A 63,520-nucleotide genomic window follows, 5' to 3' on the forward strand; every position below is an offset into this window, starting at 1 on the left:
GTCCTTTAAGTAATGAAATGCTTGTGCTGAAAATCAGTTTTCTTTACTCCCACATCCATTTTGAACTGAGGCTACTGTGTTTGAAGGGTGAGACCAAATAATGCTTCTAAAGTCACAATCGGTATTTGAAGGCAGCTCTGTGCTCTTCTTTGAGTGCTATTGATGCTTTCAGCTGTGGCATGAAAGACCTAGAACTCTGATCTCTGGTTTTAGCAAGTCAAGTCATTCGATTCAATTTCAGAACCATGCAGCTGTGAAGCTTTACAGTTTTTGATGTTTAAAAAGGTAGGGATTATTTCTGTTCTCTGTGATTTGTGAGCAACTGCTGCTTCTGTTAGCAAACCCAGGAAGAAACCTGTCTGTCTGATGTGCACAGACTGTTACTGATACCCGCGCAAACACCTGAGTAGGCATTACACATCTGGCTGGCACGCCTGAGATCAAAGTGCTCTCTGATGCTCTGCTGCCCTTTGAACAGCATTTAATTGGCCATGAGACCACGTTTTAGGACCCGGGACTGAGTCTTTGCCTCCTCGGGTCACTAGGTGAATCCAGTTTAGGTCTGTAGGAAATTGGTTGTGTTCTCAGCCTCCTTTGTAGTGCAGAGAGGGCTGCGTCGTTATTCCTGTTGCTCTGGTTCTCTTACCTGCAGAGCATCACAGTAAAGATGCTGAGTTTGCAGTCCCTGTTCTTTTGTAGGGGGGTTCTGCAGGTTGATTGATGTGTATTAGCACAGACTGTTAGGTGGGGATGCCCCAGTCGTCTTGTGCTGGGAAAATTTCAGGCAGGTCTGGACAGTCCTCCTGATCTTACAAGGCTTGTGCCAAACTCTTCAAAAACCCAGTTTCCTGGGGAGCAGAGAATAGCTTACGAGTGACAGGTGCTAGCCTGGGAATGGCTAGTTCTGGGATCCAGGGCGAACGGACAAAACTGGTCTTGGCAGCTGCTCCTCAGCCACCTCCTCCTGTGGCAGGACAAGGAAATTATCTAGCAGCCTTTTGCCAACCAACCTTGTTCTGGTCCTGTTGCGGAAGCCACATTTGCAGTGAAAAAGAGGCATGGCCTGATGGTTACTGACACAGCTGGTACTGGTGCCAACTGGGCCAGGGCTGGCTCTAATCCAGAGCCTAATAACGTCCTGAGCTTAGCGCTGAGCAGAGGCAAAGCGATGAGCCCAGAGCTTGGCATTTAGTGCCTCAAAGGGCTCACCTCCTTGGGCAGTGAGCACGCCTGGTGCACGGCTGTCAGTGCACCCCAACAGCTAACTGCAATTCCCTTCCTTTCCAGCTCTGTAAACCAGCCTGTTCCATGAGCTCGGGGCTTCTCCCCAGGGCATTTCAGTACACATTCTTTTATCTTCATTAGAAATAGAAGCCATTTCGTTCAGCTGTCAGCCAAAACAAGAGAGCTGGGATATGAACACAGGCTCCATTCCGCAACCAGAGCAGGCTCTTCCAGGCACTGTTCCTCCTCTGCTAAATAATACAGCATTGCAAGCATGTCCGTGTGGGACTGCTGTGCAGCACACATCTTGCTGCAAAGACAGTGAAGGCAAGCTGCTCTTTGCATACCAAGGGAGAAGTACAGCTCGTGGGGTAAGGCAGAGCATTGCCCCTGGTTGTTTCCACTTTCTACTGGGGGAAAAAGGACCTGGCATTGTAGAGAGGGGCATCCTGGTTATTCTCTGCAGGACAAGCAGCGTGTCTGTGTGCTGACTGCACACGACAGGCTGCCTGCTGCTAACTGAAGTGCTGCGTTGTGCATTGTTGCTGAATTAGCTCCCTGTGATGATGTGCTGAGGGTATTTATTGACTGTGCAGTGCAAAAAACTGTTTAGGTTCTTCATGGATAGATCAGAGATCCAAGTCTCTTCTGTGATACTTCCAAAGCCCGGACAGATGTTGGATGGCTGCGTGGCAGGGAGGTGGGGATGGTCAGAGCAACCTGAATTGTCAGTGGATGTCAGGGCACGTGATGGCTGTAAGGAAGAAGAGGGGGAAGAAGGTGGAAGATGGGTATGTGTGTAGTGTGAAAGGGAGAAGGTGAAGTCATCCCACAGGATGTCACTTCTGCGCAGAGGACTCTGCTATGGCTGAGTTTGGCAGTATGCCACACACTGCTGTTTGCAGCCAAGTCTGAAGGCACTGAGGGTATCAGTGCCTTGCGAGATTAAACTCTTTGATTCCGATCTCTATAGCTAGAAAGCATGTTGTTTTATCTAATGCTTGTCTCTGTCTGTTTTAGGCCGTGGCGCCTGCTGAGAAAAGGTATGCATAATGAAATGATTAAATCATGCGTTTTCAGATAATCAAAGTCATGCTGCTTCAGCTATGCAGAAATCCTGTTCCTCTTATGAGACATCTAGCCAGATTCAGAATTTCTTTTGGATTTTGTATTTCTTAGAAGAACTCTGAATTAAAAAGAAAGAGAATCTGGTTAAGGCCAGTTCTGCTCTCCTGCATGCCCAGGGCCAGATATGATCACATTCATATTCTTGTGTCGCTGCAGACAGAAAATAACTTTGCAGTCTGATTTTTATGCTCTAAAGAAAATCATTCACACTGTGACAGCACTTCAAAATATTTCAATCCTTATTCTGTATATGCTGCTGGCTATGACTGCAGTGCAGAAAAGAACCACTTCACTGAATCAGTATTATGGGAAGGGGTAAGGTTTCCAAATCACGCTTTTCCATCTTGATTTAGTAACTAATCCTGTGTTACTGCTGTACCTGCAGTTTGAGGTGTCTCCCCTGTAACTCTGCACCACTCCGGGCTTTGTCATCCCTGGCACGCTTGTTTGCTCAACACTGGTTAAATATTGTGCATGGTAAGGTCAGATGGTGCTATGCAGGCTGGTACGTATAGAATCACCTCCCAGCTGTGGGAAATCTCCCTAGGGAAATGTGCCCTGGAGCAGGTACTGAAGGAATTGAATCAGGAAGACCCTTATGGTCAGGTCCCACCTACAAGTTAAGGTCTCTTCTTAAACATGTGCTTTCAAAGCCACTTGACATAAAATGAAACCATGTGTGGTTTTTTGAGTGATGGGCATGTGTACGTTCCCATGTTCTGCTGCTTGGGGTCCCTCTTAGGAGCATGTGAGAAACCAGCTGATAACAAACAAGAGTGATGTATCAAAGGGGACTTTGACTTCCCAACATCATGGAAGCAACAGTGAACTGATGGAAGTTAATGGGCTTTTTTAACAAAGTGGCAGTATTTATGGGGAGGCAGCACAGTAAATACAAGGGAGCTGCACCATGGGACCAAGCAGAAGAGTGGAATTTTGGCAAAAGGAGTTATAAGAACTCATCTGCTTTACCATAATGGAAACTGCCACCACCAGCCTCCTTTTAATTATAGAAGTGTTGCTGCAAAAGACTTCAGATCTGCATGTGCTGTCCTCCATCTCAAAACCAAAACATCTCAGACCAAATGGCACTTGCAGGTTCAGAGAGCCACAGTTGTGGGCTGCAGTGAAAGGGCCATACGACTGCACTCCTGGGATGCCACCCTTGTTCTGCAGATCAGAGGTGGAAGACAGCATGGTGATAAGGCAGAAGGCATTATTCCAGCAGAAAGCTTTAATCCGGGACACTGAAAATGGTAAACCCGAGTACCTATAAGCAGATAGAAGATGGAGATGAAAGAAAAGGAAATAAAAAATTCTACATTGAGACAGCTCAGATGACTGCTTTCATTTGCATTCATCTTATAAAATGAATTTGCTAGCTTTACTCCAGATACAGATTTCCTCAGATGACAGAGTTTAGAAAGGCAACAAAAAAACAAACAAACACACAAACAAAAACCCCAAACCCAGCTTAGCAGCAGTGCTGAGCAAACACAGCATGCAAAAAGCAAAGAACAGTTTCTTCTCTCCAGATGAGCAAAGCTGCATGGTTATGCTGTCTGCCTTCAGCTTTAAAATGCTGCTGCACAGCAGAGCTCGATGCTATTCTTTTTTGCTCTGCCCAGTGTAACTCTCTGGGACAGGACATGATGCTGCCATGGAAAAACTCACCTTGACAGAGGATCTTGACAGCTATTTGCAGAACTCTCATGTGGAGCAGAAAGCTTTACCCAAGTAGGAATTAATGCCATTGGTGCCAACTTTCAACCTCTCCCTTGCAGAGTTCAGCCTCATTTGCTTGGCCGCTTTACCTCCTCCTAGAAACTAAAGTTTTAACCAGCAGCCAAGCAGGAGAGAAGACCTGTGTGGGTTTTAGAGTCTTCAGTGCAATCTATTAGAAAAATGTCTCTTACTAAAAGGTGTAAAACCTTTAGCAGTGAAGAGTAGAACGACTTTGTGTAAATAACAAATTATACCAGTCCGTATTGATTTTCCTTGTCTGAGCGATTCACAGATCAAATGTGCTCTTTCTACAAGTCAAAAGGTGACGTTTCTAACTGCAGTCACTCCAAACTCTGACAAGCTAACACCCAAGCTTTTCTTTCTCTGCTCCATCACTGCTGTAAATGAAAGCCTTACGTTGAAGCCACGCCTGTCCATTTTGCTGCTGATCCATCAAGCTTACTTTTTAAATAAAGGAAAGGCTTCCCAGCTCCATAAACTGGGCACGGCTGTGAAGAGCAGTTACACGTTACAGCTGCACAGTTACGTGCAGTGTTTATCCTCCCAAGCACCTCAAGTGCTCTGGTGTTATCGTGCCCCCTGTTCCCACTCTCTGACCTGCAGGCTCAACTTCCAGGGGACAGGAGTCCATGAAGTCTGAACTCTTCTCACTGAGACTGCTGTGCTCGAATCAGGCAGCAACAGACTTGTGCATACAAGGCTGAAGAGAAACACGGAGCAAGAGATGAAAACACCTGAACCCTTGGGATCAGATGAGCCCACTGGCAAATTGGTACCTCTGTTCTTTATGCACTGTCATGCATTTAATACCCTCTCTTCCTCCTCAAGTCCCACCGAGGAGACCCTGCTTTGCATCAAGTAGTCAGTGGCTGACATTGCTTGTTTGAGATCCGCTGGCAAAGCTGACTGCAGTGATGCTTTCAGCTGTGTGTGGAGGTGCAGGTTGAGAGGAGACCTGGAGTGGGCCCCACATCAAATGTGTAGCAGTGTTGCCTCAAGTAACATTGTGCAGCCAAGACGACAGATTTTTAGGAAATGAATGGATGTAACATTTACTCGTGAGTGCACTCCGGGAAGATTCTTAACATCTTTTTCCACTAACAAGAACAACAAAACTGGCATTTCAAAGTACAGAAAAGGTACCGAATACCAAAGGGACATCCTATTGAGGGAAAGGAAATCAAGTCGATTTGACTTGAGACATCAAAATTGAATGCTTTGAATATTTCTCTCTCTACAACTGATGTAATGGGAGTGTTCTATTGTTTTTCCAAACAAAAAACAAACTTTAATTAATTTTCTTTTTTTAAAAGTATTAATTCAGCAACTTGGTCGTGAAGGTGGAGTGAATGTTGTTGACTTTCCTTCTCAGACTTTCCTGAGGGAACAAACTTGTCAACAAAGAGGTGATGGTGACCAGACCTGGACTAGCAAAGCTCTGACAAGGTACAGTATGTTGTCTGAACCTACGTAAGAGCCCAGCCCACTTTTTTTATCTGACCTTAACCTCAAATCCCCCTGCCAAACTGGTGACACAGAGTTCCGTGGTTCCCAGTCTGCTGTCAACACAGGGTTATTGATCAGTCTCACATGTCCAGACCGCAGAGTGGAGTCATCCTGAAACCTTCCACAGGAAGGAAATCCATTTTGAGCAATTCCTCCGTAGGACATGTAACTTAACAGCACCGTGTGCTTTTCTTGTGTGTGGCACAAGCCTTTTTGTTCCCCAGGGCTCCTTCCAGCCTTCTCCTGTTCCACATCTCCCAGACTTTCTGCACCTGCATCTCTCCTTCAAGCTCCTTCCATTCCACCAGGAACCAGGGAAGAGGTGTGGGCTTGCATCCCTTTTTTCCTGATTCTTGTCAGTAAGAGAGATGTCCTAGATACCAGGTTAGATCTGAATACCAGACATCCTACAGCTGCAGGAAGAAGGGCACTGCTGGTTATTCACCCTGTCTCTGCTGCGTGTGTCATGCCCTTCGTATTCAAATGGAGCACTTGGTCTTTCTTAGACAATTTATCTCTCTCATTCTTTCCTCTTACAGTCTCCCGCAGCAAGGTCCCAAGAGTTATCTAATAAACATGGATGTTATGACATTCTCCCACAGTAGCTCTAAATATCATTCAGGAAACATCCCCTAATAAACGATATAATTACTGCAGAGATGAAAACCAGCACTCCTGAAAACACACAGTGAGTTGCTCTTTATCTTGTCCTACAAATTATTTCCATTTTTTCTTGGGTGCTCTGTGTTGTCTTGCTTTGCTCTTCAAGCTCTCCTTTTTTCCTCATTGCTTGTGATCTCGTGCAAGAAATGTATATCTCCAGGCACAGGAACGTAAAGCACAGCTTCTCTGAGCTGCTGCGGGAATGCAGGTCCACCCAGTTAATTTTTCCTATTGTACTGGGTGGAGTGGCTCTGCAGATGCACTCACATACACACCCTTTTTTTTTTTTGGGACTGTTAATTATTTTAAGCTACCCTTCAGGTTGGTAGCATAGCTTATTACTGTGGAAAATGGGTGGTTTCTCTCCTTCTGCAGTGACTAGTAAGTTATGAAAAGCTTTTTAGCCTGATTTATTCTGACTTCTGCCATGTCTTGCTGATTTATCTATTATGCTCTAAAATAAGGCCAATTAAAGCCAGCAGTTAAACCAGACAGACAGAAGGGCATGAATTTCCCTACCCAAAAAAGGTATTTTTGAAACAAAAAGGCTCACTTTAAGCCAGTAAACGGTACCTTTTGCTTTGAACCAAGGACAGCACCATACAATTATCGTTGACTCTGTTGTCAGGGGCCCATCGCATTATCACTCTGCTTTGCTTTGTTATTACACTCCGTCAAAGCCATGAAATTCAAAGGAGAAGGCTGCTCTGTCAAGTGCTGCAAGGATGGGATCGCTGAACGCTGTATTTTAATAATCTGCCTTGTTCACATGAGCTGCGCCGGCCTCAGCCAAAGCGGAGAGCAGTTGTTGGCCAACCAAAACACAGCTGTTGTAGCTCATTTTGAAGTCTACCAGCCTTTCTGCTGTCCCTTCTCAGAGATTAAGCTTAATCTTTCATAGGCAAGGCTTATGTCACCTTATTCAAGAGCAGTTTCACTGACAGCCTTGGAGGTGGATTATTTTTTTTTCCTCTTTGCCTCGTATTTTGTGGGTTTGGCAGGGAAACAGCTTTAACAGAAACGTACCCAGGCAAAAAGCAAAGCTCTGTAAAACCTGTGAGGTTTTGCCACACAGCCAGGCCACGGCCACGCACGTGGCCAAGGGCTTCTGGAGAAAAGGGCAAGGCTGTTTTCTGGGATGCTATCAAACCCGTTGTGATTTCAGCCAATGGGCACATGCCCAAAATGGAAGCTGTGTTTTAATCTGAGCTTTTTTATTTCCATTTTTTCTTTTTTCCAGCTTTCCCTGAAACGCAAGTGAAATTAAAGTGCAGGAGAGGAGGCAGTTGTCTAATCTGTACGGATCAAAATCTCATAAAGTACTGAGTTGCAGCGAGATGAAGCAGCTGAGCCTCCCCAGCCTGCCTGCCTCTTTCCGTGGCATCATCTGCGTCGTGCGAAAGCCAAATCAGAGCTATAAGCAACTCTGCTCCACTGCCAAGAAACTCATCATGTTGGTTTATCCAGAAGGGCTTCTGTACCAAAGATAGCCTCTGGCGTGTGGGTTACGTTTCAGGTCTGCTTTTAGAAGAGCTGTTCCAGGAGAAGCTGAATGTCTGTCTTCAGGTCTGTGATTATTGTAAAAGCCTGGATTTGAGCTTTTTTTACTGCCTGCATGTCACAGCGCTTTTCTAATGACCACTGGTTGCTGCCTCAGTTGAAAAAGTTTCCCAGATTAACCAGGAAAAAGAGAAAACCCTCCACCCTTGGTTCTTTTTCATTTTATAATTATCTGCTGTTTCTCCAGAGTTACTCTTTTATCCTTACATTTTGCTCTTGCCTGGATGTGCCCAGTGCCTTGCAATTAAAACGAAGCGGCTCTATATAGCTCACAATTTAAGATCACATGCTGCAAACCCTTGCTCATTAGGGCAGTCCCACCAGAGCAAGTAAGGCTGTTTCACATCAGGACTGCTTGCTTCATGAAGTTTAGTAGGTTCTGACCTTCAGTTACTTGTTTTAAAACATCAGCAAAATGTTCTCTGACTCACTGTTAATAGTATAATTGCTAATGTGATGAAGCTCTAAAAAAATAGATCCAAATATGTTTATATAACAATCAAAAAACTTTAATTCCTGAAGGGAAGAACAGTTGTACTGTCAACATCACTTGTGTTTTGGCCCGGAGGTGTCCTGTGTGCTGTGCCAAAAAGTAATAATTAAAGGGACATGGCCAGCATGAAACTAAATTTATTGAAATTCCTTACCTGTGCTACTTGGCAATGCACAAGGCTGTTCAAAGTGAAGAGGGTTTTCTTTTAAATAAGTTTGTTTTGCACCACTTAGGCTCTTTGTTCTTTCTGCAGTGCTCAGTCTTAAGTATAAAATCCAGTTTTTATGGTTTCACTTCTAGTTTGTGTTCGATCAGTGGGTTTTTCTGTGTTGTATGTGTTCTGAATTTAAAAGACATCTGCTTCTCTTCAGCTGCATCCCCCACTGTCAGTCTTTGCTTCCTCCTGTTATATGCATGCTAAAATATTGCTGGCATGAATATGCAAGGAAAGTAAATGCAAAGCCAGCACCACAGATAATTGCTGATCCTTTTAAAGTGTCCGAACCTCTCATGAGGTCTTTGATGCAGAGGCTGTTAAGCAAGACAGGCTAAGATGTGACTGCTCTCTTTGCAAGCACCAAGAACAAGCATCTGCAATTACTTTATGAAAACATCCACTGGTGAGAATTACAAATCAATACATGCAATGTGCTCGGTACATTTTATTTTAATGAAACCCTGATTCACACAGCATTTGGATGTCCTTCTTAGATCCCTGGCATCAAGGCGTGGTGACAGAGGAGTGAGCCACCTCCTCTGCTGCTGGCATCCTGTGGCAGATGATGCAAGTGACCCTGTGAATTTTGCTGATTTATTTTTTTCAGTGCTTCCCTTGAATGGATGGCCTTGCAAGTAATTCACTGGAAGTCACAAAATGCTTAGTAGCCAAGTGTTTCTGAGTAAAAGTCTAAAAGGATTTAAACTAAAAGGAAAAAAGTATAAAAATGCAAACTGCTGAGCTCACAGGCAGGCATGGACCTCCTGCCAGTATCATATTGGGTTGAGCTGCGTTAGCGTGCACGTGGTACCCAGCAGACATGTCCTGTCCAGATGTTGGCACCCTCCCATGCCAAAAGAGCCTTGGATGGAGCTGGGGAGTTGAGGATCGACCCCAACCCCTGTGCTTGTGTGCAGAGGGCTCCGACCCACAGCACTGGGCTCAGCGCCACGCTCACACAGCCCACGGCCTCTGGCCTGCAGCCAGCATTCCTCTGGTCAGCAAAAACTCAGCCAGAGGAATTTATGTCCATCTGCACCCACTGCTCAGGGTGCAGGTTGTGGTTAAAGCTAAACCAATTCTTTTTCTAGGAACAATGCCCTGGGCAAGGCCTGTCTGATCCAGAAGATTTGATGTTCTCAAGAAAAAGGAAAAAAAACCAAAACCTTTACTTCAAAGCCATGCCTTCCCCCCACTTATAGGGGTTATAACAAAAGGTCTTGTGATCTTACACGGCCAGTCACAGCCTGAAGGCTGTGCAATAGCCTGCTCTGCCCGTGAACTCCTTGAAGCAAGTCCAGAGGAGGGAGGAAAGCAGCCAGAAAGCAAAATGCTGGCGAAAGCGTAAGGTCAGCTCGAGTGGTGGATATGCCTGAGAAAACCAGGCCCTGCTCATAAGGATGGCTGGAGTCAAATGGAGGTTCTGCACAGCAAATGGGTCATGCCAGGGAGCCGACCTGTTCTCTGCAACGGCAGCAGGGAGGATGTAATCAAAATAAGGCAGTGCGTGCTTCCTACGATTCGGAAGAGCATTATGGAATAAATACTGGCAATATTTAGGTTGTGTAAATGTTCAGGTGGGTCAAAAGCCAAAAGAAAGTGTTCTGCAAGAGCCAGGCTAGCCTGCCCGTTGTGGCTGACAGTCAGCGGGGTTTGTAATCAGCAGGTTAATGACCTCCAGCAAAACATCCCCCCACCTTTCTGATGCTTTACATCTGACTGATTTCAGCCATGCAGCCCCAGGTACGGTTCCTCTGGGTGTGCTGCGATGGACAGGATGGCATGCATTGTGCAGGACATCTAGGGAAATTCATTATAGTGCTGATGAGGAACTGGCACTGGTGGGTGATGAATACTTGTGGCCCAAGGGCTGGGTGCTTTGCTGTAGCTGTGTTGCTCCTCTTTGGCCTTTTTCTTTATTTATTTAAATCTCTTTCAGCTTTGGTTTGTAATTCTTCAGGATCACTAGTTTGCTGGGTTTATTTCTTCTCGAGCTCAGTAATTGCTTGGCTTCTTTCCAGTTGATGCTCCCCATGCACAAAGAGGGAAGTGTGCTCTTCTCTATCAGGGCTTTTATGCATATATTCCTTCCCTTAAATGAAATGAAGAGGGCGGTTGTCTGCACTGCATTTTGGAGGGGGGAGGGGGCAGGGAAGGGAAAGCCTACAATGCCCACAAGGTTCTAGGGTGAATATTGACAAAATTACGGGCATGCACAGGGGGTGTTTTCGGGAGTATGTGATGCCTTTGTGGATCTGAGCAAACTTGGCAGCTTAGTGTGGCATCAGTACAGCTGCTGAGGGCTCAGTCCCTCCGGACGCACACAGGACTCTGCAGGAGAGGGGGCGGCGGGGGAGATCGGAGAGCACACTCTGCTCTTGGCTACTCTTTAAAGAACAGCATAACCTCCCCACAGATAGAGGTTCTCTTTGTACTCGAAATGGCACTATTCCCTATGTCAGTCAGCAGTGTCCTGAACAGGTTTGGATGTAAATACCCTGACATAATAGCCTGGGTTGATCTGCACCAGACCCAGTCTCCTGCTGCAGTATGCATCCTTGGAAAGTGTGGTTTTTCGGGGTCAGAGTGTTCCCAGCGTGGGGAGAAAGCTCAGTGCATCTCTGCAAAATCCTCCCGCTCTCATGGTGAAGGTGTACTCCTCAGGAAGGATGCTTCCTTGTCTGGACATTTACCCAGTTTCTCTGCAACGTTTCATTTCTGATGTCCGAATACATACCCAAGCAGGCTGGTGTGTGCACTTTGAGAACAAAACCGCCACGAGAGCTTGTTTGGGTTGAACTGTACATGCACACAAGGGAGAACCAGCTAAAACGATACAAACCTGGGTTGGGTACCCATGCTCACGTTTTACTGCACTGATAATATAGTATTTCCTGGGGCAAGTTGAAGCAAATGAAAAGGTTTACCCTTTACTCTGGAAGTGAACTTGAAGTGAACTTACACTCTGAGATGTGTAAGTAAAAGAACTCAAATGGAACCAAAAAAAAATTGAATTAGTAGTTCAAGGTATCTTGCAGGAGATAAGTTGGCAGGAGCCTTGCTGATTTAACATTAACACCCAGAAAGCATAAGAGGCTGTAAGTTAACCATGAGAGATGATTAACTTCCACCTCCTTTCACCTATGGAACATTATTTTCCTCTCATTCTTCTGTTTTCCGGCTCCTTTGAATGTAATCAGATATAACTCAGCTTTTCAATTCAGTGAAACCTTTTAATCCTGCCTGTGTATGAAACACTTCATACCATGGTGTGGCACTTGATAGTAAATTAAATTAACTCTTCTCTATACTCCTGAACTGTGAGAGACCCTCAATAAAAAAAATAAATCTGCAAATAAAGAGAATTTAGTAGGAGGCTGAATGTTTTCCATTCACCTCAGAGACATGGAAATCAGCATTACCCTCATGTGCCTGTGTAGGTACCAGCACAGGTTCACCCAGACACCTGACTTCTCTGCATCTCCCTTTCTCTCCTTTTCCTTCAGAGCAGAACCTGCTGTTTTCTGAAAACATCCTGGAGACAGTGACTGCAGCTTGTCTGGCTGCTCCAGGCAGTCCCGCATCCCTTCCCATCCACGCACTGTGCTGCAGGAGGAGTCCTCACGCTTTCCAGACAACTTTGCAGGTCAGTAAAACAACCAGAAAACCCTCCAGGTTCACCCTAACAGGGTGCAGGACAGGCAGGGATCACCTGCAAACAAACACTCTCAAACAAGTGGTACCTGTTCATCTTCAGAGTCTGGCCTTCTGCACTGAGCACATGGCTCTGCTGCACCACTAGCCTTCCAGGAAGCTGGGAGAGGGACACTGATTTGATAACAAACCTGGACATCCCACAGAAGGTTCTCTAGGTGGGATTTGGAGGGAGCACAGATTAACTTTCTGGAGTAAAGTGCTAGGTAGTAAGTTACCTCGATCCTTAGTTTTGCTCTGCCACTGATTCCTCATTCTGCCATCACAGGCGAGTCACTTCACGTTGATGCAAGGATTAGTGAGAACATGTCTCCAGGAGAAAAGTCTGTCTATGCTTTTCTCATAATATGCAATTCTCGATTGTTGTGGAGTCACGGCTTTCAGGTTTGGAAGGGGATAGTGAGGAGCAGAAGCCCATGTTGCAGGAGCCAAATGTGCAAAAGAGGGTTTCAAATGGTAGAGAGAATGTAACTGGTTAAAGAGTGAGTTAAATGGAAAGAAACCGTGGCTACTGGTAGGGCACAGAGCTCCATGTTCTCACCTCATCAGCACACAGAAGCGTTTATGGGGCTCCTACAAAGCTTGCAAGGTTCATTGTATGCTTGGCTGCATACTTTCTGCCATAAAAAGCCATAAATGCATCGTGTTCGCCATGGTGATAACTTGTCTGCCAACATGCCTTTTCTCAATCAAATGTATTTACAGTGGCATCACTGAAACCCTTTTGGAGCATGCCATGAAGCAGTGAGTACTTTCCCAAGCAGAAGTGTGGGGGGGAACTGCAGACACCCCTGGGCCAGTGGGTTTTCCTCCTGCCGGCACTGGCTCTGGGAAGTTCTGCTGGACGTGGGAGCAGAGCTCTGTACTCACAGCTGCTTCCCTTTGGGTTTTATGTGGGCAGTACATTAAGCTGGGGACAGCTTGTCAGGGAGCATGGCTTTGGGGTCTTCGGTGAGATGCATGGGCGGACTCCCTTTTGCACATCTTTTTAATTTACTTGAATACAAGTCTGATCCCAAAGGGTATCGCCCTGCAAGCATCCATCCCAGTGAGTCTTCAGGGTTCTTTGCATTTGAATTTTGACAGTTCACCTGTCTTGCTTAGGTAATAGCTACACTACTCCCCTAGAACTGGATTGAAGAATTTAAATTCAAAGCCCAGGATGCTGTCATTATACTAACCTCTCTCTACGCAGAGAGTCAATCCAACTTCTGGGCGGGTGCACCCACTGTGTGCTCCTTCTGCGCACCAGTGCTTTCCATCATCTCCTCCTCTCACCCCAGTCCCCTACACAGCTCTGCCTACATCTTTACCCAAACGATACCCATGCCTTTGTCCTCAAGTTTCTAATGCAGAGAAGCCATGATACCTGTCTGTCTACCCAGCGGTGTCCCCTGATGTTTCCACTCCTGGCTTCTGTGTTGGAATGGGTAATAAAAATGCTGCTCATTTCATCTTTATTAGGCTTTTCAAAAAGGCTTGGAAAATGAGATGCTGTCTATCTGGGGGGTCTCAATATTCATAGGCTCGGCTAACTGCATGGATTAGAAACCACCTGGAGGGCTCTTTTTTGATCTGTGAAAATTTAAATTCAGCAACCAGTGTTTCCTCTGCAAGAGAGGGTGAAATTACCACCCCTCGACTCCAAGGAAAGAGCTTCTTTCCTCGACTTCCTTGCAATGCTTTAGGTGTCAGTGATTAACAGTATCAGCCTTCATTTTGGTCTTTGTCCTCCCAGCACCAGATTCTGTGCATATGGTAAGTGATGCAGGTACACCACCTATTGTTACAACAGACTAGCTCTTCCAGCAACAATAATTCATTTCAGCTGCTTACAGTTTTGCCAAATTGCAACTATTTGGGATGAAACTTTCCAGCCAGAGATCGTGTGCTTCATGCTGACTAATTTGCTTTAAGTTTCAGCAAAAACATTTCAGCTGTTTTATGGCCAAGATGAAAGGAGATGTGTTATTGAATGTTGTTCTTACTATTTACTGGGTTATGTTAGAGATTTTTCTCCTTCTTGTAAAAGAAATTCTACCACCCACATGTGTCATACTTGAGACTTGTCGTGTCCTGGATGTGCTTTCTGATGTCAGGCAGGGCTGTCCTGAGAGCCAGTATGAAACAAATGGTAAAATCACTGCCCGTTTCATTGCCTCCTGTTACAGTCTCTCTCCTGGATATCTTTCTTTCCCTGCTCCTGCTCCTTGCCTACTTGACCTTCCAAGCCAAGTAGGTTGCTGCTGTCCCCATCTCTACCTCTCTTCTCCAAATTCACATGTGGTCTTGCTTCCCCTTCCCTTCTATGTGGTAGGGTCAAACCCTTGCAAATCCGCCCTTGGCTCCTGAACAGGGGGAGAGTGATATGAGAGCATCTCATGTGGTCATGAAGTACCTTTTTGCCCCCCCTTGAATGCAGCAAATGGGCCAGTTTTAGTTGATTGTACAAATCAGGACAATCCAAGTTGCTACAACCCCTCTGGAGCCAGCCACCAAAACTGGGAGATGACATTGCCTTTTCCATGTTCTCATGTGTGTAGAGGTCCTGGGAACCAGGTAATTCATATGACAATACTCTGTACTGTCAGAAATGGCAGTTTCTGCATCTGGAGAGGGTCTGGACACTGATCTGGGAAATGCTCATGCTAATTGGGTTTCTTCAGGGGTTTTTTTTTCAGATTGGTGATTGATTTTGCAGCCAATATTCTTGAGGGCAGGTGGGTGGGAGGACTTTTTGGACAAAAAAAGATCTGTGAAGCTAGGTAAGGAAAGATCCCCCCACATTTTCCCATTCTGAACTTAACACGATTTAAAACTGGCAAGAAAGACTTGGTACAGGAGAACAGTGCACATCTGTCACTGCAAGTAAAGGGGGCTTTCTCTGTGTGCAGCCTAGAAAGTCAGGTGCATTTACTTTCACTGCTGTTGGATCTTTCACCAAAGTACTGTTTTTATAGCATTTGGTTCCCCAGCAGGATTTCCTGCTCTGGTTTCCATGAGATTAATTGTTTCAAAAGCTGGACTGGATGGAAAGTTTTGTTGGCTGTGTCCTTATAGAAATACCACTACATCTCCGTGCAGGAAAAGCTGATACTTTTAGCACTGCCATGTGTTCCTGTACAGTCTAATATTTCACTCAGCTGTTACATATTCTTACTTTATTTGGCCATTATTTAACACATTAAGGAAGCACACGGGCTGGTTTCACAATGCTATCGATTGATACCTTTTTCTTGATAGTCTTCTCATAGTAATTTTTTAAGCTTCCCTGTCCCATTCACAAATGTCAGCATGCAGTTGCACCTCAGACATCTTTAAACTCAGGATGGGTTTTGGAGACACTGCGTTCCAAACGAGGAGGTCTTGGTTTGTGTTACTCATTGTCATTCCTAGCCTTGCTCACAAAGGGTGGGATTTAGGATTAAGTTTCCCTTTACTGTGAACTTGTCCTGGCTGATTGCAGAACACATTTCAGAGACTTCAGCTGGGAATGGTTTTCTTTTCTTGGCTTCTGCACAGTCCAATTAGAATTTCATTGGAAAATGTTAACTAGTGAAGTATATCCCTTTTTCAGCAAAAGCTGTAGCAACCACATAGCTGTAAATTCCTGTGCAGTCAAACAGTGGCTCACGAGACCCATGGAGTCATGCCCACTTTGTCAAACTCTGGAAATCTTGAGAGGAGGTCCTGGGAAGCCAGCGTTAGCCTTGACTCCATGGTTGGCTGGTTTAGCACCATGAATCTCTGTTGGGCTCTGCAGAAATAGTTTGGTTGGCTACAAACCAACTACCAAAGGAAATACAGCTAAGAGAACAGAATAGGAGAGGACAGTAAAGCCATATATACTGCACTGCAGCGTGGATGAGAATTAACTGTCTGAACAACACAGCTTTACCACATTTTTTCCCCAATTCCTAATCTTTTCCTTGCATGGAGCCAAAGTTTATATTCTGGGCCAGCCATATTTCTAGATAATGTATAATCGTGGTTCCCTCTCATTGATTCTCTTGCTGCTCAGTCACAGCTGCTTTGCTGGGCAGCAGGAAGCTTTTCCACATGTTCTGTGGACATCGTTAAAAAGTGACATGAGCTTGGTGCTTTCAGCCCAGAGGGATTTGATCCCCCTTCAGCACAGGGCTGATGCACAGCAGAAGCCACTGAGTCTCATCAGCTTCGTGATGTGAAGTGGAGCTCTGATCAGGGGCGTGGGGGACACCCTCAACCTCCACACACCACGCAAGCTTGGATGAGGGCCATGTTGCAGTACTGATTTGTATTTTATTCAGAGCACGTCCCTCTCTGCCACCCCTGCAATATGAACAGCATTTCATTTCCTCATTAGTTATTAGGTATTCCTGGTCTTGCTTTGATAAAACAAGGAGGCTGGGGGCGGATTTACTTCCCATGTCCTGTTTGGGAGAGAACCCTCTGAAGGACTGGAGGGCTGCCTTATGAGCTGCTGGGCAGGGGCATTTCAGGACACGAGGCACAGAGAGGCTGACTGAGGCACTTTGTTCAAGCTCCTCCACTCCATTAGCTCCAGGATGCCAAATGGAAGTAAAACAGAGCAAGCTTCAGTGCAGTTCTCATTGCTTTAGATTCTAAGCATTGCAACATACACCTGAGCTACCCTGTACTGTGTCCTGCTGGTGTTTTCTGAATATGCCCCATTTAAAGCAGTAATCACGTTTTGTTTCAATTAATTTCTGAAGTTTGAAGACCAATTTCTTTCTAAGGCTGCCCAGCTCACTGAATTGAACCCCTGCACAGTAGCATATTCAGTTTCTGCTGTAATCTGCTACTGCAGCTTTTAGCTGTAGCTTTAACCACAGAAATAACGGCCAAGAAAAACCCACCAAAAACCTACTATTTGCTTCATTTTTTTTTATTTTTATTTTTTAACAACACTGGCTGCACTGTTAGTTGGAAAAAAGGTTTGGGGAAGGCAGATGATTGTGCTTTCTTCCTCAGCTGAGAGAGGCGTTTGAATTCTCTCTGGCTCTGCTGAAATCACAGTATTGCTGAGAACATCTGTAGAAAAGAATTAGCTTTTTCTTCCCTCCCCATCGCTGAAAGCAAACTTCAGAGAAGGTCAGGCTCATAGGTCTTCCTGGGGATTATTTCAGCTACACTGAAAAGGGTAGAGCCAGTCTCATTGCAAGCAGCTTACAAAGTCCAGGAGCTAGCTACCATTGATAGACAGGTCTCGTAGCTGTCAGACTGTTCTTTAACATTTCCAGCAGAGTGAACGTGCTCATAGGCCAGGAGCTCTGCAAGAAATCTGGCCAGTGCAGAGCATCAGTAACTCAGACAGACAGACTATCTGTGCTTAAACAGATCACCTTGTAGGTCACACTGGTATCTCCTTCAGGTCGCCTGTGGTAGGGTGGGCAGGCATGTCCTCACAGGGCTGCAACTGACTTAATGATCTGAAAGGTCTCTTCCAACCTAAGTGATTCTATGTTTCTGTGATTCAGAAAGCATTTGGAAACTAAGACTGGGACTCTCACACTTGTTCCTGGGAGCACATGATGCAGAAGCTTATGAATCATCATGCCACACAATATCTGTAAGAAGAGGCTAAGGCATTACCTGCAAACCTTTGATCTAAGTTGTTTAGGCTGCAGTCTACAGGGCTACTTGAGCTGTTTCTCCTGAATTAATTGTGGTAGTAATAAGAGCTCTGACTGCAAATCCAATGCTCTGTCCCTTCTGTCTATGATGGACTATGCAAACACTGGACCTAAGTCCTTGTTTGAAAGATTTCTTTATAAGAAGACCCAGATGGGCTTTCTCTGTGGTGGCTCACAGGATTTAAAATGTGCTTTCTCCACTCCATACTGAGCTGATTTGGTAACTTTCCAGCACTAAACTTCTTGAAAAAGACACCTCTGGATAGAGTTTCTGGAGGAGGCAGACACCATGCCTCCTAGATATGCCTCCTAGACATTCTGGGTAGGTGGCTGTCTGATTTTAGCAGTGCTGGGCTTTACTAATGCAGACATAATTCAATTAGGGCACCCAGAGGATTGGAGAAAAGCCTTTATTATTTTTAGTCTAAATAAAAATAGTATCTCGGGCTTCCTAGAATAGTGAAAACACGGAGAGTCATGGGCGATGGCTGGACAAAGAATATTTATATGCTTTTTCAGCCAGGGTTTCCATGAAATAGAAACTGTTTAGTTTGGATTTGGACAGCTCTGTCATGTCTAGGCATATGCAATTAGTTCTCTCTGCTTAAAATTGCAGTAACACACCTGGGCTTGACTTTGTGGCAGTACGTGCAGGGTACAGCCTCACAAATGGTATTTAGATGATGATTATTATTTTAATCATACCCCTTCAGTAAACAAGAAGCTCTGTTTCAGTCATGAGGGAATGTTTCAGCAGTACTAAAGGGATTTAGGAACCTAAAGACTCATCTAAACCTGGTCAGTGAGGGCAGTACCTAAGTCCCAGCGGTTTCTTTGAAAACACTGCTCTGTTCATCATCTTCTTTCATTCTCCTTTCTCCAGGGCCAGGCTGCTGTTGTAAGGAGCCTCAGCAATGTCAGTATTTCTGGACAGTCTGGTTGTTCTGTGAAGATATGGGGTGTGGAGGGGAGAAGGGACAGACCTGCCCAAGCTTCTCTGATGCACAAGGGACAAGAACATACAGGATATCTTGTCCTGCCTACAAGAGTTTTAAGGAGAAAGGGAACTTTCTCAGTACACTCATTCTGTGGCTGAGAAGATTTTTATAGCACTGCTCTGACCGCTGATGGCAATTTCTGTTGTTATTTAGAGGCTGGGTGGGTTTTTTTCCCTTCCCTTTGTATTTGGAGCCACTTTAGATGGATGTGTGCGTAACAGCAGCAAAGTGGACGCTGCAGGGAAGAGCACTCTGCAGCTCACAGTGTCCCTCCAGGCTGAGGAGCTTTTTTGTTTGGGCCATGAGTACTTCTCATCATGGTACGCCCCTTCACTCCACTCTCAGGGTTAAATTTGCCTTTGCTGAGACCTAGGGAGCTGGAGAATGAAACACCCCAGGCCACAATCTTGTGCTCATTGCTGCTATTGCCAGGAAAGGGGATTTTTCCAGGCAAGATACTTAAACTTGTGTCTCTCTCATGCGGTATCTTGGCTGAAGGCCGGTTGGATGTGGATGACAAGACCAGACATCTTGGTCCTGGGGTTCTGACCATGAGCAAGTCAATGTAAATAGATCAAAGCCTAGGAAACAGGGGTTCTCACAGAAATTTCTGAGTGGTCTTTGCTACCTGCTGTGCTCCTAAGATACCAGGCTTACCTGTGCTATTGGCTCACATGCTTCCAAACAAGTAAAGCCCGTCTTAGAATAATGTGGTTTGTATCTTTTGTGAAAGCATAAAAGCATACTGTTAACAAATTTCTTTCTGTTGAATGTATGTATAGACAGCCTGGATGTGGTCCCTCAGCTGGGATAAAAATGAATGTGGTCTCTGAGCAAATGCTTACAGCAGCCAAAGATTTGGCCTTTTCATTACAGGCTTCAAACTAACAATTCTGGGCTTGCAAATACATCAGCAGAGGCGCCGTGCCCATGTGGGCAAACAATCCCTCCCTCTTAGTGAGCACCAGCTTCAGCCAAATGGTTTGAAGAGCACAGTGCTCAAACGGCCCTGAAATATGGAGAGGTCTCCTGATGGCATCTCCAAGCCCCTGTTTCCCCATTTGGGGAATTTTTTGAATGCAAACTGTGTCTGGGCTCCAAGGAGAGAATTTCTTGTTCTGACATGCTGGAACTGTGGCAGCAAGGTCCACATATGAACCATGGACATGGTCTTGTGCCCATCTCACCTGCCACTGCTGTGGAGGTCCAATAGGACCTGAAAGCAGGCAGAGGCTTAACAGATCAAGGACTGGCCTCCCAGATGCCCTAGCAAGGTCACAACAAATTACTGCAAGGATTGGCATCACTCGTGAATGTAGACTCCCCACTGTTTCCCCCAGTTGCAAATGGTAGGAAGTCAAGATGCAGGCTTGATTCTAGGAGAGCTCCATGGGAGCAGGTAATAAAACTCAACTCACTGCCTCTTGATGCTTTGCAAAGTATTGGAGACACCAAATAAATCTCTTCGCTTCCTTGACTTTTGCTTGTCTCATCTAAGGGATGTCTGCCTGGGGACCAAGGCAGGAACCCGCACATGGGAGAAGGGCTGTGTCACAAGCCTCTCCTATCATCCACTCCAAATGCAAACTGTGCTCCTGACAGCATGCCTGCAAAATAGGTGTCTCTGAGTCCATGTGCATGAAAACAGCTCTTCTAAAGCCCACAGAGTAAAATGTGTGTACAGGAAGTATTTTGTGAAGGGATTTCAAAACAAACTTCGGAAAGATGTTAGTCACTTCTGGCGCACAGCTGGGAGGCACTGCAATGTTCCCAGTGAAAGGGAGCTCAGTGGTGTGTTCATGCAGCTTTTACTGGTTTGAGATGTTCATCAGTATAACAAAAGCTGGCAGCTCCTCCACTGCCTGTTACTTGGCTTCAATACCGTGGGTATCATGTTTGTGATGTTACAATTCTCAGAACAAAGAGATTCGTGTGATGCTCTGCTTTCCTAGAAGTTAACAGCAGCTCCCAGAGGCAGGCTGCCTGGTGATTGTTTACACGGATGCTAGTGCTATAAGAGTTCCCAGTCAAAACATGCTGGCGTGCATGGGGTGTTTCTATCCACCAGTCTGAGCCCACCCATTTCCACCAGGAGAATCACTCTATCCCCAGAGAGGATGTCCCAGCCCTGGTGTGGATCTGGTCATCATGAAAAGGGCCTGTTTTCTTTGGAGAAGACTGGCCATGGCTTGCTTTTAATCCCAAACTCAGACAGTAGGGCAGTGCTTGTAATCCCCCAGGGAGTTAAATGATGCTGTGCCGTGCTGTGAGGTGATGCAGCAAGGCGTAGGCTGCTTTTCCGTCTGTTCAAAAAATTACAGGCTTGGCCTTTGAGAGCCCATCCTGCCCTGAGGGATTTGGGTATATAGCTATAGGAATGTTTGTATTTCCTTGTCCCCACAACAGCATTCAGTGCTGTTTGTTGGGATCTGCGTCACAAGGTAAGGTAGAGACAGAGGATATTTTTACTAAATAGTCAATATTTAGTGGCCATGAATCTTAAGAAACGTGCAAGAGACTGTAACTTGGGTCCTATGAGAAGTAGAGCAGTGTACCTGCTCTGAGTGAGGTATCTGTGAGGCAGGTAACACCCTACGGGCCCTGCCTGCGGAGCTTCTACCCTTCCCTTCAGAGCACTCATGATGCTGCAGATACCATTCTTGGAGGAACCAACAGCTAAAGGAATGACAGGGAGACATTTCCACCTCCAGCAGGAAGCTTGAAACATCTTCTTCTTGCAAGAAGTATTTGTGCTTGAAATGCTCAGACTCCTCTTCCCCAGCCACAACCAGGCTGCGAAAAAGAGCACCGAGTGTGTAAATCCCTGTGTGTAAAATCTCCTTGCTCACAGGAGATCTGTCACACAACAGAAAAACTCCTTCCTTCCACCTCCTCTCCTTGAATTGTGTTTCCTTGCAGTGCTGGAAAAGTGATGTATTGAGTGCCACACACTGACATGGGATGAGCAGGACCGCAGCAGTAGCTTGCTCCAGCAACACTACAGCATCCCCTCCTCTTTGTGTAACCCTGCACATAGCTGCTACAGGGATGGCAGACAGAGATGACCAGTTGCTGCCAGTGCTGTGGGCAGCAGGGAGAGAGGCTGCAGCTTCGTGCTGTGACTGTGCACAGAACAGCAGAGCACGGAGCAGAGGCTGACCACGGGAGTCTCACACTTGAGCAGGGGCTTGGCAGGTTCGGTGCTCTGGCTGTCGGAAGTAACTGCCATTCCCAAAGCTGCGCTACAACCAAGGGCAATTGGCTTTCCAGTGTGTATCTGTAAATCACATCCCTTCCTCATATGAGCCTCTAAACCAGACATCAGCAGAGAACAAGCTCCCAGCTGGAAGCAGTGTATAAACTAATGAAATATAAATGCCTGGTACAAGAGGCAAACATGGTCCCCAGTTGCCACCACTAAATAAAATGCTTGATGGGAGTTTCCATCATACCAATGGCATTTCCAGTAGATGCAGGCATTGCAGGCAGAGAGTAGTCCTCAGAGCCTGTAATTTGGTTTGCTCCCATCACCACTGGTGCTTTTAAAATAAAGCAGCTGCTGCTTTTTTTTTTTTTTTTAAATTGTGGCAGCAAGAAAGTTAAATGAATGATTTCTTGAAATCTGTTTTGACAGAGGCCACCATTCCACAATGAGGAGAGCACAGGTTTTAGTTTCTAGGTCTTTAAGGGAGATTTCCCAGGAGATCAGGAGATAATGGCAAAAGGATCTCTGGGAAGTGATTAGTGTTTTGTTTGGGAACAGAAAGGTCAGCAAGCTATGGAATTAACCAGGTTACAATATTAACTACTCAGGACAAAATGCTATTTGCAGTATCCTAACTAACCCTTAGTAGGTTTTTCTTTTTTTCCTGACAGAGCATAGGAACCTGCTTAACTTTAGGCAATGTATGTGCTGTCACACCCACCTCATCAGTGGCATTCCCCAGGATGTTGAGGTCTTTTGGATCAGCTGCTTACTGCCTGCCCTGTCCCCCTGGGACCAGGGAGATTTCTCAAGATGTCAGTGCTGCTTTGTACAAACAACTGACAAAATCTAACCATAGATTTTGAGGATCCACCAAGTGTCATTTTTATAGGTACTTTTAGTTCTCCAGTCACCCCTCCAGAGGTATTTAATGTGAATTCCTTTATCCACCCTGTTTCTCTTATATACTGAGCTTGCAAACATTTACTCCAGCACTTAATGGTGAAAAGTCCACCCCAGCACAATTCTTTGCTGCTTTGAAGTACAGCTGGTTTAAATCTGTACAAAGGAGGCATAAACCCTGGTGTTTTATGCAATAGTTGAAAAACCCACATTCTGCTGGTGAAAAGGACTACAGGAGATGGTGGAAAATCTATACACTGCTTGGGAAAGCAAATTTTCCAGCTTGGTGATACTGTCAGAATTAACTTTTCCTGCTTAATACAAAAATGTGACAGAACCAGGAGCCCTGTTTGTCTCTCAGTACAAAATGTATTGGGTCCCAGTTTATGACAAGGATGGTTCAGATAAGGTGGTAGGAAAACCTTACGAGGGTTTGTAGAGCTGGAAAGGATTGTTTGGCAAGATCACAGGGTGTCCATCTTTGGGAAACTTTCAGAACAAGCTGCACCTACATCTGCTCAAGTAGGGGGTGAACTAGGGCTTTGCAAAGTCCCTCTCAGCTGACACGTTACAGTGATGCCATAACATTTAAAGCAAAGCCCTGAGTATCAGGACACACTGGGGCTCGTAGGCATCCTGGAAGCAGGGTGATGTCTAATGCACGGCTTAGGAAACAGAGGGGAGATTACCCACAGTCATTCCTGTAAGTAGCTCTCCAGATGTTGGTTTCTGAAGAAAGCCTGTTCTGCACCAGTGTAATTCCCTATGTATCTGCCCGAGCCTTTGCTAGCTGGGTGAATTCTGGGGGCTCTGGGAGCAAGCAGCGTGCACTGGTGCCTGGCCACCAGTAGATGGAGGTCTCCCCAGCATGAGGCCAGGGTGAGCTAGTGCCGTGGCATTCAGGCTCCACAATAAATAACTGGGTGCAAAAGCAATGTATCCCCTAGAAAGGCTCCTTTTCACAGTAGCTAAAAAAAACCCCACCAAACCCAACCAGGACTTGGTGAGGAGTTAACAGATTCCCCAGTTTCCAGCTGAAACTAGCTGATATTTAATTTCCATTCAACATGGTCATCAGACCAAAGCTTCAGGTTAATCTCACTCAGTGGCACCAAGGTCCTGGGAAACAGCAAGGCATTTGTGAGAAACCTGCTGAGAAGACAGTAACGAGTGCTGCTAATGAACAGGGAGGGAACCAAGCATGCACTGCACCGAGGCACAGCATCTTTCTGCAGGCAGAAAGCACTCCCTCCTCACCTACAAGTCAGATGCAGTTCCAGGCCTGGGCAGTAACAAAAAAATTTCCCTCCACACCATGTTATTAGTGCCTTTTGACCATTATTCTTGGTTATAATCATTGCCTTTTTAACAGCTGCAGCCATGGTCTGAACACTGTGGTGTGAGGCACTGTGCAGACGGGGAGCAGGATGGCCCTTCCACTGGGAATTCACAGCCTGGCAGGGAAGGAGCCATGGCCAGTCTCTAGCAAATCCTCATTTCTCAGTTCTTCCAATTAACCTGGCAAAGTGGCAAATTAAAAGAGCCAGGCCCAGCGCTTGCCCACAGAGAACTACCACACTCATTTCATATGTGCTGCCGAGTAGTTGTATTTTCATGTCTGTTTAATGACTCAGTTGTTCTCCAGTCACCAGTGGGACTTGGAGAGGGAAAGAGGGGGCTTCTCCAGTGCACACTGAATCTGTTGATTCCCTTAGAATTAAGCATGGGATAATAATTTGGGAGTCTGAGAGCTTGAGTTTAACCCTCTGCCCTTCTACATTGCTGAGGTGACCTCTCTTCACAGGTACGTACCTGTCACCACCGTCTACCTTACGGGCTGTATTTGCTCTTTCTTTTCTGTACAGAGGTGCTCCAGGGGAAGGGAGATGGTCCCCATCAGCATGTGGGGCTGGGGAGGTTTCTCAGACACAGAGAAACAGGCAACAGCAGCTGCTGCCTTTGCCACCTGACAGCTCTTGGTGTAATGTACCTCTTCCATCTCGGAAATGTCTTTGTCCTTCTGTAAAGGGTGCTTTAGAATTGGAGCTGATCATATTTGCAGCTGAATCCAAGTGAGATTCCTATAAAATCTTCACGGTACACTTCCCCTTGCCTCATCTAGCCCTGCAGATCTGAACAGCACGTTCACCTCGGACTGTTGGAAGACCGGCCTTGCATATCTGATGTGATCACAGATGGCCCTGGCCCTGCCCTCCGGGTATGAAATACAGACAGCAGTCAGCAGGACTCAACAGGTCAGTGTCTGAGTTTCAACTGGAAAACTCAAAGCCTAGTCTTATTGTGTTTCTTTTATAAGAATGCCCAACTGTGGGTGAAGTTTGGTCACATGGCACTGCTTTTATTTCTTCTGCTGAACCCAGACAAGTTGGGCTAAAGAGATAATTATGTTCCTTACCTCCTCCAAGAGCCTTGGTCCATATTTTCTGTTTTTTCAGTAGATGCAAATAGTGAATAATTCACCTACTGTCTGAATTATTCACCTTCCCCTTCCTGAAAAGCTCCTGGCAGGGGGCTTGCACTGCACAGGCTGGATGTGCCTTCAGCCTCTGAACCTCTGTTCCTCTGTGAGGTCCAAGGACAGTAGCATCAGACTTCCCTTTTGCTGTAGCAGAAACCCAGAAAACTGCTCTAGTGCTGACAAAACCCCTATATCTTTATTCCCCTCTGAGGTTGCTAGAAGCCTCTTCAGGAAACAAAGGGAGGTCTCCCTTTGTAATGCATCCCCCATTAGAAGGGTAATGCCTGTAAGCAGATACCAAAATGTATTCACACTCAGCAGTCCCTCCTCCCCACCTGGACACAGCCAGTCCCTTTGTCCCTGGGGTCTCAGCTTATCTTTGCATGTAAGACAGATCCCAGCTCTTTCCACACTTGCCAAGGAGGACGAAATTGCTGCACCACAGAACAAAGCGCAACCTGCATCTGCAGAGCGGTTCCCAGCCAGCAGCCCTGCCTGTCTTGCTCCCAGGAGATAGGGGTCACACCACCCCAACCCCTACCCCTATACTCCCCCCACACCCGTATCTCACAGACACAGGGCTCGGGAGCAGGGGGTCTCTTTCCAACAGGTTACTGCAGGCACTGGTGTGTCCTTGCAAGTATATTAGGTTCTCAGCTGTGGTCTCATTTCTATTCCTCCTCTCTAGACCATCCAACAGGGACTTGAAGGAGCTTTGCAGTTCCATGGTGATAGCTCAGCCTGGCCCGCAAGGCACTGCTCAGGTTCTTACTTCATTCCAGCTTCCTTCACTGCAATTAATTCCTTCTCCTGGTTTATTGTGCCCTAAATGTGGGCAGAAGGAAGCCTAGCATGTGCACACACCCAGGCTTGCTTTGTGGTTCCCAGTGGCTCCTTCTGGAGCTGTGCTTTGTTTCTTAAAGCTAAGGTCCCTTACAACTCTAAGCATTCTAGGATTCTATGATTTCAGGGATGAGGAGAGAAGCAGTGATCGACTGTTGTCAGCGGGAATCCAGTTCTCAGCCTGACTTTCTAATTTGGCAAGTGGCCTTTGAGTAGATCTTGAATGTTTTACAGAGGTGGGTCAACAGCATTACTGCTATTTCAAAACTGGGGCAACAGAAGCTCAGAGCTTTATTTGCCTGCAATTACAGAGCCTGGAGGTTAGAGGACGTGGTAAGAGAGCTTTGTGCTCTGGCTTTACAAAAAGACGCAGAGATGAGTTGAAAATTGTGTTCTCCTTCTTGAAAACTTTATTGGTTCAGTTAAAATTAGTCAGAAGCATTACTGCCTGCAGCTGAAACTGCAGGGCCAGGGGATTAGCGGGGGTGGGGGGGAAACCCAAAGGAAAAACAAAGGTGTGTTTTAAGGCCACGAAACTCTGTGATGCTGACGAGTACTGAGCGTGCTGAGAAAGGTCACCAGGAACTCCCGAGCCCCGCCAGCACATCAGTAACTTCCCCTGCCCCGCGAGGAGTTTTAAAGCCGCCACGGGAGCTCGGTAGGGAAGCGGGTACTCCGAGCGCTGCCAGGCAGCCGGCACAGCCCCGGGCGAGGAATCCCCACCAGCGCCGCGGCCGCCCCTCCCGCAGCCACCGCCGCCCGCCGGGGCTGGATGGGGCGAGCCGCGCCGCGGCCGCCGGGCGCCGAGCGCCAGCCCCGGCGCTGCGGGGCACTCGGGGGGCCAAGTTCCCCTTCGCGCGGCTGAGCCGCTCCGGTGTCACTTCCTGCCGGCGGGGCGAGGCGAGGCGGCCCCGGGAGAGGCGAGGCGGCCGCGGAGCGGGGCGGGGCGCGGAGCGGAGCGGCGCCCGGGGCGGCGCGGGGCCGGCGGGCGCTCGGCGGGCCCTGGCCGCGGGGCGCTGGGCTGCGCTGCGCCGCCGAGCCGCGGCAGAGGATGCGGCGGAGCCGGGCGCCGCGGCTGGCGCTGGCCGCCTGCCTCGGCTCGTTCCTGCTGGTCGTCTTCTACTTCCAGAGCAGCCTCAACCCAGGTGGGTCCACCGCGCTCTCGGCTCCGCGTCCCGGCGAGGGGTGCCTGCGCTCCGGCGGGACCCCCGGCGGGCCCGGCCGGTCGGTGGGACGGGTCGCGGGGGAAGGGGGTGCCGGGCACCGCGGTCAGCCCTTTGCTGACTCCTAAATTCACTCGGCCGTCGTCGGGAGCCCAGAGGGGCCGTTCCGCGGGGGAGTCTAAGTTGGGGTCAGCCGGTGAACTCGCCCGGGGGGCTGCGCGCCCCTCTGCTCGGGCGGCTGAACTTGGCTGCTGTGCGGGCCGGCTCCCCGGCTGACCGCCGCAGTGCTGCTGCTCCGCGGGGCAATTCGTCTTTCGTTTTAAAACCAGCTTCTTTTGGGTGGCTGTCCCGTTCGGTGTCCCTGCGGTCGGTGACGGGAGTTAGGGACAGGCGGAGGAGCTGCTCTGTTCCACAAGTGTCTGTTTCACGCCCGCTGGGGCGAAACAGATTCCTGGGGAATCCGGCTGAATTGCTCCAGGGATTCCTTTAGTGTGTGCTCTTAGAAATATCTTCCACCTCGGGAAACAATTCAGTAGTAACAGAACTAAAATATAAACAGTTTTGTACCGGAGGGGTTATTTATTTCCCTGCGTGTTTTGTGCTCTTTTGGGGAAATTAGCTCCTCTTTCCTAAGTAATGTTATTGGGTAATTCCTGTAGTTTTAACAACGAGCTAATGTTTTCTGATTACAGCGGCAATCCATCAGCGGGGCCTTTAAAGTTACATCTTAAAATTCAGAAGGCTGATTTGACTGAAATGTTGGTGGAGTTTTATCAGCGTGGGGCTAAATGAAATGCGATTTTCCTTTTATAGAGGCTGCTCCATCACTTTAATGCGGTTTTTTTTTTCCCTAAAAATAATAAAAAAAAGGGCTTAACTTGTTGGCTGAACAAGATTGAAGAGGAGTTAGGTTTCGGCAAGCATTTGTTACTTTTAGAAGAGCATGTGGAGTTTGTCAGATGAGTTTAGTAATCTCAGAGGACCGAGTTCAGCATTGTATTACTTAGTAACTCTTTTTTAAAGCAACAATATATGCATCTTATTTTAGTCTTGGGGCTGTTCAGTTAGAAGTGCAGTGCTGAATGGGCTCTCATCTCCCAGGCTGCTAAGGGAGAGATGATTGCCTTCTGCACGGGATTTGCTTTCTAGCATCTGACTGGAAGACGTGGCTCTTTTCAGGACTCTGGTTTTCCAAAGGAGACTTCTGCACGCCTGAGTCAGCAGAACTTTCTGTGCTGACTTGACTTTAATCCCTTGCATGATCTCAACACAGTTTCACTCAGAGTTCCCGTCAGGTCAGAGCAAACCAGGTGATGGTGATGGCCACTCCTGAGGGTTTCGGGGGATTCTGGATCTGGAACGCTCCCTTGGGAGGTGCTGAGGCTTTGGGGGAATGCTCCCTTGGGAGCCTGCTGAGGTTTGGGGGGATGCAACATGCTTAATAAGCTGCAGATCTGTTACCTTTGTATAGGGCAAGTGTGATTTTGAAAGGTCCTGTAGACAGTGGTAGGTCTGAGGTTGGGATCATGACTGGGTGGGAACCAGTGGTGTTTGTCAGTCAGCGGAAGCCTGTTTGTGAGAGTGGAGCACACCCTCTGCAGATTTCCCCCTTAAAGGCTCACAAAAGAGGTGAATTAAAGTGATGTTCATGTTCTGTAAATCTGGTTAGTTTCTAGCCCAACAGCCCTCACCCTGGGTCCACCCTTCATTTTTGTGCCGTGTCGTTCCCCTATTTTTTTTTCAGTTTACAGTTTTTCCTCTCCTCTGTAGTTCCCCGAAAAGCACACTAGCAGAGGAAAGGTCATTACCAAATGCAGAAAAGCAGCAAACTAAAAATCACTTCCTTTTTTTTTTTTTTTTTTTATCCCAAGGGAAAGCGAACCAAGGCCAATTACTTGAATTTGAGAAGTTACAAGAATAGGTAAACAATTTGCAGGCAAAAATGTCATCTTTAAAGTGATGGCTGCCTTGAGGTTATGTGGAGTTCCAGTTGCCTGGTGTCATTTCATTTCTACATAATAATGAAGAAAAATGCTAGAAAAAGCTAAAGTGCTGTGAGCTTTCCCCAGGAGCAGTCAGATCTTTTTCTCCATCTTCAGCAACATTCAGCAGGTTGCCTTTCCTGGGCCACCCACAGCCCGTTCCGTGTGACATGCCGAATTAATCCTTGCTAACAGCACACAGAGATCGACCCATCCTGTGACCAGGGCGAGGAATACAAGGGGGGAAGAAAGACGATATAACCAGAAACCTCTAAGTCTGAGAGTGCTTCAGTCTCACTCATCTCAGGGAGGGGGACTGAACCCTCCGTTTGCATTTCCCACTTTGAACTCCTCCCGGCAGCTGTGTGCAGTGGGAGCGGTTTGCCCTGAACTCGTGGCTGCACTGGAATAAGGCTTTCTTGTTCCATCCTAGGAACACCCACGCACCAGCGTGTGCTGAAATAACTCTGCTCCTGAATGCCGCTGAGTTGGTTATTTTGGTGCTGGGCTGAATGTGTTTGTGCTGAAGTCAGTGTGGAATCCCACATTGTACCTCCCAGGGGCAGAGATGGGCTCGGGTGTGTTTGCCAACCTGGCTGGTGCTCAGGAGAGGTGAGACAAGCCTCGGTGCTCTCCGGGGGGAGCATCCACGGATGGGTTTGTGTGCTTGAGTGTGCATTGACTTCGTACCCCTGGTTGTTTTATGTCAGTTTTCCTTGCCGCTGGCTGTAGCAGGGGTGGCCGTAGTCCTGGTCCCTGGTGGCGGGGTGCAGCTGCAGCACATGGACTGTCCCCTGCTCTTCTGGGGACAGTGATGACTTTCGTCCTGTTGGCTTTCAGCTGTCTCACTCCAGGTTCATAGACACGTGGCCAGGTCAGAGTATCTGCATCGCAGGGAGGTATTAAAGTGGCGTTGAGCACGCTGGCAGGTGGAGCTCACAGAGGCTGCTGTGGTGGGTAGTTAAGGGGTTTGGTTGGCGCGGTATTCTTTGAGCGTCTCTTGGCCCTCCTGCATCTGGACTGGTGATGTGAGCAGGTGCAATAAGCTCCTGGACAAACCTCATGCACTCTCAGCTTGGTGTGGGGAGTGGAGTGGTCCATCGGGGGACTTGGCTATACTGGTGTCAACTCACAGCTGTCCAGGAGATCCTACCTGGCCTCAGCACAATTGTCATCCATCTTCTGAGTTGATCGTCCTCTGGTGTTTCCACCAGGGGTGGCACGTTGTTAGCGGTGGCTATGCTGACTTCTGTATATCATACCTTTTCTCCATAGCAAGGGTGAAAATAAGCAGTGAGGACTTCAGATTGTTGTTTCATCTAAGTCCAGTTGTGGCATTTCTGTACTGGCACAGTGGTAAATGCTAGAGGCAACCCATCCTTGCCTGCATCAAAGCTTTGGTCACTGCCATTCTCAGGGGAGCCACGCTGATTTTAGCAACAGTGGGGGGAGCTGAGGATGATTAGTACTGACGTGGGGTGGAGAGAAGGGCGTATAGCTGAAGGAGGCAGAAGGAGGTGAGGGGCAGGTGGTAAGGCCCTGTGTTCATCTGTGTCCATGGTTTCTGCAGACCATAATGAAAAGTACTGTGGAGCTACCTTGATGGTAGGTCTTTGGGGAAACTGTAAGTAGGCAAATCGTGATGACATCCAGACAGCTGGCAGTTCTCTGGATGTCAGGGGCTGGAGGGATGTATGCACAAACTTGCACTCTCCTTAGCTGTTAATAAACAGCTCCTCCATCCCAGAAGAACATATTTCCTAATGAGAAGCAACTGGGTGCTATACATAGCATTTTACATAACCTTCCCCCTCTTGAAGCTTCCATCTCCTCTGACCAGTCTTACTTGAGAAAAAGTCCCCTTGCAGTCCAGGGGACAATCCTAGCAGTGTCTGGAGGAAGAGGCACCTTTGGGAGCCTGCGGCAAGGAGGGAAGCTGAGGTCATTCAGTCTCGTCCCAAGAGGCTCTTGCATAAGAGCTGGGCAATTCTGTACTTGCCCTGCCCTTCCTTATGTCAAGTCCAGTGACTTTTGCATGCTGGAGGTGACTGGTGGGGACAAAGACAGACCTTGCACAAGGCAGACAGTGGGATGGGGAGTGCTCCACTTCCTGCAGGTTCTTGTTTGTTCCAGCACTGAATCACCTTCTCCAACAAGAAAGAACCCCTCAATTTCAAAATGCTGCTTTATTTCTGCCTTGGTTCTGCCCAACTGCAGCATCCAGCTGTTGTTTCTTACGTCTTTCTAGCAGCACTTCCTCAACCCTGGCTTCTGCCCTTCCCATGTTCTTTCACAACCCACTACCAGCACGAGCTGTTGGTCTTCCATGGGCCGTTGTGGGTTGGGCATACTCAGCCTTCTATATGATTCTTTCATGAGATATCAGAATCAGGACTGTGTTAGCACCAATGGTGCGATACACTTCCAGAAAGGTTTGTGGACAGACGAGCAGCAAGGTCCCTCTCTCCATCCTTATCTGCTCTTGCTTCCACCAGTTGAATTTCCTCTGGGCACTGAGGGAGCAAAGCTTTCTACAGTTCCTCCTGGAGTGGACGTACCACTTCAGAAGTCCAAGAGAGGAGGATTGGGGTGTTACAAGATGGGCAGCAATGCCAGAAGCCACACCACTGGCACGTAGCATGTATCACAGGCAGGAAACTGCTTTGTCATTTTGGTGTTGCCAGTGGCCCTCCACTCCCTGCCAGTCTTGGGAGGGTTTCTGTTGCCCAGCTCAGCATCTCCCACCACCAGCAGATCCTGGAGAAATTCTTGCTTTTGATCTGTGCAAATGTGACCTTTCAAGATTCCTGAGCTGTGCATCCAGAACCAGTGGTTTCTCTTGTGAGCTGTCAGTGGGCCCTGATCTTGTGCTTACAGATTTTTCCCTTCAGTGTGACAAATTATTATAGATTGGTAGAGATTAAAGGTGGTAGAGTTTTATAAGTGATTTGACTGAGGTGCTGCAGAGCACTAGTCCCTGGCCCTACGGATGCACCTAGACCAAGTGAGAATGGCCCTGTGCAACACACTTATTAGTTGTCAGTCACTGGAACAGGCTACTCAGGGAAACGGTGAAGTCACCATCTGTGGAGGCATTTAAAAGATGTGTAGATGTGGTGCTTAGGGACATCGTTTAGTGGTGGAACTGGCAGCGCTGGGTTAATGGTTGCACTTGATGATCATAAAGGTCTTTTTCATCCCAAAACACCTCTGTGGTTCTATGATATTAGCAGACCTTTGCAAACCAGGGAATTTTTTTTTTTTTTTTTTCAGGACAGGAAAGAGCCTATTTTAGGCCTCAGTTCCTCCCCATTGTTTAAATGTATTTTCAGCCTGAAGTTCAGGCGCTGCCTTGGGACGTGAGCATGGTTCAGCCAGCAAAGTCTTTCTGAGACTGGGTCATGTTTGCAGCTGGCTGACACATGTCTTCAGCCTTCCAGATAACAAAGGTTGCACTACCTTCATCCTGGCTAACGCTGCAGGCACAGGCAGGGATGTGAAATCTAAGAGGCCCTCAGAGATGATGCTGTTCTTGCTGTTCTGTTACATTTCCTTTTGTTGTGGGGCAGTTTTGCCTAGCTCAGATTCCCAGACTCAACACTGTGGAGCCCAGGATGCAGCCGTCACCCTTTTAAGGAGCCAGCAGGCAAATGCAGTGCTCAAGGTACAGTGATGTTTATCAGCCAAGGTGTTGGGCAGCACAGGCTGGAAAGCCATCAGATCTGCTGTGCTGGAAGAAGACATGAAATGCTGTAGCTGTGACATGTCGTGGCAGGAAAATCTGCCTGGTCCAGTGCTGAGAGCAGGGCAGTAATGAAGCCCATCTGCTCCTGAGGGCCAGGCTTTTCACGAGGAATGCTTTCTCTAGTCCTTCTTGGCTTTCTACGGTTTCCTGAGAATCTCTGGTACGTGCAAGAGGTTTAGGAGGAGGAAGGAGGCAGCTCAGCATGCCGGGAGTTAACTCTGTGCCTGCAGGAGGGATTCCATCTCCATGGCCCTGCCAGGTGGATCCAGCCTTTACTGGCCCTGCATCCCTCTGGCATCCCAGCCTGGCCGTTGCTCTCTGGCAGCACATTGTACCCACGTTTTCTGCTTTGTTCCCACTCCCTAAAACTTAGTACTCCTATTTATCCTGCAGAAAGGACACCCCAAAACACATCTTCTGTGGTGGTAATCAGAGGTCTGAGGCTGGGAGATGAGTGCTCATGCAGTGGCCAGGGCATGCCCAGGGGTGCTGGGATTTATTAGGTGTTGGATATTCTTTCTTGGTCCTTGCTTCCCACATACATCTGAATGGAGAGTACGAAAACCCCTCCATCCTAATCCCAGAGCAAACACAGCTGTCTTTCCCAGGACTTGGGATCAGAAGCCAAGACACTACAAAGGCATTAGGTGCTTAACTTGCGTTACTCCCCCTCAGAGCTGAGCACCCAAAGAAGAGCTTAACTCCCCAAATACCTCCGTGGGGCCAAAGTGGGGACATTTCACATTGAGGCTTTGAGGCACAGCTGGGAAAATTCCCAAAACTTCCCTTGTTAAAAGGCAATGAAAGACTATGAGCAATCTGAGAGGGAGGGAACATCTCGCTGAGTAGCGCTGGTGGCCTGGAAGGACTGGGGTGAAATTGCCATGCACAGGTCCTGCCTTCACTGCACAGCTTGCACTGATGCTGACAACAGAGACAAGGGGAGCTACCCTAAGAGTTGGGGGTATTTCCCCCCCACACTTTGGTAAAATCATTTGTGGGAGGAGGGGAGTGACTGAGGTCGGTGGAGAGTTGAACCCCATGTGCCCAGCCTCTGGTGTCCACGTCAGACCAGGCTGCTCTCCCAGACATACACCTGCACCTGTAGAGTTTGTGTTGCTGTAAGCCAGGACACCCTGCCTCTGTCTCCTGTCCAGATCTGCAGCTTTGGGACAGGCTTACATTGAACTACAAGCCCTCTGCGATTTCTTCACTGTTTCACATGGATCTTTTCAATTTTCCCTTCAAATGCAGCAGTCCCCTTGGCAGCAAACTCATTTCAGCAGGGTTTGATGGTAGGAGGTGTTGCTAAATGCAGTACCTACACACGCTCCTGCCCTGTGCAGATGTCTCCCTTCCCTGATGCCCATCTCCAGATGCTGGGATCCTTGATTCATTGCTGACTGTCATGGTTTATTCTGACCAGCCCAGTTTTTGCTCTGTTGCAGGTTTGCACCCTGTAAATTATCCAGTAAAATCAGTTGTAGAGCTCAGATAAATAGGGTTCAGCCCCCAAATGTCTCCTCTGCAGCCTGGACTCACTCTGCTCCCCATTTCCCAATTGCCAAAATCTGGGAAGCCAAAATCTCAATCTAAGTTAAAGCCCTATGTGGGCAAAGGTGGGACAACAGAGCTAGCTGTTCTGTACCCCTAGGAGCTGGGTGGCCACTGCTGAGATAAACTGTTCTTTCTGCATGTCCTTCAGAGGACATCACACAGCGTGGGAGGCAGCATGGGGATTTGGGGTTTGATTTTGTTTCTCTTACAGTTTTAATGAGGCAGGGAGCAAATGCAATGCTTCATTTATTGTGTTGGGAGGAGGGTGTGATGCTCTGAGGGAGCACACGGCATGTGTGGGACAGGGAAGGGGAGCAAAAGGACAGGGAAAAGCGGCTCTGTGTGAGACAGGTCCTGTGCAGAAGTGATGCCCAGTGTGTGCTGGTGCCAGTTGCACCTCAGGCCTTGTGCTGTCAGGAGATGTGGTGTGCTGGCTGGACAACAAATGGGGGCTGTAGTGGCACTGGGACATCTGCAGACCTCGCAGGAGGCAGCACAGCTGGTTCCAGCAGCAGCCACCCGTGTGTGTTCCCCTCTGCATGGAGTCAGGCAAGCCTAGGAGACCCAGTAGCCAGATGAACCTGCAGCAGCTAATATCCTTGACTGCCACCCCTCCATTTAACAGCCCCTGAATTCCTGCTCCCTTCTTTCTGGGCCAAGTCTGGCAGGGTACAGCGTTGCCCTGAAGTGTGCTTTCGGGGGATGCTGTTCAACCTGCAGTCAGCTCCGCAGAACCGTCACTGCACACGTGCTGCCCTGCAGCTGGAAAATACATCTCAGTGTCAGCCCAGGCACTGCTGTCACCCACCCTGGGCAGCTGCCTAAAAATGGCTTTTCAGTACGCAGGGTCTGTGAGCAGCTGTGGGGGAGCACACGTGGGATCTGGACCCCAGCTGCACCGCTGGAGATCTGTGTTGAAGCTGGTGCTGCCCTGCTGTCCCACCCAGCCTGGCAGGAGACGTGGATGTGGGGACATCTTTACTCTAGCTTGCTGGTAGACAGGTTGGTGTGAGGCAAGCTGAGCTCTCCCCTAACATGTCTTTTGAATGCTGTTGAGCAGGTTTTGTTTTTCCCAGCCCCTTTGCAGCAGCCCTTACTGGGATGCTGGGCTGAAAATGCCTTCTGATCCCTCCCTTGGTCACCCTTTCCAGTTCGCATCTCTTGAAGGCTCAGAGGCAAGGACCTGCAGAAGCCTGAATTTTGTTTCTAGATAGACCAGATCTTCCTTCCTTTGGAAAAGAAATTTGAAATGTGTTCAGGTGGCTCGAATCCTCTCCCTTAAGTTGGAAGTGCTGGGACAGGACTGAGCAGGTTTAGCTTTAGGGCATGGAGGTGTCCAGCCTTGAGCTAGCCAGTGGGAAGTCCTGCAGCCTGGCAGAGGAACAGGCCTGGCTGCTTGTTTTCCCCACAGTGCCCCATAACTCTTAATATTTAGATGAACTTTGATTAGTTAAAACAGTTGTAAATTTGTAGACAGGCAGGCTGATGGGATTTTGGTTGGAAGAGCTGGGAGTTGGTCTTTCCTGGAAGAAGAAAGCAGTTTTTCTCACCACTTGTTGATACTGTAGCAGCTCTGTCACCCTTGGGTTCAGCAGCTACATGTGTTGCCGAGGTGGCTCATCACCATCTCCTCATGCAGGAAAGCCTGGCCGCAAAACCCACATCCTTTGGTAGCTGTGCTGAGAGGAAAAATCACCATTTGGTATGAAAAATGGTTGAGTGCCTGGTTTTGAGGGTGCAAGTGTGTGGATTCAGTGTCTTACTTTTTTTTTGCCATCCTAGTTACATACAGCACCATGTGCAGTCTCCAGTCCTTCCCTGCACAGCAGCAAGAGCTTCCTGCCCCTATAGTTGGGAGCACCAGCCTTTCCCAGCCCCACGGACCAGCTTCTTCAAGCCCTGTTTGCCTCTTTCTCTGTCAGTGTGTCCTGCTTCCCCTCCACCTTATCAATGATCCTCCCTGATGCACGGGAGCAATGAAAGACAAATGTTTGTCTGATCACTGTCACCGAGCCCATGTGGCGGTGTGTCACATTGTGAAGCTGTTTCCGCAGCTGGGAGATGCTGTGAACCACACTGCCCCGGATCTGAGTCTGGTGATGTGGTTGGGTGAGTCTGATACATGGCCGTGTAAACACAGCGTGGCTGAGCACAGGTGCTGGGACCTGCTGTCCTGAGGAAGCACCCGATGCTGGTGAGAACCAACATTTTCATAATGGAACTTAATGTTCATAGACTTCCCCAGACCATTATCCAGAAGAGATCTTCTGCTTTCTACCCAGAAAGTCTCTTCTGAAGCTGTCACTGTCTCTGCAGTGGCTCAAGTGACAGAGCAGCAAGTCCCTAGCCTGGACAGGCGCTGGCACCTCCACCATGGTGCATGTGCATGGAGGAGATGTGTCAGTGGACGTTCTGGACCTGCGCAGCAGTGCACAGGGCTTACGATCACCCATGGATCCCTTCCCATCCCATGTCACCACTATGGTAGGGAGGGATTCTGAGGCCACAAGCCCTGGCTTCTTGTCACAACAGTGCTCACAGCTTATTCTTCCCTTTGTAAATGCCACCATTAATAGACCTGCAACTGCTGGCTGCTCTCCCATCCCATCTGGGGAGGAACAGTGGCAGTGGGTATGAGCCAGCCGCTGGAGTGGTCTCTGCAGAGTTTCTGTCCCTATGGATTTGCAACCTGATGGCTTGCATGAAACCTGATCCAAGCCTGCTCTGGGGCCAGATGTTGCCTCACTGCTCCGTGCTGTGAATTACTAACCTTGCAGGAAGATGGGTAATATTGACATGAGGTTCAAAGGTGGTGTTTGTTTGGAGCCGCTCGCTGTGGGTGTCTTTGGGGCTGGCTCCTCTGCTCGACGGGGCTTCCTCCAAGGCAGGGTCCTGGGAAATTAGCACAAACTAATCGGAGGTCAGAAACTCCTCAGCCATTCCCTGTCCCTGTTCTTATTGTGATGCCCTGTAAGCATGTGACTCTGCCCCCTCCCCTGGCCATGGGGAGTGTCTCTGCATGGTGGGTAGGTCGTGTTTCTCCATGGCACAGGAAGGCCACGAGTTCAGTCCTGCACACATCTGCAGAGCCAGGCCACTCCTTTTAGCAGGAGTAGCACATTCACAGCTGGATCTTTTCCAAGTGTACTCCTGGCAGTATCTGAGAGATTGATTTCCCTTCAGCGTAATAGGATCAGCAGACACAGGCACCGTGAGACTGAAACAAGACTGGTGACTCTGGTGGAGTTTTGCTTCAGATGCCCATGAACACCTGCCACTGGGTGGGTATAGGGTGGGTACAGGTGTGAGACCCCCAGTTCCCTTCCTCCTGAGGTCTCCCTTAGACCTTGCCCATACCCTACAAAAGGGAAAGAGATGTTTTCAGAGCACCCGCTGCTATCAGCCATCCTCAGGGCTTAGCCAGCAGCAGGGAGACAGACCCAGAAGCCACCCAGACAAGTTGCTACCAGTGATGCTTGATCCATTGTGTCTCAGTGCTGCAGTGCTGCTGGAGATGTTTGTATCCTCTGTTAAACATGCTGGCTAGGGAGACAGGGCTCTTTGGTGGCCTCAGGCAATGCTCACTACTAACTACTGCAGAAGTAGGCACAGTGAGAAAGAAGTTAGGTGCTGGAGATAGTTCTCCCTAGTCTCCAGCAGGCTGCAATTAGCTACTGTCCTCTGCAAGCTCAGGCATCTCTTCCACACATTGTAAAGCCTCTGTATCTTGTGGCAGTTCATGACCTGCTGTCCCGCAGTCAGGCAGGACACAGGCCCTCAGCTTCTTCCACTGAGATTGGAGGGCCCAGAGCTGTGGAACATGGCCAGGGAGGGAGTGGCTGTGTGCAAGGTGGTGGGTGTGTTGGGAAGGGTTTGTGTTTTTCCAAGGTCCACTTGTTGGGACTTTCATCAGTTCCAGATGCACGGAGCTGACAAGACAGGTTGAAACACATCCAGTGGGCAAGTCGTTGACCTTAGAGGGACTTCATTTGTGCTCCTATGTATGTAGGTAGCCTATGTGCAGACAGCACAAACAACATCAGCCTGGCCCAGGCCTGACTGCAGGCAGGTTTTGAGAGTCCAGCCTGATCCCCCAGCACCCCGGCTTGCCGTGGCCTCAGCCCCTGAACAGAACACAGCAAGCTGGTGCAGATAGGCTCTTGGCTTGGTAGGTCCATCCGGCTGGCTGAGCTCAAGAGCTTGCTGCAGCTGTGGCTTGCCTGAGCCTGCCCCTGCAATGGAAGCCTGCAGCTGGGGGTGTGCAGGGGAGAACTGGGTCCCTGCTGCAGCCTCGCCAGTTGAAAGCCAGCCCCTGTGCATGGGATCTGTGCCTTGGCACTGCCAGCGCGAGCCCTTCTGCTGCAATTCCTGTTGAGCAGCAGACTGGAAAGGAGGAGTTTATTGACAAGGAATGGAAATGCAGGCAGTTCAGCCTTGCATTATATATGCAAGCAGCCAGCCGGGGCCAGGAGAGCGACAGGCATAATGGGGAAGAAAAATTGCTCTTGGAAAGCATCTCGCTTGGCTTGTAGGAGGAATTAACCGTATAAAAACAGACGGTTGCATGGTACTTACGCACAGATACTTTATTTGCTCACAGAGACCATATTCCTGCTGGATACTGTTAATTTTCTGTTTCCTATAAAGATCTCAATCACAGTCCTTGTGACAGCAGAGAACTAGGCACGTTGCCCCAGTGAAATACATCGCCCTCACCTCAAATGCCTGTGATCCTCCTATTAACCCTTTCTGTTACCTGCCTCAGGCTGATACTGGGTAACCAGAGCCTCCTGCTACCAAGAGGACTTGTGGGTATAGGTGGAACCATTGAACAGGACAGTGTCCAGACCAGCTGCTGTTGGCTTTGGTCCTTCTCTGATCCCCAGAGATGATGCTGTGGCATTTGGCAGGTTGCTTTAGCAGTTGGATTCTTTCTTTCCCTCCCTGCATGATTTATTGTAAGCTAATCCTCTAGCTGTCACCCTTTTCCATCACTTGATTAGTTTCCCTGGCTGATCCTTGACCCAAGTTGGAGTAAGAAAGACTTCACTGAAAAACAGAGCCTGAGCCATGCTCATCTCTGGTGGGGAGGGATTCACACAGCCAGGGGTTAGATGTGTGTACCCACCGCTATGTCTGGGTATGGCTGGTGACACCATGATGGTCCAAGAGGTGCAATTGGTAAGAAATGAAGAAAAACTACTTTCAGAAACATAGAGGAAAAGTAAGCTGTGTAAGAAGGCAGGAGTGAAGAGAGGAAAGAGCTTTCTTGAAGCTTTATAGAAAACAAGGAGCTTACATATATAATTTTATTCTCTTCCTAATGGCAATAACTTCTTCCTAAGTAAACTTCTTAGAATCTTCAGCATCAAGAGTAATGCTCCAGTAGTTTAAAAGCATCTCCAGCACCCAGATCTCTGAATCATAGTCGCTTCTGGAGCCAGTGACTGCCAGTCCCTACACTGGCTTGGGTACGGCCAGCACTTGCTAAACAGGAGACATCTGGCTGAAGCCTGGACAGAGCAGGGATTTCAGGTTTCAGGACTCTTTTCCAGGCAATTGTTAAAGGCTGGGCAGTCTCCTGTTAGGGGTGGGGAAAGAAAAAAAAGGCAAAATACAGTTAAGAAAAAATAAAGTTAGAGTATTAAGTTAGATTATTATGTTCCTGCCCAGTGCGTGTGACATGTGGTGGAAATCTAAACTAGTGCAGGATGTTCAGACCCCATCTCACGTCAAGAGTTTAATGTTCTTTTTTGTAAAAGCTTAAGAAAATACAGGCATCTGATGACACTCCCTCAGACCTCCCAGCTGCCTTTGTGGCTGCTGTCCGAGCAGTGTGTACAGCATGTGGAAGATGGAGTTGGTTGCAAAACCATTAATGCTGGACCTTCTCTCAGCTCCAGTGTTAACTGCAGAGTGCTGAGTTTGCACTGCAGATACAAAGCTCCGTGGGCTGGGTTTGGCGTTCAGGTATGAAAAGCAAAATGCACACGAGTCCATTGTCTCTCCTGGGATGTGCCCCTCTGAAGGGCTGGGGGGCTGTGTGCAGGGTGCTTTCGCAGGTCTCAGGTGGTGGAACGTCAGCACTGGTCCTTTTTAAATCTCTAGGAGGTTTAATAGAAATGGACAGTGGAGATCATGTTGTCAGCAGCCATCGCCACATCTCTTTGGAGCGCTTTCAGCAGAGGCCTCCTTTTTTTTAGTGGCTTGGGGAGAAATCCCAGTAGCTCTGAATATTGGAGTGCTGTCCCCCTCACATCCCACACCCCACGTGGCATTGGATGGGGCATGCAAGCTGTTGTGTGGCAGTGGTTGATCTCACCTAGCACTGTGTCTCCACCCACAGTCTGTGCCAAGGGGACAGCAGATCCTGAGGAGTAAGAATGAAGAAGATGCCTACAGGTATTTTCAGGATCCTTTCAGGGGAGGATAGGGATGTTGGTGTGAAACAGGTCTTACCATCACATTTCTATGCCAGCCCTGTGTGCCATTGGTCAGAAAGCCCTGTTCTGGTGTGATTCTTGGTCAGAATCTTGGTTGGGAGATGTCTGAGCAAGAAGAGGAGGTACTGAGAAGTTGGTGTGACTGCATTTGAGAAGGGATTAGCCACAAAGCTGCTGCCTCTGTCTTGCAAGCCCTTCAGGAAGGCATCTGCTGTTGTTCCTTGGCACAGTGGCATTGCCTGCCCTGTAAGGTTGCTGCAGCATTTGGAAGGCTGTGCTGAGGTCTTTTCCAATGCAAGTCAATGTGCCTGTGTTGAGCTGGATCCAGGTGGAGAAACCTGAACTCTGGTGGCACTTAGTGCTGGTGGGACTTTGCCCAGAGGCCAAATCAAAGTCCCATGTCTGCTGTTTGCAGTTTTTATTGCATCCAGCATTAAGTCATCAAGCATGGAAATGTTTGTGGGTAGGTGACAGTCATGAACATGGGGCATTGCAACCCCAAGGAAGAGGGAGTGTCCATCTGCCTTTTGCCAGCAGGCTGGAAACCCTGGGAGTGCATTTAATGCACTTAGGGCTCCTGGGCTGTCCTTACACTAGTCTGCCCTCATATTCTGTTCTGAGAGCCCTGTACAGGGAGTAATTTGCACCTTCTGGGTGGTGTAAGGGCTCCGATATTGGAAAGATGGTGATGCAGCTCTGCTGCCAGTCCCTCCCTGATGCCACATGCCAGAGACACTCCTGTCCTGTCAGTCACAGACAGCAGATGACTGCATACAGGCATCAGAGGTCTCATGTACAGGTGGGGGCAGGTGTCCTTGGAATTTTGGTCCTGCTGCAGTTCCCTAAGGCAGTGTGTTTCCACCCACAGACATTCACAACCCCTGCTGCTTCTGGCAGGCTCGTCTGTCCCTGTCTGGCTGGAACGAGAGCAGGACATGTAGTCACCCTTCTGCCTGGCACTTCCCATCCATTACTTTCCATAGAGAATAGCTTAGGCCCTTCTTCCACACCCTGAGTTAACATTTCCTGGAGGCATCACACCCCCTTGTCCCTCTTTTGCCCATGAACTGCTGCCTTCCAGCCAGCAGGACACATCCCGAGAAGAGTGAATGATTTTTCCTGCTGAAGGCCGTGCAGTCTGTTGAGTTATCCCTTGTGAAACAGTGACTCATTGTCCCCTCTTAGAGTGTGTTTCTTGGCTCGGGGCAGGCTGTCATTGCTGCCAGGGCGCCTGGCTGCCATTGCCATCCAGTTGTGCCACACAGTCCTGGGACTCTGGAGAAGCTGCAAAGCGATGATTAGTGCAAACGAGGGTATTATTTGTAGGGGGTGACACCTCCTTTCGTCTCCTCCCCAGAGGAAGTCATCCCAGGCACTGAGGAGAGACCATGCACGTCTTGTAATGGTGCAGTCAGGGGATCCCAAACACTTAAGATCTCTGTGTGTGTAGGAACTGTGTGGTTTGAGGGTGGAAATTCTGCAGAAGGGTTTGTCTCAGTGGATAGTAGCTGTGGAACGTGCATTTGGTGGAAAGAGGTTGGAAAATGCTCCTTTTCTTCTTGTCTAGGAGGCTTATCCAGCTGGGCCTCCTCAGAGTGGGAAGTGTCACCTTCCTCTTCAGAGGAACATGCCTGGGAAAGAAGTGCTGACAGTGCATCATCAGCATAGAACTGGGTACTGGGGATTGCCCTGTCACCTTCAAGAACCGTCTGTGGCTGTTTGGAGTCGGGCCTAAGTAGTTTCCCAGGAAGTCAAAAGGGTCATTTGGGGAACAGGGGGAGATTTCCAGGGCAGGAGAGTTGGGACATGCTTTAGCCAGGTACTGTAGAAGAAAAAGAGGGTGGACCATTGTGCAGCCTTCATTCCTCCACTGCCACTTTCCCTCATCCTGCCCTGAAATGATACTTCATCAGGGCAGCCGTAACATCGCTTCTGGGTGACCCTGGTGCCTGTGGTGCTGCAGAACCACCTTCTCCCACAAGCAAATGTGAGCTGATGGGAAAGGAGATTTGTCTTTCACTGCTGCAGGTTGTGGTGCCTGTTGCATGTGGGCTATTCCATGTGTAAACCTCCTCATCTGCACGTCCTGTCTTGCCCTGCTCAGGTTTGCCTCCAAGCTGCTTTTATTTGTGGTTTTCCCCTTTGCTTTGTGGGAACCCTCACAACGTATCTCTGTTTAGCCCTTTGCAGTTTTTAAGTGCTGGGAGGTGAGCAGTGTGTGGGGAGATTTCATTTTTTGGTTTGGCTGTTTCAAAAGGGCAAGGGTCGGGGCGGGGGGTGGTGGTAGAAAATGTGTAGCCGTGGGAAAAAAACCCTAAGCTCTCAAGCATCCCCACGCTGCTGGGACTTGGTTCTGTCTGATTCCACCAAGTTCACGTCACTCAATTGGTTTAATTTCTGCTGAATTAAACTGCTTTAAGCCAAGACAGTGTGAACTGCTGACTGGAGCATTCTCCCTTCCCACGGGGAGCAGACCTGGCAGGCTGGGCTGCTGGTACCGGGGTGTCTCTGGGCATCATCCTGTACTTGGCTTGTCGAGCAGAAACTCTGAACAAGGCATACCGTGCTCCTTGAGCCAAAAGTTCCAGTGATCTGTTGCTCAGTCCCAAAGTGAGCAAGTACTTGTTTTCCAGCCCACCCTGTTGTGTGGGTGGTGTTGAGCCATATATGCACTCATAGCAGCAGTCTTGTAATGGTAAGAGAAATTAAATCCCCATCATTAAGGTCTTTGAAAGACAAGCAGATGAGCTTCAGAGCTTCTGTCGTGTGTGTGTTTTACTCCCCTGGTTGGAGATGGGGCTTTGCTGTAGGAGGTTATGAGGCTGCCAACATCCAGATAGTGGCTGTGCTTGAAAATACAGTTATATAAAACCAAGCTACCTGAGGGCAGGTTCTGAGCCTGAGGGTCAGGATGCAATGCTGGTGAGAGAAGACACTTAGCTGGTGGTTTCAGAGGGACAGCTGAGCTTCCAGAGCTCATGCCAGTGCCTGAGGGTTGCGGCTCAGCTGATTACGCAGGAGAATGACATTATCACACGGTGGTTTTGCAGGGAACAGGGATGTGCCTGCCTGCTGACCTGCTCAAGGAAGCAGGAGCACAATGGTGACTCTAATCCTGCCCTTCTCATACGCTACATTAGCCTGGCTGGGTTATCTGGGAAGACTTTACTCCAAGACCTCTGCAGGGGTACAACCAAGGGCTCCTCTTGGAGGTCCTGTTCCTAATGCTCCCATTGCTTGTCCCTCCAGGGAGAGTGTACAGCATCGGGGCATCAGTTGGTTCCTGCTGCAGATGGGTGGGCACCCTGTGTTGTTCTTTCCACCATCCCTAGCCAGCCAGCTCAGCAGCATCCTGCCCCTTGGCTCTGCTATGTCAGAAAATGCTCTGGAGCAAGCGAGGAACCCTTGCTCCCCAGGATGCTCTGGGTTGTTGCTGTGCTGCAGGCAGTGGGAGAGGAGCTGGCAGGAGCAGCCCTGACGGAGAATGGAGGATTATTCCCTTTCCCTAACAAGTGAGCCAAGCCAGACGTCTCCGACAGACTCCACGCCGCCTCTACCTCAGCAGAGAGAAATGCAGAGCCAGCCAGCCTTTACCGAGGCTTGGCCCGCAGAGCAGAGGGCAGGCTGTCGGGAATAGCCTGTGTTATATATTACCGGCTTGTTTGTCAGCTGAGGGAGTATCGGAGGTGGATGGTGGTGGGTCTGCCAGTGACCACACTGCCAGGGCTGTGTTAGGTGACAACCTGTTGTCTGTGTCCATGTAACCTCCTGCACAGGAGTCCCTCACTGCTGCCCTGCTGATGGGAACGAACGGGCGTCTCTGTTCTGAGCCTCTGCAAGAGGATGCTGTCACAAAGCAGAACAGACAGAACAAACCATAACTGTGGAGAAAAACACCATGAAAAGAGAAGCAAAGATGAGTAGGGCCACAGGGGCATTTCCCAAGATGCAGAGGATGTGGGTCTGGAACAAGAAATGTATGTTTGTATTGTAAATATTAGAGCTACAGAGTTTTGCGAGTTGATGCCAGCTCCCCTCCATCACTCCTCCTGCTCAGCACTCACTGGCACAGCCCCAGGATAAACAGAAGAGGTCAAATACAGCGTTCACTCCAAAGGAATCTCTTGTCTGCCACGTGGAAGCTGTGCAAGGTGGGCTCAGCTGGGGCTGTCGCAGGTCAGTGACTGAGCTCTCCCCTTTCCTGTAAGGCACCTGCTTGGGGAGCAGTGCTGTGCGTGGGAGAGATGAGAAAGCATGTATTTTAATTGTTCTCCATAGGGCTCATTGCTTCTTGCCATTGTTTGTGCCCATCTGAATATTGCTGTTCAGCTTGAAATGCTCCATACCCCCAAAACATGTAGTCCTGTCTGTGCTTCGCATCTTCCTGCCAGAATGGGGCACGGATACTGCCTGCTCCCTCTGTGCATGGCCAAGGGGCACAATCTCCTACCTCTGGCGTGTCAAGTGCAGGGATACCCATTTGCTGTCTAGGGGACACACCTCAGCTCTGGAGGTATAGGAAGAAACCTGGCCTGCTACTGGTAAGAGAACTCCTTCCAAATCTGCTCAGCCCCACTGGGTCTCACTGACAGAGGCAGCCAGACAGGTCTGAAACACCTCAGGCATCCCCTGGTTCTCTCACTGATACCCAGAAAGGCAGTGCTTGGGGCTGCACTGCTGAACAAGTACTTGCTTGAGCTCTTCCTATGCAGTTGTCTTGTTATTGTTTCGGTTTTGGGGTCAGAATAGCAACTGTGGTGTCCTGCAGGTTCAGGGATCAATGTTCTTAGCTGTGACTGATGCTCTTGGCTCTCCCCAGCGGGAGGTACAGCTCCCACACTTGTACTGCCACTCTGCTCTGCAGCCCCAGCCAGGTCTCCAGTGTCTGCTGCCCACCCTACATTTCCCACATGATGGCCTCAAGTCCCATGCCCCACATCTAAAGTGTCTGGGGTGCTCCCTTCTCCCTTGGGAGCCCTGGGAATGCACATTTTCCCAGTGGTGCTGCAAGATGGTGAGGGACAGCTTGGCAGTGACGCTCGGTGTGACATGGCAGTGTGACAGAGGATGAGGGCCTCTGTCTGTTTACAATCTTTAAGACCAGCAAATCAAGCAGGCGCTGCTGGCTGAGCAGAAGACGTACTGGGACACATCTTGCTGCACTCTTGTGTTGTGGTTACCCCCTCATCACAGCCTCACACAGCAGCCGTGTCCCGTCCCCCGCCTCCACACCCATCCCCATTCGTGTGGGGATCTTCTGCCTTTGGCAGAGAAGTTGCTCAAAAAACTTGAGATTTCTGGGCAGCTCCTCAAGCCACTGAGCTGCTTCTGGGGGCAAACACCTGGATGAAGCCCCACTGGTGACATGTCCTGCTTCTCGTTTCACTTGTAGCTCCCCAGCGGAGGTGGTTATGTCTGAAAAGATGCATTTAAGCAAATCGAGCATGTGGCTCTGTTAGATTTATCTTCTTCTCTAACATTTTAACTCAGCCTCTGTTGTCTACATCCACAGCTTTTCAGGTGCAGTAAAAATGAGCAGTCACAGGAATCTATGTATAGTGGATTTGCCTCTTTACTGAAGGCAAAAATTTGCGTTCCCAAATCAAAACCTCCCTGTAAGAAAAAAAAACAGTAATGGCTTTTGGTTCTAATTCCCAGTGGTGCTTCCTTAGCTCTCAAGTGCACGAGGATGCAAGTGCCAGGATTGCCACACTTTTTTACAGCAGCACAAAGAAAGCAGCTGCTGATTCAAGCCTCTTTGCCATCAAACCGAGGTCACCACTTTCAGCGGTGTGGGGTCTAGAGTGTTGTGGTGGAGTTTTGGTGTTTGGGATCCCACATCACCCTCCTTTTTAAAAGTATATTTAAAAAAAAAGAAGCTCAAACGAAGCAAATGTGTTTGGGATCCCACATCACCCTCCTTTTTAAAAGTATATTTAAAAAAAAAGAAGCTCAAACGAAGCAAATGTGTTCTCCACCAAGGACCCAATAGTTCTGTTTCTTCCAGGCAGGGCAGCTCATCACACCGCTGCTCTGGGCTTCAACTACTGCTTCCGCATGTGATTTCTTGGCCTCTGTGGCCTGGACCATCCTCACACAGTCAAAGTGCCAGCCAGGCAGTGTGTCCCAGGCTTTGCTATCAAACCATGAGGGAAAGCTGAGCTCAGTCTGTGGGAGCTGTCTGGATCTATCACTGACGCTGTCAAGTGCCATTTTCTTTTTTTCTCTCTCTTTTTTTTTTTTTTTCCCCTCTTGGATGTTAAAAGTGAAAATTGGACAGATTCGGCAGCCGGTGGCTGGAGCTGGGATTTGGCTTTGGATAACACAGCCTCAATATCCTTTCTTAAATTAGAAAGCAGGATCCTTCTCTGTGTCTCTTGGGTGCGGTTATTTTAACAGCGAGGAGGCTGTCTTCACGAGGCAGGGCTGCGTTGCTGCGGTCAGGGGTGAGCGAGCCATCACTGGTATGACCCAAGCGCTCACTCATCACCCGTGGCAGGTGCCGGAGAAGAGTCAAACCCAGCAACGTCTGGAAAACCTCATTGCTGTGCCCACAGAGAGATCCAGGCCCTAATTTCTGGCTCTTCCAATGACTGACTTTAAGCAAGCGCTGATCCCTTTATGCCACAGAGCTCAGAGTGTTGTAATACTGTTCCCACCATAAAGTTGTCTTTATCCTACGCAGTATAGTTCAGCTGCACGGCTCACACCTGCCAGGCAGTCAAGTCATGTCACAAATGCCGTTTCCTATGTTCAGATCCAGAATCCATCACATTTGTGATGGATTTGATGGATTCACATTTGTGATGGATTCACATCCCATCCTTGAAGTTCAGAGTCGGGTGTTTTTTGCATTTTATTTTTTATGTCTGAGCTCATCCTTCAGATGCCCCCAGATCTCAGAGCCTGCCCTGAGAGCTGGCTCTTCCTACAGCACCTACCCCACTCGTGGGCTGGGAGTCACGGGCTGTAATTAGTGCTCAGACAGATCATTTCAGGTGGCCAGGCACCACGATTATTTTTTCTCTTTTTTTAGGTTATGCGCAGACACAACAGGAAGCGAAGCTGGGGCTGTGAGACAGCAGCGAGGAGACAGCGGTGGGGTCGGGATTAGCTCCTTGGGGCCTCTGGGGCTCAGAGTCACGTGCAAGCACGCCTGCTCGCTCTTCACTTTCCTTGGCTGGAGAACACTGAATCTCCAGGTTTTAAGCCTCTCCGGTGTTTCATATTGGAAACCAGGAGTGGAGCTTTTGGCTCCTCATACTCCCAGGGTTCAGCCCGGAACATCCCTGAAAGCTCCATCCTCCAGCCCAAAAGCAGTTGGGATTCCTCCTGCTGCATCTCGGCCAGACTCCCACTGATCTGGGGTTTCTAAATCTCTTCCTATCTGGTGCCTGAGCAAGTGGGCACAAAGACGTCCTGCATGTGAAACGCCCCATGTCTCTCTCTGCTGGCCCGTTCCCAGGGGACGGTCACATCTTGGCTCAGTTTGTAGCCACATCCAGCTCTTGCAGCCTCCATGGGTCACCCAGTCGGCTCACCGCCCTTCTCAGCAGCTCTGGATCTGCCTTGGTCCCAGGAGAGCACAGCATTCAGTACTGCAGCTGAAGGTCACTGATGCTACAGATAATAGTATTCATGCCCTTTTTTTGCTGCTATGGCAGATATCTCACCTGATGTTTCAGGTCTTCATTTGCCTTTTTTATGACTGTCGCACTGGCAGCTGATGGCCCAGAACTAATGCATCTGGGGCCTCCCACCACTTCCAGCTGCAAAGTAGCAGAAACTGCTGAATTCCAACATTGTAAATCTATTGAATTTCCATTCCCCTGGTCCAGGAAGAAGCTACGAAGCTTCAGTTTCCCTGGTTGGTGTTTCAGTCTCTTCTGGCCTGGCAGCTTTGTCCATCGCCACTATCTTTCTAATTTTATGTCAACTCATTCCCAAAGTATTGATCCCAAAGCCAATCTTGGAGATATTTTACTAGAAAGCTGCCTTCTGCCCAGCATTTGCCATTTAAATGCTGCCTAATTTCTGGTTTCTCGTGTCCCTTCTAGTTCACCTTTTAAACTTCATCTTTTTCTGTAAGTACTTATTTCCTGTGGTATGTCATATCTCATGCATTATGTATTTCTGGGTGAAGATCCACTACAGAACATTTGATCTACAGAAACAGCTTACAGACAGACTAGGTTGCATGGGTGTAAGCTGTGCTTGGTAGACCATTTTTATTTTATTCCCCTTTCCAGTGGCACCCACACCTTTTGTTTTCTTTCCTTCAGACTGTTTTCTGGAGCCGTGGTGGGGCTGATGTCAGCCTAGCAGGCTTGTTGCTGCCTGTATCCTGTCTCCTAGCCAAACCCTGCAATTCAGCTGCTGGATTTGCTGTTGTGGTTGCAGAAAACCTCCCTCTGCAGTTGAGTTTCTACAGCCAAAATGTTTCACTGGTGCTTCCAGAAGTCTGGGATGGGCATGATCCAGTCTTTCCCTCACTTCACACATGTCTGGCTGGCTTTGCAATCAACTAGTACACCTAAATATTTACAGCTTTAAAATCTATTCCCTTTTCCAAAGAGAGCTGGCAAGTCATTGAAACCCTCGATCCTGCTGTGGTATTGATGTCACACAGCTGCAGGAGAATAGCTTTGGTTTGGATGGGACAGCACTAAAGCCTGGGCTCTAGGGGGAAAGAAGGAGGGAACACGATGCCGTTTTAATCTCCAAAGACCGAAAGCACTTGTTATACCGGAGGCTCCTGAAACATGCCTGAACTCAGGTGTTTCAAGCTGTTCTTATTCAGTGATTTCTGGTCCATGTTCCTACCTTAGCAAGGGGCTTTTGGTCTCTTGCTCTGCTTCATTCCTGTTCCCTTGCCTCATCCTTTGAAGATGTAAAGGACAAATGTGATAGTTCCTTCTGCCTGTCTCAGTTTTGGTTTTGGGTCATAGGCATACACTGCCTTGGTACTTGTTATCCACAGGGTCATCCAGCGCTTGCCAAGGGCTGATGTTTTCTCCCCATTAGAAACTTGATATAACTTGGCTAAGTGACATCCCTGCTTTCGGATGTAGTTGTGGCATGCTAAAATTTCCAAGGATTACCATTGCATGTGGTGGAATATCAGTAACAAGCTACAAAGTCAGGAGGAAAACCAGAATGCAAAGATCTTGGCAGGTCTCTCCATGATTGAAGATCCTGCTGTACTCGGGGCCACAGTGCCAAAATGCAGCACAGGCCATTAATTTACTCTGATGATACTCCCCCCTCAGCACGGTCACATATTTCAATATTCCTTGGCCTTCCCAAACTTCCTGGAGTCCCAGGAGCATCCCAGGGATGGGTAAGCCAGCGTACAGGGGATTTGTACAGGGGATGGGGTGATTGACTCACTCTCAGCATGAAGTGGAAGAAGAGGCATGTGTGAATACCATTGCCCCTCTGCCCCCTCCCCCTCTGCTCCTCACATTCCAGGCTGCATCCCAGATCTGATGGAAGAAACAGTCACAAATCAAGAATTAAGCCTTTCCCCGGCTCCCCCTCTCTCCAGCTGTGCAGTTGAGCCAGCTGTGGAGCCCCTTGAGCTCCTCCTCCCTAAGGTGGGCCATTGTCTGCTTAGGGCAGGTGGTGAAGGCAAGGACAGGATGGGGAGACAGCCTGGGATGCAAGAATGCTGTGGCGTGGCACGATGGGGTGTAACAACTGGGGAAGAGGGGTTTGTGTTCAAATGACGATGGAGTTGTGTTCATAGATCTGTGTGGTGAGGACCTGGGGTCTCGTCTGGTGATGGGGAGTGTGGTGCATCGGCAGAGATGTTGCAGGTGCTGCGGCTGCTGGAACTTTTTTCCCTGGAACTCTGTGTAGCATGAGCATCATGGGGATCCTAGGAGGTTTATTGCTGTCTGGCTGGCTTGTTCTCTGCCAGACCTTGCACTGGGAAATGCCTGGAGGAAACCCATTGTGCAATACTTCTGCTGGGGCAGTTGGTGAGAGACGGGCAAGGCATAGCCTGGCCAGGCTTGTTCCCCTGCCTTAGCAGCACCAAAAGCGGTCAGAGCATGGAGCTGACCTGCCCGACCTCTGCTCTCTCCCCCCTTCACTGCAGATTTGCTTTTTGTTTGCCTGAAAGAGCCTCCTGCTGCGCCAGCCCGCTCCTCCTGGGCCATGACCTGACCCTGCACGGGCGATGAAGCCTGTCCCTGGGAATGTCTTTCCACGTGCCCCTGCGCCACGAGCAATTTGCATTTCTAGCAGCTCTGGGTCAGCCTTGCTTATGTCCCTCGTAAGAGAGGTTCTGGTTGATGCACGTGTTTAATCTGAAAAACAAACGCCTCTGCACTGCTTTCACTAAATATAGGACAGGGGCTGCTGTGGTGCAGGGTGTTCGCAGCGGGGGTCACACCCTTAAACTGAACAGGACTATGTCAGCCCTGCATAGGAAAGGGAATTCAAGTTTAATGCTCTCTACTTGCCGATTCCAGCTGCCTGTGATGAGTTCTCAAGGTCAGTCTAATTCCCTGTCATTTGCAGAAGGCTGAGTGTGGAAATGTGAAACAAGACTCTGCTGGGACGAGCATCTCAGCCCAGTGCTGTGTACGTTGGATCTTCCTCTTATCTCTCATTAGCATGGGGCCATTTTACCCTCTTGCGGGGTAACTGATGGAGGGGATTGAGGAAGAAGCCGTGCCTTCTCGTTGAGTCACTTCTCGATCAATCCAGGGCTGCAGGAAGTCTCATTTCCCATCAACGCGCAGGCGTACGTGAACAGCTGATGAAATCTGTGAGGTCAGGCAGTCATTTCCCCCTAATTACAGCTCCAGGAATGAATAATGTTTAGCTTAGACCCTGGTGACTTTGTGCTTTGGAGCAGTTTTTGTGTAAGCAAAATAGAAGCACATGAAAATGGAGATGGGATTTTGATTTTTTTAATTTTTGTTCTGGTTATTTTGGTTAAAAAGATCCCATCTGGGGCTTGTATAACAAATTTGGTTTTGCTTGGTGATGGTCAGTGAATTAAAAGATTCAGAACTCCAAATTGTTACGCAAAAAGCCTTTGTGTTAGAAAGAATCATGTTGTAGGAAATTGTTTGTGAGATGCTCTTCCCTCCATCATATGTGCCCCTTGGATTTTAGAAGGTCCCCATAGGACCAGGAGCTTGGAGGACCTGAAGAACCTCCCAGGCCACCATCTCCTTAACACCGCGTCCTATCATCCACTTCAGAAAAAAACATCCTCTTCCATTTTAAAACTCACAGTGTGAGTTCTTCCATGTAAGTCAGCACCAGGCCTGAACAACCTGATGACTAGAAACCTTCTTCTCATATTAGAATTGTGGAGAGGTTCTGACACAAGAAGCAGAGGGTGCGTGAGAGGTGGGACAGCTGCTTGGCCATGTTACTGCAAGCGAGCCTGTGACCATGTTGTGGCTGGCTCCATGCGTTCGGTTTGGGATAGTCATGAGGTTGTGCCCATGTTGTGCTGCAAATCGGTCCCTGGGGCTGAGGGATGGCACCTGAAGTGGATGCTTCATAGCCTGGGAAGTGGTTTCACCCCTACATAATTTATGAGCACGAGACCTTGAGCATCTGTCACCAACCCGGTCTCCGGCACCACGTTCGTGGCCAGATCCAGGTTTGGTGCTGCAGTAAGCAGTCCTCCAACATCAAACCAGCCAGTCTGCATGGCAGGGAAGGGGTGACTGTCTTCAGCTTCAAACACTTGAGGAGATACTGCTGTTTAGAAAGGGGGGAAAAGAAAATAGCGAGTAAGAACTTAACTCACGGCTGTTAGATGAAGCGTCTGAGCAATTTGTCTGCTAATGACCGTGTCTCTGAGCCTGGAAATGCAAACCCTGAGTCCACAGGAGCTCAGCATGGAGCTGTCAGTGTTGGATCTGCCCCTTATCGCTGCTGAGCACGGATGACATCCCGCCCGTTGTGAGGCCACGCAGATGCTGGTCGGGGTCCTGTCGCCTCCTGGGCCATTCCCTCGCCAATGCAGCCTGCAGGCACTGGCATTTCCCAGCTGCACATGGATCAAACTGTTCCCAGTTGCTTTGAAATTGTAACAAGCTGTTGTCTTTATTTATGGATTTTTATTTGTTTAAAGGTCAGGTTGGGACCTTTTGAACCCGAACTGCAGGCTTTGTTAAAAACTAAGGGTGAGGGGGCAAGAATTGCTTGAGTATCTTGTCCCAGAGCCCAACAGATTTGTCTTTTCTAGGGGGATGTTGCCTTATCCCAACCTGAGCATCTCCAAAGAGGGTGAGAGAAGCAGCCCCCCCCCTCCAATCCCTCTGACTTTTCTCATTCCTTTTCCAGCCACAGCAAACAGGGGTATGAGATCCACCTGGCAAGGGAAGGCTGGTCGCAGCCCACTCCAGGCCCTTTACGAGAGTGACCAGGTAAGGGGACAGGGAGAGGGAAGTGGGGTGGTGAAGAGAGAGTGGGGCACTGGGAGTTGACCCCCACCAAGGTCCCTGCTCCCAAACCTTTGATTGTGTTTGGAAGAGAAGACCACACCACTTTAGGGAGTAATTGGTGCATAAAAAGCTGCTCGTGGCCCTTGCTGGTACCCAGGAGATTTTGCTGTCTGAGGATTTCAAAGCCAACTCCAGGCCATCCTAGCAGGGCAAGAGCATCACTGCTGCACTTCCTGAGCTAATAACTGCTAGATGCATCTATGTTGAATGCTACACACACACATATGTACATGCACATATGTATCTGTATATATATATATATATATACACACACACACACACACATATGAAGCTGGACCCAGTCATGAGGGGGTTATAATCCTGGGACATTTCAGTCCTCTTCATCACGCTGAGCTGTGCTAGCTACACGTGCTGAGACAGGGCAGCCAGCTACAGTCCAGGCAGGCAAACCGTCCCTTCCAGGTGGGGTCAGCAGGTCTCTCCTCACGTGCAAGTCTTCTGTAGGACAAGCCATGGTCACTGCTTCAGGCAGGGAACACTTGCCCTTGCCAGCCCCTGGTGCCTTCAGCCCAACTGGCATCAGCAAGCAGGCATCAAGGAAGGGGTCCCACGTGCCCTTCAGCAGCTCAGTGGCAGGTTGGGGGGTTGTGGCTGAAGGTGCAGAAGGTGTTTGTTTCCTTCTACCACTTTTCCCCTGGAGAGGGCAGTTTCCCCCCCATGACTTGCCTTTGCAGAGGGATCCTTGCCCATGGCGTCTCTGCAGGAAGTCCTGCAGGAAACCATTCTCCAGCTGGTGCAACTGGCCGGGCCATGGCCACATACCCCAGCCACCAAACGTGCCCTGATCTCCCCCTGTCCGCAGGGCAGCCACCTTCTGCAGCCCCAAGCAGCAGAGGGCAATGCCGGTGGTCCCTGCAGCTGGCTGCCATCGCCCCTGCCCCCCAGCAGTGCCCACTGCAGCCAGATTGAGCTCTTTGTCTTACTGCCTAGGGCGATGCTTTAATGTCTATAAGCAGTCGAATTACACTTGCTCTGGGAGAAATGGCAGATGGGAAGGTAGCTGGCCACGATGCCGGGAAACCCTAACACTGCTGGAATGTCACGGTGTTGTTTCCTTAAAAGTGATACTTAATTTCTCTGGCTTTTAAAGAAAAGGAAATGAGGGAAGCAATTTTTCTCTGGAATAACTGCAAGATGTGCACTTATTCCAGTGGGTGGGTGTTGAAAAGTAGTCACATTTATTTGTTGCCATGCCTGCAGACAGTGTCTGTCTGTCTGTCTGTCTCTCGTCCAATAGTTTTGAATTATGCAAGTTCAGAGACCTGAAAAACCCATGTTATTAAAAAGCTTGCTTTTTTTTTTAAGCACTTGCAAAAAGAGCTTCCAGTTTTAAAAGGTGATGGAGAGCCTCCAAACAAAAGAAAGTTCTGTTGAAAGATTTGGCTGTGTTACAAAGAGGTGTGCCATGAGACTGCCTCCTTAGCCATGATCATCACCTCCCCAGGTGCCATATCTTATTCATATCCAGGTAGCCAAAAATGTAAAGCCAGCTTTTGGCAGCAGTAAACCTGTTGATGTATATTTCCTCCATTGAAGCAATTTTCCCTTATCATCAGCCCCTTGGAAGCAGCAGGGATGGGATACTGTCTCCTGCCTCTGTCTCAGGTTACTGTCCATGCAGGCTCCTGGAGAAGATGATCACTAAGGTGACCTTGGAAAGGTTATTTCTTTGGTGGATGTGAGATCCAAAGGGTCCTGAGTGTGGTTCATCCCTTGCAGGAGGAGCTGTTTGACCAGATTTAGTGCTGTTCTGAAGGTGACAGGTCTGCTGGACCATACATGGGCTTAGCAGTTTGTCTCAGGATCCCAGCTCTGAGCAGGAGATTTACAAAGCCCCACCTCCACAATGTCCCATCTCCCAGGCTCTACTGCTTCCCAAAACCCTTATGGCCCCCCAGGGAGAGGTGAGGGTGCACTTGAATCTTGGCACAGGGTGTCCTTTGGCATGAATAAGCGATGACAGCTGTCAGCAGCAAGGATGTAGGTACCAAGGAGCTGGCCTGTGGCTGCCCTTCATCTTGAGGTCGCCACGTCTCTGCAGGCTGCAGCGACATTTGCCATGGCACACTATGACAGCGGTGGGACTGCCTTCACAAGCCCAAAGTGGAAGCCGCTGTCATCTTGCAACACAGGGAGGTCATTGCACTTCATTAGAGCAACAGCTCTGTGGGGTCAGAAAGGGTTAGCAAACAGGTGGTGAAGCCGTTAGGGCCACAACCACTGATGAGGCTGTTGGAGGTTCCCAATGATGACCTCAGGGCCGAACATGAAACGTCTCAACCCTCATGAACAAAACAAGGAGTGGGGAGGAGGATAGGACCCTCCTATTCTGAGGTGCTGGAAATAATTTCCTTTCCTGGGCGTTTTAATGATATATTTTTTTTATTTCTGATGGAAACTACAACAGGAAATGTCATGTTATAGAAACTGGAAGGGAGTTTGTGATGGGGCAGGGGGTAGGGAGGCTCTGGGCTCCTGAGAAGCCAATGTAGTACCTGCCAGGCCTTAATACAAAGATCACAAGGGATAAGGAAAAAGGACCATAGATGCACTACTTCTCTTCTCTGTGGATAAAGGAGGCTGTGACCAGAGCTGAGGCACTGGACTGATCTGTGTGGAAAAAAGCCCCTCAGGAAAAGAAATCCAAAGCACTTGGGAAGGGCCACCCCACCACCTCCAGCAGCACCTTGCCCCTCCCCATCACGCCCTGCCACTCCACCTCACCTTCAGCTCCCCGACTGATCCCCAGGGTCTGCCCATCAACCATAAAGACCATTTTCCTCCACCCATCTTCCTTTGCCTTTTCTTGGCAGCTCGTGTGCCCTTTTCGTTACACATGCCCACACTTGCGGGTCACATTTCTGCCTCCTGGCTGTGGTGATCCCTGCCAGCCCACAGGTGTAGGCAGCAGCGTGACACAGCGATGCCCTGCTGCAGATGGGAGCCCTGTGCTGGCAGTGGGGCTGCGCCGTTTGTCCCTGGAGGGATGGGCCACACACAAGCCCCTGGATTGGTGTAAGGGAGAGATTTAGGGGGCGAGGGGTGCTCTGTGAGACATGTTCTTGGCACAATCAGCTTGGGCAAAGTGGTGACCATCTCTCTTCTCTCTCCCCAGTTTGAACAGTCGTCGCTGCAGGCAGTTCACCAGCAGAGACGGGAGCTGTTGAGCAACGTCTGCAACCGTTACACCCGCAAGCGGCGTCTCCTGCAGCCAGATGACTTGCGGCACTTGGTGGTAGATGACACGCACGGGCTGCTCTACTGCTACGTGCCCAAAGTGGCCTGCACTAACTGGAAGCGGGTGATGATGGTCCTGACGGGGCAAGGCAAGTACCGGGACCCACTGGACATCCCCGCCAACGAGGCCCACATCTCGTCCAACCTGCGCACCCTCTCTGAGTACAGCATCCCCGAGATCAACCACCGCCTGCGCAGCTACCTCAAGTTCATCTTCGTGCGGGAGCCCTTTGAGCGCCTGGTCTCGGCCTACCGCAACAAGTTCACCCGCAGCTACAACACGGCCTTCCACAAGCGCTACGGGACCAAGATCATCCGGCGGCACCGGCAGGAGCCCAGTGACAAGGCCCTGGAGCGTGGGGATGATGTGCGCTTCGAGGAGTTCGTCTACTACTTGCTGGATCCACGGACGCAGCGGGAGGAGCCCTTCAACGAGCACTGGGAACGGGTGCATTCGCTTTGCCATCCCTGTATTGTCCACTACGATGTGGTGGGCAAGTATGAGACCTTGGCCGAAGACGCCAACTACATCCTGCAGCTGGTCGGGGCTGACACGAGCATCAAGTTCCCATCTTCATCCAAGACCACCAGGACAACAGATGACATGACAGCCCAGTTCTTCCAGGACATTAGCCCCTTCTACCAAAGGAGACTCTTTAATTTATACAAAATGGACTACTTGCTCTTCAATTACTCCATCCCCTCGTACCTTCGCATCCGATGAGGCAGGTGCTGGGGGGAGAGGCAAAGGAGAGCTGGGTAACTCTCATCTTGTCACAGTTCCTCTCCTCCCACCCTGTGCTCATCTCATCTCCTGGCTGATTCCACCCCTGTGCCATCCCCATTATGGTCTGCTCCACATCCTGATGCCTCGTTCATCCATGGTCTGGAGGGAGGACACCTCTCAAAACACTGGGGCTGAAGCTTCGTCTTCCCTCTTTCTCCCACCCTTCAACATCTACAGAGGATGGTGGTGGGACCAGACACTGCTGGGCAGGAGCGCTTGCTTTGGCTGGGGACTTTATTTTAACTAAGAGACTTCTCTGTAGATCCAAGTCTTGGGAAGGCCCCTTTTTTGGGCAGGATCCCTTCAGGTCTTTCTCCTCCTTACTGGGCTGTTTGGGGTGGACGTGGCATCTCGGGAGGCAGGGTGGAGTGTGTCAGAGACTTGCATAGAACCAGAAATAAAGCAATAATTTAATGTAAGCTTTTCCTTTTGTTTAAAATTGCTCCCACCTTTTCTTTTCACCTTGCTCTCCTCCCTCCTCCCCAGCTCCCTGACAAGCCCAAAGGGCTTTATTGTTGCTCTCCTTCCACATGCTCTGGGTTGGGATGCAAACTCCTCCAACCAGGTGCAGGTTTGTGGCAGGCACGGGCTGACAGATACAGCGATTCCACCTGAACTGCAGCAGCCAAGAAGGCACTGCACATGCCTGTGCATGTCTCCGGATTTCTGGTCAAATCCCATAAATCCGGGCCCCACATCTCCTGCGTTCCAGGAGCAGGTGAGAACTGTTTTGCAAAGCCACATGTATAGCAGGGGTGCAGGTGCCTGCTCGGATGAAGTCACATGCTCTGTGGTGCCCTGCCCATGGTGCCCTGCCCACAGCCCCACGGGGCTGGCAGGACCTAGTGGGCAGCACGGGCTCCTTGTCCCCAGCCACCATCTGCTCTCCTATGTGCAGCCGCAGACTCCACATGGGGTGGCCACATTGCACCGGGGGGACAGAGGAAGGTGCTGGGGCTTGTGAAGCACTTTGGGGAGCACTGAGCTTGGATGTGCGAGGCCACGATGGTAAAGGACAATGTGATGCTGGACTGGGAAGGCCAGAGAAGAAGTCTGTCTGTGTGCATGTGTGTCTGTGTGTCCATGAGAGAAAACTAAGGATAGAAAAGGGGAGAGAGACACCTAGGGGAAAACTCCCCTTTGGCTGGCTGGCTTCAGACAATTCATTCCTCAGAGAAAGAAATGGGGAGGAGGGGTTGAAACACAAAAGAAAACGACAAACCCAGTCCAAGGGTTTTAAATTAAAACCAGCCGAAGGAGCTGTATTCCTTCAAAACCATATTTCAGCCTTTCCTCTTGTCCGCGCGGCGTTGGGTCGGCAGCTGCCTTTGTAAATAAACACACCAGTAATAGGATTTGCTGTGGAGTGTATCTGCTGGCTGGGCTGCGAGTGCTTGACTTATTAGTGCAATACAATGGGAGGTTTTATCAACCCCCAGCACTCTCAGGCTCTTTTTAAAATAGACTGTTTTCATCTAACAACTTTCGGCTGTTATCTTGACCTTTTTCCTCTCCGCCTCTGATCGGCACCTATATGCTGACACTCCCAACTTGGTTGTTTCCTTCAGAGATTAGCTTTAAAGCAATGGGAAAAAAAGAAAAGTAAATGAAATTGCTGTTGATCCTGGCAGTCTGACTGGTTGTCCCAATCTGGACTGGAGATCTTGTAGAAATGGCCTCTCTTGTTCTATCTTTGTATCTCCCTGTCAAGCTGAAACTCAAAGCACAAAACCCCCACACACACACATTTGATGTGATGCAACAAATTTCATCCTCAGCATTCAAGCTTGGAGTGCATTCCTCCTGCTTTCTCAGGAGTCTCACGTTCCCTGCTTAGCACTGCCTCTGCTTGGAAAAATCATTGTTCAAGTCACCACAAGCTCTCTTCATCGCTTTTGGTTATGAATCATAATCTGGGGTCAGATTCAGAGTCACAAAGGGATGGATTTTTGGATGGATTTTTTTTTTTCCCCCCGAATGTTTTTCCCTGCAGGTAGCTCTTAAAAGCTGATGGCACAGTGAGCAGCGAGGACAGAGTCTCTCCCTGTGGTGCTGTCTGGGGTGTTTAAGCACTATCTGGCTGGTTGGGAGCCCCTTTGGGCTCTCTTTGGAGTGAAAGCAACGACACACTCTCAGCTTTGTCTTTTAGCCAGCTGGTTTCTAAATTTCGCTGCAATGGTGGGGGTTCAAGATGGTCCTGGGTGTCGTGGCCATTTCCAGCAGCCAGTCAGTCCCCCAGCATCCCCGTCACGCCTGACTCCGTGCCCCAAACAACAGCAAAGCCACACGCGTGGGGGGCGAACGCAGCCCACCAGCCTCAGCCTTGGTCTGCTAAGGGCAATAACTACCCTGCTGAGATCTGCTCTGTAGCAGGGCATCTATTGGGTCACACAGGTCCTTTGGTAATACCCAGCCTTGGGTTTTTTCTGGAAAAAAACCACCAAAACCCATCCAGCAGCCACAATCCAACCCCTTTAGGTCATACCTTTGGCTTCCCCCCTGCCTAAACACCCTGCCCAAAGCGAAACATGCCCGTGCAAACAGAAATCGGACACTTCTTATGTCTGAATCAACAACCTTCACTCCTGGCTGGGGCTTCCCCGGCGCCAAAGCCCAGCCCCGGCCCCCCCTTCCCCGCGCCCCCACGGCTCCCACCGAAAAACGCTCGAGGACGGGAGCGACACGGAGTTAGGAGGACACCGTGTGACCGGTGATCCCAACTACAAGCATTCTAATTTCCTGTAAAACTTAGGGTGCTGAGAACCGTTTCTTTGAGGGGTCCCTGCTTGGGTTTGGGGTTGGGATTTTTTTAGCTATTTCACTGCATCTCTGTGTCTTGCCAGAGCAGAAAATATCGAGGTAATCTAGGCCACCTCTAAAGTGTATTTGGGTTTGGTTTTCTTCTCTGCTTGTGACTGGGAAGGTGGTAGCACCTGATGTGCAAGAAGGACTTGAAAAGCCAGGATATGTCTCCCAGGAGTCACTGTAAGGGGCATCAGCCCCTCGGTGCTGCCTCAGCACCCCATTGCGAGTGGGGAGTATTTTCAGGAGGAAAATGGTAGGCTGGTGATGAAGGGCATAAATGCACCTCCAGGACCCCAAACAGGACCAAGTCGTGGCCTTGCTTCTTAGTGGCAATGGGGCTTTGGTACAGCTGCCCTGCGGGTCCACATACCATGTATTGAGCTGCGTTTTGGCCAGGGTTTGATGACGAGTGGAGGTGAAGACTCCTCTGGAGCAGCTCTGTGACCAGCGAGGTGAAGACAGGACCAACCATCCTTCCAGGAATGCCCACAGCTGCTGTCACCTGGAGAAAGAGCAGGGATGTTTCCACCTGTGCACAGACTTCTTTTGGTGCCCTTAAATACAAGCCTTATACCACCAAAAACCCCCCAACTGGGCATTTCTGCAGGGAGACAAACCTTTCCAGCGGGGCTGGTGCCGAGGGTAAGTGTGGCCATTACCCCCTTAGCCCCACACTGCACCCTGGGTGTGCTTGGAGCAGCTGGTCTGGGGGACAAGGAGGGGACATCCCACAGCAGAGCGTAGGATGCTGATGGCTGCCAAAGAAACATGGTGAGAACACCAGGGATCCCCACTGCACTCTGCACCAACACTGCCAAAGGAAGCTGAGGCACCCAAGTAAGCGCAGCTGGAGTTAGACACTACTCCATAACCAAGCAGCTCATCTGCCCAGGCAGCACCCTTCTCTGCACAGGCTGGAGTCCTCACTGGCACTTGGGCAGCCATGGCTCAGAGCGGGAGGACTAGGGTGGCTGGGGGAAAGCCACAGCCACCGGCACTGCCAAGGTCACCCCGGCTCGACAAACAGTAGAATCCAAGTTAGACGTGGCGCCTGCACATGGCTCAGCCCCAGGGAAGGAATAACCTTGCAAACTATTTAAACCCTCACTAACTATTTAAACCCTCCCTCCCTCATCCCCCCATCAAGTGCCTGTTAAAAATAAAGACACAAACCGTGGCTGTTGCCCTGTGAAGTAGTTTTCAGACTTGGAGTTGCAGAGTGTCCGTGTCACACAGTGAACATGGGGCGAGTAGACTGTGGGTGTGCTCTGTGAAGGGTTTGGGGGGCAAGCTCCCACGCTGCCAGGCCTGGCTTCGCTGTAGATGGTAACCCCCAGGCCCCTTGGAGGCTACTCCATGGCGGGATGGGTGTCCCCTCCTGCTCTCAGACAGAGCTGCTGGCCTCATCCCTGGCTGCCCATGTGAAGCTGTTGAGTTTCTCCTTCCAGTGGAACAAGACTGAGCTTCAGCGATAGGGAGGTTTCCTTCCAGAGCTTGCTGCGCACCACAGATTGGGTTGTTTACCAGCTGGAGGATTAGAGACTTCCATTGAAGGGGAAAAACAAAATATATGTTTTCAAGTACGTTTCAGTAGTGGTGACATGCTTGAAGGAGGCTTTTTAGACTTGCTTGTGTTTGCTGGCAGCACTTCACTTGTCCCTGTTGCATCACACACAAGGTAGAGTTTCTGGAAAAACACTGTTTAGGATGGAGGCAGAGAGTGTAACCTGAGGGGGGAATAAATGCTCTGACTGTCCCTGAAAACAACCCCTGCTCCCATCTCTCTCTCTCTAGCCAGTGACAGCCCCTTAGGAGCCCTGACTGACCTTCCTCCCTGATGCATCTGGGGTCTTCCCGAGGTCCCAGCAGCCTCCCCAGCACCCCAAGACACCAGTGTGGCAGTGATGCAGGGCAAGAACCGTGCACCTCCCAGCTGCTCGTGCCCTTCCTTACACCCCATCAGCCCACACAGCACTGACACCAACCTCAGACTCGGTTTATTCTGAGACAACCAGTGGCTGATCTCAGGACTGAGCCTAAACTGCTCACACAGTGCAAAGGAAAAATAAGGGAGATTAAAAACATAAATTGTCCTTTCTTTCACTGCCTCCTCCCACAGCCTGATGGCCACACAGGGTCGCAGCAGGGGGGGGGCCTACGACCCACTGAAAAGCTGGCCACAGTAATGACACAGACATAGCCTCTGAGAAGCCAGGCACATCACGGGCAGAGACTTCCCTGTTGGGTTAAAGAGAGGAATTACCAGTGAGGGTGTCCCTGCCTATGGCAGGGGGTTGGAACTTTGTGATCTTTAAGGTCCCTTCCAACCCAAGCCATTCTATGATATCCACACCCTGCCACCCACGCAGGTTTGCTCTGAAGCCATGTGAATTTTGTGAGGGGAGGAAAGCAACCCCCTCCCCAACAAAATTACTTCAATACAACACCACAGGGAGTGCAGAACTAGGTGGGGCCTTCTGGGATGTACTGAAAGCTCCTAAAAGCTGAGGAGCCTGCAGGCATTTCAACACCAGCGCTCTGCTTTTAAGGGGGGCATGATGCCTGGCAAGCTCAGCTGTGCTCGGTGCCAGGGGCAGATAGAAGTGCTGCCCGCCCGGTGCAGACCCATTGCTGGAAGGGCTGGGGGTGCTTTTTTGGAGGAGCAGGTTCAGACGGAGTTGCAGGAGCGAGGAGCGCTGATCCAAGCCATGCTCCAGGGCTACATACAACCTTTGTTAGCAAAGGCCCTTCCTCATTTGCACAAGGAAAGGAGGAGGGAAGAGTAAACAGGCTGAACAGCCAAACAACTAGCCTTTCACTGCCCTTTAGAAAGGGGGAAGAAAAAGTCCCTTTTTATTGAAACCATTTCCTTTGGTTATATCATTTCTCCTGAGGCTGGAAGCAATTTTCAGTCTGGAGTGCGTTCCCTGCGCTAAGTGCACAGGCCTGAGGCTGACGCCTGGCTGCCCACGATGGGGTGCCCGGA

At 49.3% G+C, this 63,520-nt stretch overlaps 1 protein-coding gene across 1 annotated transcript; it reads left to right on the forward strand.

The window, feature by feature from the left end:
* Positions 1-7,816: 7,816 nt before the first annotated feature.
* CHST13 (carbohydrate sulfotransferase 13) lies at positions 7,817-58,162 on the forward strand. Its single transcript, XM_084269434.1, has 5 exons — positions 7,817-7,833; positions 12,044-12,183; positions 25,116-25,248; positions 53,524-53,606; positions 56,821-58,162. The coding sequence occupies exons 4-5, from the start codon at positions 53,541-53,543 to the stop codon at positions 57,664-57,666; spliced, it is 912 nt and encodes a 303-aa protein (XP_084125560.1). The 5' UTR covers positions 7,817-7,833; positions 12,044-12,183; positions 25,116-25,248; positions 53,524-53,540; the 3' UTR covers positions 57,667-58,162.
* Positions 58,163-63,520: the final 5,358 nt, after the last annotated feature.

Source organism: Gallinula chloropus, assembly GCF_964237585.1.
Source record: "Gallinula chloropus genome assembly, chromosome: 12".
NCBI classification, from domain to species: Eukaryota; Metazoa; Chordata; class Aves; order Gruiformes; family Rallidae; genus Gallinula; species Gallinula chloropus.

Coding starts and splice junctions, on each gene's coding strand:
- CHST13 (XM_084269434.1), top strand. CDS start 53,541: ATGAGATCCACCTGGCAAGGGAAGGCTGGTCGCAGCCCACTCCAGGCC. Junction 53,607..56,820: donor CCCTTTACGAGAGTGACCAG/GTAAGGGGACAG, acceptor CTCTCTCCCCAG/TTTGAACAGTCGTCGCTGCA.